The following is a 68,532-nucleotide window of genomic DNA, read 5'->3' as shown; positions in this document are numbered from 1 at the left end:
GTATCCACTGGACACTTTTCTCTGCCATAACTTGGTACCGAACACCCCTCGATCAGCTAACTGAATTCCACCATATACTGCTTACTAGCACTGCTGCTGACTGGAAATTTTTGCCGACCCTTATCTGCCTTCCGGATAAACCGAGACCACCCTGGTCCCTACTGATCTATCATTATCTGGATTACTGGCTCCCACTGGCCACTAACCCCCAACACAAACTTCTAGTCGCTCCCAGTAACTTCCAAAAAAACTTAGGCTATCTAACACTGCCCCCTCTACTCTGCCACTCTGGCGCTACAAGTCCTGGGATCCTCGATCCCCTAACTTGACCCTAAGGTCCTTACCAAGTTCCACCTGTTCTATTAAAACTCACGGGCCTCGCCCATGGGTCTCACCCGACTATACTACTGAGCAACCCTGCTCTCATGTCTCACCTATACTACTACTCTCACACGGGCCTCGCCCACAGGTCTCACCCGACTACATCCTGGAGCGGCCTCTCCCAAGGTCTCACCTTTCTAGGGCTATACAGGCAAGCTCCCTACTATCCTCAACCGCTACCCATTCCTGATCCCTTCCTTGATCGCTAGGAGATAAGGGCCTCGCCGCATCTTCGCTAACGAAGCTACTAGGGAATGCTACGGCTTACCCGTAGTCTTACAACACCTTCCATCTCTGACTGCTAGTGAATGCTACGGCTTACCCGCAGTCTTACAACACTTTCCACCACTGACTACTGCTCTCCCGCCGCTCTACCATGCTCTACATGCTGCCTCTGCCACTGTCTACTAACACGAAAGCATCCCATGCTATCTGTCCTCAAGATCGTCATTCCGACTCACTTGAGTTCTACAGGTGATCCTCCAACCTGAATTCCCAACCAGGCTTTAACCATCACCATTACACGCACTAACTGATGGGGAGTTTTTCAATCCAGAATTCTTTTGTCCATCAAACGCTTTGCTACTTCTTTTCCTTCTTAGAGATCGTGTACTCATCCTGGGTCTGCGTGCTCTTGCCCTTGTACACTCGGAGGGTTCTCCCCCACTTCAATCCTACTTACACCTCGCTGCTCAGTGCTCGAAAAGGAATCTCAATCCTTGCTACCAATCCATAATCAATTTGCTGAGGAACCCAAGCTTACCATAGCTAGGGATCTAAGCAGTCCATCTCTAAAACTATACAGCTCCAATCTAGCGAGACATACCAAGTCCCTCCCAGGCATGCTACAGTTACTGCATCCTAAGTAACCTTCTCCAATAGAGCACATCCCTTAACTACCATTCAAATATCCAAAGTATGCAGATGGCATATAAATCAATCACAAGCAAGCCGCACAAAATTAAAATAATCATACCGATAATGATGCAGAACCATAACAATGTAATCATGCACAAATAAAAACTGAAAATGGAAGTCGCATACCTGCAACGTCCGACGCTGCTCGCGTCTCCAAGGTAGTCATCTGAAAAGCCCTGCCTCCTACCGCAGGCACCTCTGCACGACCCTGACGACCGTCTGTGATCCTTAAAGTTGCAGAGGCAGGTGCCATCACCCATACTGCCGGAAGCAAACTGGGGCACGGTGCCTTCTTGTGGCCCCGCTGATTCCAGTGAAAGCATATCAAGTCTGATCCCTGAGTGGTGGTCGCAGTACAATCTCGGCTAAAATGACCCATCTGACCGCACTTGAAGCAGCCACACTCACCACCACTCCCACTCCTGCATGTACCCTCGTGCGTCCTGCCACACTTCCCGCATTGGCTGCGATCCTGATAATCCCTCGATATCGAATACGACCCTTGGGCCTTTTGCCCGATCCTGTGGCTGTCTGAACCTCATCTGGCTTCCTCTTCCGGATCTGCTCCAAATCGATCTCTCTCTCTCTAGCTCGTGCGATCATATCCTCTAGCATTTTATAGCTGGACCTGCTCACAAACTGCCTGATGTCATCCCTCAACATCTCGTGATATCGGGCCTTCTTCATCTCCTCGTCCGTGACATACTGCGGAAGAAGAAGGGCCCTCTCCCTGAACTTGGCGGTGATCTCCGCCACAGTCTCAGTGGTCTTTGTCAAATCCTGAAACTCCCGTGCCAACTGTTGCACCTCAATAATCGGTGAAAACTCAGCCCTGAACCTGGTTGAAAATCACTCCATGTCATCGCGTCCAAGGCGGCATCATCCCCCAAAGCATGACCAATCTCTTCCCACCAATCCCTCGCTCTGTCCTTCAGTAGACAGGAGGCGAGTCTGACCTTGTCCCCCTCGGGACACCGGATCGTACGGAAAGCGTTGGCAACATCGGCCAACCACCTGCTGCTAGCGATGGGGTCCCTAGCCCCATGATAATCTGGCGCTCCGCAAGCTCTAAACTCTCGGAATATCATAGTACGCGCTCCCATCAAATCCATTATCTCGGTACAAAAGGCTCCCAGCCTCTCATCCAAGATCTCCAATATACCCTCCTTGACCGTGCCAAAGATCACAGGAGTCTACTCTAGGATGTTGTGCGTAACCTCAACTGATATCAACTCCCTCATCCGCTCCTCGAGCTGCTCGGCTCCCGAACCCGAGCCTGATCCCTCTTCGGCACCTGGTCCGCCCACTGGCCTCTCTCGCAATGTCACCATGCTGAAAACATATCGCAATAACTATCAGAATACTCATCACTACTGAGGGATCATACACACACTACAAGTTCCCCGTTCTCATCTCGTCCTTTCCCGAATCGAGTATGGATCCTCTGCTTTCAGTAGTACAGGCCCATACTACCTTCCACATCTATCCGTACTTTCCTCGGGAACTGCTTCGACTCCACCAGGTCCCTTTTCTACTACTACTGCTCCCAGCACTACCTTATCCTAGGCTTACCCTAGGGAAACGTCTTACTTAAACCAAACCAGTCCTCAGCCGCTGAAGGCCTCCTTGTGATGCCAATTAGCCATCACCTGGATACCATCACATCTGATGAGGCTCAGATAATCCTTTGAGTAAAAGACTCGTCCCTATAATGGTTGGACTCAAACGAGAGTTGCGCAATAGGGCCAAATCCAGCACTCTGAGATTATTCAACCCTGATCACATGTGACGTGACGTATTCACCTAATGGCTAAATCCCATCACTCATAATCCCACAATGCACAAAGCAAGCAACATTCAGACAAGGGAAAATCTAACCATAACATACTCAAGCAATCATAATCTCATATCAAGAATCTGCACTAGCATGCAACATAAGCTCATAAACTCAGGAATAACCTAAACAGGCTATCCTACTACTGTCTAATCAGCACTATCATGGAGCTCAAAAGCATATATAACAGGCACATAAGACATCCTCCCTAGATCCTTAGTCCTAATCTAGCATGATGTTCTACTAACTAATAATCATCACATAAACTTGTATGGGTATTTTGGGGTACTTACTTGAGCTCGGCTGATTGCATGCACCACACCCTTTTCTCTTATCAAAATTCTTTTCTTTCTGAATTCTTTTTGCTTTTCAAAAACTGTTTCATTTCTAGAAACTCTTTTTACAAAACTGTCTTTTCATTTTGAAAACTTTTTATCCAGTCCCTTAGTTTGAGTTCAGACACACCCGAGAGTATGTCTGAATCCCTCAAACCATGGCTCTGATACCAACTTGTAACGTCCCAAAATTCAAGACTAAAAATTTCTTTTATAAAACATTACTTAAAACATAATTATCAATCCATAACATAAACAAAGTATTAATTTCCAAAACATAAGTTCATTATCAGAGTAAAACATCCCAGGTGGTCTAATATATGGTGTGTACCATGCCATCACCCCGAGCTCTTTCCTCCGCTACCGGAAGTACCTGAAACTAAGACTGAAAACTGTAACCACGAAGCTTACTGATTTCCCCAACCTACTACATACCATGCATAACCACATACTGCACACACTGGGCCACGCCCGCTATTCTGGGCCTCGCCCTTACTTCGGGCCTCGCCCGCTACAACGGCCCCGCCGCTCTAGGCCCCAACCTGGCCTCGGACACAGATCTGTTCGCTTAGGCCTCGCCTGCCAACATATACTAATCACATAACACATCACAACACGTAAACTAAACATAAACTACCGAATCCTGTTCTAAAGGCCTCACCTATCTTGGGCCTCGCTCATGTCCTGCAACTGATGAGTCATGGAACCCCATCCACACTCCTACTGATAGTGAGATACGGGCCAGGCCCACACTCACTCTTTCCCTAACCTGGGCCTCGTCCTTACTCTACTGCTAATGAGATATGGAACACCGTCCATACTCTACTGCTGGTGAGATACGGGACCTCGCCCACACTCACCTTCCTACCAGGCACATACATGTATTACACAGACAACAAGTATAACTATCATGCAAACCATTCCTTGGGCACCCACCCGCTACACTGGACTTCGTCCTGAATATCATACTAGCATACTGTGCCTAGGGCTAACCCCCGGGTCTTCCTAATCATAACTACATGTGTCGGCATTGTGGTCGTAGACCCATTCACACAAGGGGAAACTCACCTGCACTTGCTGAACTTGCTGAAACCCCTCTGCTACTGCCCGACAACTCTTCTGAACTGCGGCTCCACTAGCTCCCCGAGCCATCAATACCAATATAACACTTAGTCTATCTGTCCTCTGAAAGTCAACTAAGTCAAATCTGGTCAAAGTCAATGTCCTGGTCAAAGTCAACCTTCCAGGTCAAACCTGCTCGTCGAGTCTGCCTTCTGACTCGCCGAGTTCATATGCTCAGTGTCCTTCCATTCGCGACTCAACTCGCCGAGTAAGCTCGTGACTCGCTGAGTCCACCGATTCTCGAGTACTATCCTGTCCAACTCACTGAGTCTCCATCCGACTCACTGATTCGAGTCTTAACTTGAAGGGTTCGAGGTTTCGTGACCAGACTCGCTGAGTCCAAGAGCAGACTCGCCGAGTCCAAGGCAAACTTCAACAGACTCGGTGAGTTGCTCATCGAACTCGTCGAGTTTCTCCTAATCTTCATGCTACTCGCCGAGTCCACTCGAAGGACTCGCTGAGTCTATACAGTACTTCATACATTCAAAAGCTTTTTGAGTCATGCAGGGACTCAAAACTGTAGATCCACTCTTTTAAGGCCTATTCCTCATGTAAAGTTGCAAACATTACGTGTAGCTAAGGAGATCTAGGCTCAAAATACTCCATACTCGGGTTTAAGACAACCATGCTTCACCTACACCCTCAAGACTGATACTTTATGACTCTCTAGGCCAGTATACACTTGGATTTGAAGTAGCAACTTCGGATTTGGGCTCCAACTCGAAATGATTCAAGGACATGGCATAAAAGCCCCAAAACTCATGGCCAAAATAGATCTAGATGCAAAGGAGTCCAAGTACTAGTTTATTACCTCCAAATGCTCTGAAATTTCTTCCCAATCCTGGATCTATAGCGCCTTCTCGCACCTCCAAGATCCTTCTTCCTTCTCCAAGCTTTAATACACTCTTCAAGGCAAAAATTAGCCCAAAAACAGATATGGTGGCTAGGGTTTGGTGTTCTGGGTTAGAGAGGCAGTAAAGGAACCCTAGGAAAGAGAATGAGACGTTTAAATAGGCTCCAAGTCCCCGATTTAGGGTTTTCCTCGTTCAGACCAGACTCGCCAAGTCCCCTTAGCCGACTCGCCGAGTTGGTTACTTAATCGATCCCCCGGATCCCGCTCCGACTCGTCGAGTTCCTCCTTGGACTCGACGAGTTGACCCTTTGACTTAGGGTTTTCTTTCCTTTCTTGGCCATTCTGATTTTGGGTGTTACACCTCAAGACCTTAGATCTGAAGGTTTTGCCTAATTGGGACGCTTAAATCCCAACGATCAACATACTTGGACCAAAACATGAAGCAAAACATCCTAAGACTAGATCTAAGCTTGCCGTGTACAAGGTTGAAGTTTTATACCTTAAATGAACCAGAAATGATGCCCAACTTCTGGATCTACAATCCTCCTACACGTTCTTGCTCCTCCTTCAATCTCTTTCTTCTTCAAACTCTCCAAGAATGCACAAGATTAGCTCGTAATAACCAAAAATGGCTTAGGGTTTCGATATTATGGTTTTGGGCAGTAGAGGATGGAATTGAGACCAAACCCAAGAGCTTAAGTTGTTTAAATAGGGTCCTGATGTTAGGGTTTGCCAAACCCTATCCAGCTCGTCGAGTTGGTCTTCCAAAAACACGTGACCTTGATTTCCAACACGTTGAGTTCTTCCCCATGGACTCGACGAGTTGGCTTTCTAATTGAGTATTTTTCTTTCCTTAATTGGCCTTTTAGATTTTGGGTGTTAGAATTGGACCGCTTCAAAGCTTTTCATGTAATGGTGGAAAGACAAACAGGCAAGCAGCTAAAATGTCTCTGATCAGATAATGGTGGTGAGTACTATTCCCATGAGTTCTCTACATACTGCACGAAACATGGTATCAGACATGAAAAGACTGTCCCACAAACCCCACAACACAATGGTGTAGCAGAATAGATGAACCACACCATTGTTAAGAAATTTCAATACATGCTCAACATGTCTAAACTCCCAAAGCCAATTTTGGGTGAAGTTGTATTGACAACTTGCTATGTAATAAACAGGTCACCTTTTGTTCCATTGAATTTTGAAGTTCTAGAGAAGATATGGACAGGTAAAGACATCTCATATTCTCACATGAGAGTATTTGGGTGCAAAGCGTTTGCACATGTATCAAGTGAATTGCATAAGAAGTTAGACCTCAAATCCATTCCATGCATCTTTATTGGATATTGTGACATCCCCATTTTCACGGCCAGAAAATACCGATTTTGTTTATGCTATATAAAAATCAGAGTACTTCTTTTCATAAAAATGTTGTGGAATTTGTTCCCAGAAAAATACGATAAATACGTTATCAAAACATTTTCGAAGAAACGTATTTTATTTATTTTAAAACGTTTGGGATGTCATCGTCAATACAGGAACATAAGCATAAACGGAACTTACATTTATTTACACTAGTGATCTACATCTCTTTAATCTCTCAGTGTAATGTCACTTCGTATCGAAACTTGTGATATAAATAAACTGAGTGGGTCAGGTTGGGAAACCTGGTGAGTACATAGGGTTTTCAACCCACAATAATATAATTAATCTGTTTAAACAATCAAACAATCAACCTAATTACCCATCCCCATTATCTTCTTTACTCTTAAGGATTTATCCTAAGAGTCATCTATCCTGCATTCGTTTATTCCGAAGTCCATTACTTCCAGGGTTATAGGACTGGCACTAAATCCATAGCTGCCAATGCTCGTTCGTAAAGAACTAATTCCATAGCTGCTATAGTTTATTCATCGGGTACTAAATCCATAACTACCAGTGTTTATCTAACAGGTACTAAGTCCATAGCTACCAATTCCTAACAGGTACTAAATCCATAGCTACCAGCGTTTATCTAATAGGTACTAAGTCCATAGCTACCAATTCCTAACAGGTACTAAGTCCATAGCTACCAGTGTTTGTCCAATAGGCACTAAGTCTATAGTTGCTTATGTTTACTCACATCATCTTTTCTCTCTCATCATTCATCTACCCATGTCATCCCCAACATATTTGTATATATAAAATACGTATACAGTTTAAATCATTTAAAACATGTATAAAAACGTTCATCCAGCATATACAGCAAGTACTCAGATAATATGCACACATAGCATGTAATTAATATAAAATACTTCATATCTATGTGTAAGATGAAAGTAACTATGCACTCACATGAAAGGTGGTGACTTAGCACTCGGACAGGGCTTCGATACTCTCAAAACAATTTTCCTTCGATAAAACCTAGTACCAATACCACTAGGGTTTAGTCTAACGATAACCGCGACAAATTAATAGTCTGACTATTATTATTATTATATAAGCGTTAAATAACACTCAATATAACTCATAATAATAGCCCAAATAATTATTTTAAGGACCTAATAACATTACTATAATTATTTGAAAGCTATATTAAAAGTTGCGTAAGCGTAGCTCACTTACATCGGATTTTAAAGAAAATCGGAACTTTATTTGGAGCAGCATTTCGAAACCGAAAGACACTTTTTCTCGGGACTTCGGGAGCCTCGGGGCTTCCTTTGGGTGCTAGGGGATTTTTCCGAGGGTTTAGGGGTTAAAATAGGCTAGAGAGAGAAAGTAATTTAGAGAGAGAAAGAAAATTGGTGTGAGAATTCGGAAGGCTTTGCTGCCCTTTTATAGGCGCCTGATCTCGGATTTACGTTGGGCGTACCGAGGGTACGTTGGGCGTATGCCTCGGATAAGGCCACCATCTCGGATACAACTGTCTTCGTATGTTGGATGGATAAGGGCGAGGAAACGCGGGGCGTACTGACTTCGGACGCGGGGCGTATGCAAGGGAGACGTGGCGACCATCGGATGCGAGGCTAGATCAGCGATGGACGAACAAGATCGCGCCACGTCATCGGATTTGCAACAGGTCTCGCAAATTCACCTTCCAACTTTAAAAATTCGTATCTTTCTCATACGAGCTCCGTTTTCGATGTTCTTTATATCCACGTGAAGGCGGGAACGTACTCTATAACTTTCGTTTAGACTCCGTCGGCTAATTTTGAATCTATTTTAAAAGTTATATTTTTAACAAGCCGGGACATGATTGGTCCGTTAAATTCTCATAACTTCTTCATCTGACGTCCGTTTTCGCCCATCTTTTTCTTGTTACGCTAATCTTAACGAGATATTCGATTCTCGTTTAGGTCATGTTGGCTAAAAACCGCTCGATCTAATATTCGAATTGCGGGTTGTATACTGCTAATCCGAAACTTCGAAAAATCATAACTTCCTCATACGAAGTCAGATTTGGACGTTCTTTTTATGGACGCTCTCGGTTTAACGTATTCTACGACTTATGTTTAGATTTCTAAGGCTAAATCTCGCTCTATCGTAAATTCACTATTTACGCTTCCCGGTGCCGTGTCGGTTCCATCGCGAAACTTCGACGGGTCATAACTTCTTTGTTATAACTCGGATTTCGGCGTTCTTTATATGTACGGAAACCTTGTGACATATTCTACAACTTGGTTAAGATTATTAATTCTAAATAATGTTTTGTCGAAAAGTCGTTTGCGACACTTATTGCCTCTAATTTGACTAGCCCGGGTCTACAGGCGTTACAGATATGGAGATGGAGAGTTCGGGTATAGGCTATGGGACCCAAAACTGAAGAAGGTTATTTGAAGCAAAGATGTGGTTTTCTTTAAAAACCAATATTTCAATTTCAAGGCATCAGTTAGCGAGCGATTGAGATCAAAAGTTTCAGAAATAATATATGAAAATAATGATGATGTTTCCACTAAAGAAGAGGATGAAAAAGTTGATGATGCAGATCAAGAAGTTGTTGAGCATGGCGAGCTTCCACCCCATGATAATTTAGATACATCGCCAGAAGTTAAAAATGAAGGAACTCAAGTTAGACGATCTGAACAAGTCCGTGCTACATCAAGAAGATATCTGACTACAAACTACATCCTTCTTGCGAGAGGGGGGGGGGGGGGCAAAGAGATTTTAAGAACCCGAATCTCATATTAACAAAGCAAATTGACAGAAAGCCATAGAAGAAAAAATGAATTCTTTGCAGAAGAATCAAACATACGAGTTGGTGAAACTCCCCAAAGGAAAGAAAGCCTTGAAAAACAAATGGATTTTCAAGTTGAAGAAAGACAACAAGGGAAATACTATGAAGTATAAGGCAAGACTCGTTGTCAAAGGTTTCCAACAGAAAGAAGGAATCGACTTTGATGAAATTTTTTCTCTGGTTGTGAAGATGATGTCTATTCGAGTTGTACTAAGATTTGTTGCCAATCTAGATCTTGAACTTGTGCAAATCGATGTGAAAACAGCCTTTCTCCATGGTGATTTGGATGAAGAAATATACATGGAGCATCCCAATGGCTTTAACTCGCAAAGAAATAGCATCTCATCTATAAATTAAATAAGAGCCTTTATGGTCTTAAGAAAGCCCCGAGGCAGTGGTACAAGAAGTTTGACTTATTCATGGCGAGTCACGACTACAAAAGAGCCGTTGCAGACCAATGCGTCTACCTAAAGAAGTTTCCAGATGGGAAATTTGTCATCCTTTTTCTCTACGTGGATGATATGCTGATGGTGGGCCAAGATGCAATGATGATCAACAACTTGAAGAAAGATCTGTCTAAGTTCTTTGATATGAAAGACTTAGTCCTAGAGATATTGGGCATGAAATTTATTTGTGATAGAAAATCAAGAAAAATGTTCTTATCACAGGAGGAGTATGTTGAACGTGTGATCAAAAGGTTCAACATGGAAAATGCCAAGCCCGTTGGTACGCCCTTGGCTAATCACTTCATGTTGAGTAAGAAAAATTGTCCCTCTCCCGCGAAAGAAAAAAGAAGAGATGTAATGGTGTGTACAAGACCAGATATTGCCCAGCAATAGAAAGTCTTATGTATGTAATGGTGTGTACAAGACCATATATTGCTCATTTTGTTGGTGTTGTGAGTAAATATCTAACTAATCTAGGATAACAATATTAGGAAGTAGTCAAGTTGATAATTCGATACCTGAAGGGTAGTTCGAAACTATGCTTGTGCTACGGGGGAGAAAAGCCAAGCGTGGAAGGTTATACAAATGCCGATATGTTAGGAGATCTTGATCATAAGAAATCTACATCAAGTTACATTTTCACTTTGGCAGGGGGAGCTATCTCGTGGCAATCCAAATTACAGAAGTGTGCAACACTATCAACAACAGAAGCCGAGTATATTGCTACTGCTGAAGCTGGGAAGGAGCTTATACGGCTAAAACGGTTTCTTCAAGAATTTGGCTTTCCACAAGAAGAGTACATCATTCATTATGATAGTTAGAGTGCTATAGACTTGAGCAAGAACTTGATTTACCATTCCCACACAAAACACATTGATATCCGTTATCACTAGCTTAGAAAAGCAATTGAGGGACAAGAATTGAAGCTGTTAAAAATCAACACCAATAACAATCCTGCAGACATGTTGACCAAGGTGGTGACACAAGAGAAACACAAACTATGACATAGTCGGGACAAAGATTGTTGGATGGAGAGTGGACGGGGGGGGGGGGGGGGGGGGGATTTGTTGTGTTCTAGCCTCCAAAGATACAACGACCATCTTTGTTGAAAAAACGAAGCCTACGGTGGCAAGTTATTCTTCCTACCCTATGATGAACACAATTAATTAAGGTTGCACAAATGGTGGCTGCCATGGGTATAAATAGAGGCTTCATCTTTAGTTGTGAAGCATCACAAACTCAGAGAGTTTAATTATAACACTTAGAGAGAGAGAGAGTGTGTGTGTGTGTGTGTGTGTTAGTCAGAGGTTTGGTATTTTTGTAATACTTGAGTGTGAGTTGCTCCTCCTATTGTAATTTTATTTTCGTGTTGAATAGAAGAGATTTTCAATCCCCAATAGTAACTACTAAGGTCAAAGGTAGGGGTGAGCATTTGGACCAGATCGGACTGGCTCTTGGACCGGACCGGTTATGGACAATTTTGTGGACCATGGATCAGACCGGATGAGTCGTGTCCGTGTCCGGGTCCAGGTCCGGGTTTTCCGGTTTTTGGACCCGTTTGGACCGGCACAACTTTAATTGCATAGAGTATAATAAGTAATCTACATTGATGTATAATATTATAACTTGCAAAATTAATACGTTTCCGTTTCATGCCTAACTAATCTACATTGATGTATAATCTTATAACTTGCAATTTGCAAAAATTAATTTTCCAAATAAAAGCAACTAACATATACATCAAGTTCACCAACAAAAGTTAAACAATTTTAAGACAAACATACAAAAGTATTACCGTAACAACAAAAATCATAGTTTAAACTTTAAAATCAATCAAACTAATAAACTTCATAAACTCATAATCTAATCTTCTATTGGTCTCTTTCCCATACCATTGTCATCCATATGTAACATATTTAAATCTTGTGCAATCTCTACATAAACAAAAATGAAAATGTTGTTAGTATTTAATAAAAAATAATAATTGTATATAAAAAGAATAAAGATTGTAATTTTTTACCCAAAGCTATATCATCATCGTTCAAGATGTCATCAACATTGTCAACTATCAGATTTGTAGACTTTATCACCCAATCTTGGGTGCATAACAAAGCTTCAACTACCAATATCGATAAACTAGTCTAATACTCACTTACAACTCTACCACATGTGCTAAACGCGGACTCGGAATTATAGTATAAAATAATACTAAAAAACTGAAATATTTCAGCTTTGATAGCTCTAGTTTGAAAGATTGTAACTCAGTGAATATAATACCAAAATAAACAAAATTATAGTCTAAATTCATCTACAAACTATAAACTAAATGTTGGAAAAAACTAGAGATCAATCCGACTTAAAACGAATGAGTTATGGGTGTTTAAAAAACGTCACAAATTACAAAATCTTGCTGAAAAGCTAAATTTTTTCAGCTTTGATAGCTCTACTTTGAAGAATTGTAACTCAGTGAATATAATACCAAAATAAACAAAATTATAGTTTAAACTCATCTACAAACTGTAAATTAAATGTTGGAAAAAATCGCGACTTAAAACTAATGAGTTATGGGTGTTTAAAAAACGTCACAGATTACAAAATGTTGCTGAAAAGCTGAATTTTTTCAGCTTTGATAGCTCTACTTTAAAGGATTGTAATGCGGTGAATATAATACCAAAATAAACAAAATTATAGTCTAAATTCATCTACAAACTGTAAACTAAATGTTGGAAAAAAACGCAGGTCAATCCGACTTAAAACGAATGAGTTATAGGTGTTTAAAAAACGTCACAAAAATCTTAATCATGTCCAACCGGTTCTAAACCCGGTAAAAACCAGACCGAACCGAGAAAAAAACCGGACCGGACCGGAGAGAAATCTTAGAACCGAGAACCAGCCCGGGGGTCCAAAAAACGGTACGGTTCGGTTCACCGATCTGGTTCGGCCCACCGGTCCAAATGCTCACCCCCAGTCAAAGGTACTATACAACTTATCACTAAACTACTAAAATTTTTAACTAAAAGATTGATTGGAGCCTATACATAAAGGACTCTCAAAAAATAGGCGTCCGCCACTTAAAACAACGAGCACACAGTATTCTTTAGTAAAAGACAAAAGAATAGTTTGCTTTGTGCTCAATGCATGGCTGCATGTTTTTTAATGTCACAGCTGCTTGGTTTAAGTAATGACACTCACACATTCTGTTTTCATCAAGCAGCCAACGTGGGATTACCTCCAAACCTGCATCCCTCTCTTTTTGAAGCCCTTCTTCCACCTTTCTCCATTCTCTTGCTTTGATCTGATATTTGATCTGTCTTTTAGGAAGTGTTAATGTATGGGTTTTGAAAGTAATTACTGGATATTATAATTAGAATAAGATATTTAGTGAAAGATTAATTAATTTATTTGACAAATAAATAACTAAATAAATAAACATTTTCGTGAAGAAAAGCCAAGTTGGAGTTTCAAATTATGGTATTGTGAAAATGGATAATGGTACTTCTTATGTTATAATTAATGATTGCTAATTTAGACTTCACTTATCAAAGAGTCTTAATGGCTTTTAATTTAGACTTCACACATTGGTGTTTAATGTTTAAACATGTTTTAAGATTTCAACATTTAGATGTAGGCACTAATAAAAACCACATGATCAGCAACCTTTTTTACTTTATCTCAAACACACGAGTTCCTTTCTTGTACTTCTTATGTTATAATGATTGCTAAAATGTACATTTTCATATTGTGGATCAAGGAGGTTGGATAATTTATCGACGCATGCATTAGTGAGTTGATTGAACACCAAATTTGTTTTTGAGTTTCGGATACACTAATGTTTGGCTCAGTTCTACAAATTTATATGCAGTTGTATTAGAAATATAAACAAAGTGTAAGATTTTAACTTAATTTTATTCAAAATGGCAAGAACTTTCCTGTCATGAAAATTAGTATTATAAAGATAAATAACGTAAGAAAAGCTGATGAACACTTGCACTACAAGAAATATACCCTTTAGCGGCGACACTATTAGCGGCGACAAGGGTCTTTACCGGCGACTCTAGCTTGAGTCGCCGGTAAAGCCCCTTGTCGCCGCTAAAGGTTTGTCACCCGAATCCGCACTTTCCCCCTCTATTGCATCCCAACCGTTCGATGATATATCCAATCCAACGGGTGGGGTGCCTTATCCGGTCTAACCTAATACCGGCGACACAGATGTCGCCGCTAAAGGTTAAAAAATGTCGCCGCTAATAGTCTGCTAAAAATGACGCGGTACCCTTCCCTCCGATTTGTCGCCGCTATTACTGATTGTCGCCGGTATTGCCCCAAGCGTCGCCGCTAAAGGTGTCGCCGCTATTGGTCATAACAGATAAAAAAAAAAACGCACGCAGATAACATCCATTTCTTCATATTCCTTTCTGTTTGCTTCCGATTTCTTTCACCATATCGCCGATTTCTTCTTCAATCTGCTTCTTTCAAGCAAATTTCTCCCCTCATTGTTCCAAGCAAGTGTCTCTAGGTGTGGTTAAAGCTTTGGGATCAATTTCTACCTCCATTTCTTGAAGAAAGGTAAGTTTTATTTTGATGATTTCATTTTTATGTTGTATGAATTTCGATTTGTAGCTTTATGTAGTGATTGAATGATAATAAATTGCTCATATTCTTTATTTTTGGTGGTGTTGTTTTGGATTAGAAGCATTGTTCTAAGCAAGTGGTTAAAGCTTTGGGATCAATTTCTAGGTACCTCCATTTCTTGAAGAAAGGTAAGTTTTTTTTGATAATTTCATTTTTATTTTGTATGAATTTCGATTTGTTCATATAAATTGTTCATATTCTTGTTTTTAGTGGTATTGTTTTGGATTAGAAGCAAGTTATTCGATTTTTTGTTTGTGGTTATTTAATTGCAATTAGTTGTATAGCTTCAAGTTGTATTTATATGTGAAATTATGTGATAATTGTCATATGTGTTAATTGGTTTGTATATTTTGTATTTGTTTGAACATATGTGAATTTGGTATATATATTCCAATGTATGTGTGTTTGATGTATATGTGGTATATTAGTAGAAATTATATGTATTTGTTATAAGTAGAATGTTATTGTGTGTATGTGAATGTATGTATGTTTGTTGTAAATGTGATATATGATTGTGAAACTTTTGTATTTGGTAGGATGTTATTTTGTGTGTATTTGGTTTAAATAGGATGTTATTTTGTGTGTATTTGTATTTGGTGTATATGTGGTATATGTATGTAAAAATATGTGAATTTCACCTTCTTATGTATTATGTAAAACTATGTGGTTTTGGTATAAGTAGGATGCTATAATTGAAATAAAAAAAAATACATTATTTTTATAATTTGAAAAAAGAACACAAAAAAAACTATAAAATTGTTTAAAAACTTATATACGAAAACTAGAAAGCTTCTAGTTTTTACCCAAGCTAACTCCAAATTAATTAACCAATAAGTTATATAGTTAACTTATAATTGGAAAAAAAAAACACAAAAAAAATTATAAAATTCTTTAAAAACTTATATACATTTTAAAAACAACACAACAACATAATACGTATGTAAAAGTATGTGGTTTTCTTATAAGTAGGATGCTATAATTGAAAAAAAAATACATTATTTTTATAAATTGAAAAAAAAACACAAAAAAAAACTATAAAATTGTTTAAAAAGTTATATTCAAAAACTAGAAAGCTTCTAGTTTTTACCCAAGGTAATATAAATTAATAAACAAATTTGTTTCATAATGAATGCCTATTCTTACACCGCATGCATAGTCAATGGTGTTAGGTTTATGGTACTTAGTCGTGACACACAACGTACAACACAAAACTCTGGGGTTTTAGCGGTGGGTGAGAAAGGCGAGAAGTATTATGGCCAGTTAGAAGAGATTATAGAGTTGAGGTATACACATGATTATTCAACTGTACTATTTCGTTGCAAGTGGTTTGATACTCGAACAGGAGTTATTTCTAGTGATAGTTTCACCAGTATCGACACACGATGCGAAGCATACAAAGATGATCAACTCATATATGCGTCACAAGCCAAACAAGTGTTCTACATCAGAGAGCCAAACAATAACCATCGGTGTGTTGTCGAGCATGTTAATCATCGAAGTATTTGGGATCTACCATCGAACGATGACCTTGTTCAAAATGTTGACAATGTCTCACACGAAAATGTAGACGATGTCGATGTACTTCAAAATATCTCTTCATCCGATGCTCCGCTTTTTATCGATTTCAGCATGTACTTTCAAAACATTCCTAGAGTCATTGTTGATGTAGAAAGTGCATCTGAAGTTCCTCCGCCAACTGGTAGAGTCAATGATGTTTCTGATTGCGATACTGATTACGATGACACCGATTCTGACTATGATACCGAAGAAGACACTGAAGGATATGAGGAAGATTCTGATTAGAATAGTTCTTATGTAATATGTATTTGTAATATGTGTTTGTAATATGAACTGTATTTGGATTTCTAGTTTAAATGGAAATGTTTATTCCTATCTAAATGTTTATTTCTATGTAATGTGTATCTATAATAAAAATTGTATTTGTATATCTTATAATTTTTCAGGAAATGATGAGAGTGTGGCTGTTGTTTATGTTTACCATGGCTGCTGTCATGGGTCGTGGACATGGGGGAGACGGAGCTGAGGACCCACCTTTCCCAGGTGGTAGAGGTCCTGGCCAGCACGAGCTGGACGGTAAGTCTTATCATGAATTTTTATTTACTATTTTTGTTCAATTATCATAAATTAAATGTCGTTTCTAATAATTTTTAATTACATTTGTAGTTGAGGGACGTGCCCGAAGGAAAGCTCGAGGAAAAGCAAAAAATATAAAGCTTGAAAAAGCAATCTTGCAGAACCAGGGGAAACCAATACCCATGCAATTTGATAGGGATATCACATTTAATCCCGTAGGAGAGGCGGGAGACATGTTTTCCCGAGAAGTTGGGAAAACAATGTGGCAGATGGTCCCTTTCGACAAATGGAGTTGGAAAAGAGTTTCCCCTGATATAAAGGACACTGTATTACAACATTTAGCGGTAATTATTTATTTAAATATATTTTATAGGTTTAACTATAATTGTTTCTTGGTTAACTTTTTTTTTTATTGTAGACAAAGTTTGATCTCAATCAAATGTACCAGGATGCACAAGCTACTTTATTGACAGAGAGTTTTCAAGCAGCCTTGTTAAGAGGTTTTCGAGAGCGTAAAGCCGACGCTAAAGAATATTTCAAGATGGTCGGAGGGTATGAAGATATCCCAAGAGCATTGGCAAATCCTCCGGATGGTATGCTTGTTGATAACTGGGAGAAGACAGTTGAGTATTTTCAAACTGACGAACACAAAATTGCTTCAGAAAGGAACAAAAAAATCCGTGAAAAGCAAACAATTGTGAATCGTGGGGGTTCGAGCTCGTATAGCAGTACTTGCTATAAGAAGGTACCGTACGATACATGTAATTATTTATTTAAAATATAATCTAATTTTTAAACTTAAACAGAACCTTAAGAGAGTGGAAACATTTCGCAAAGCTCATACCGATAAGAATGGTGTATTTGTTACTGCTGAATCGGAACAACAATATGTAAGTATTTAATTATAATTTTATCATATATTTAAATGTTTATTTATACTTAATTGTTACTCACTTTTGGGAGTTACAGAATCGGTTAGTTGAAGAGCTGCTAGAACAAACTCAAGGTGAAAGTGAGTTTACGCCAACTCAAGAAAGAGCTACGTTCGAGAAAGTATTAGGAGAGCGACGTGGCCACATTAGAGGCATTGGCCGCAAACCTTCTGGTCTCCCGACGATTCCACAGCCTTCGCAACCATCACAACCATCACAGGTAAAATAGCAATCTACTTTAGCATCGTAAAATGCATGTTGATTTGGTAGTTTGGTGATTATTTGCTAAAAAGTTTGGTAATTTGGTTTTCTATCTTACTTTAAAAATAACAATGTATTTTGATAGTTTTTGTTTATGTTTGACAATCTAACTTATAAGTTTATATATATTGTTATTAATTATGTAGTTGGAAAATCTTCGTGCAATGCTCGCCGACCCGGCATGTAGGGATGAGCTTTATTCGTTTTTTCAATCCCAAAATAATCAAGGGAACGATGGGAACGACGATGAGGGTATGTAAGAATGGGTTTTATTTGCATATGTTGTCTCGTTTTGCTACTTGGTAGATTGTAAAAATTTTGTTGTTTTGCTACTCGGATAGTATGACTTTTGATATTTAATTGTATTTTGGATGTTTGTTTGACACTATTATGTTTGATATTTAATAGGATGTTTGTTTTGTAATTAGCGTCGACACTATTGGTTTTGATATTTAATCGAATATTGTTATTACCGGCGACACTTTTACCTGCGATATTATCACCGGCAACGAAAATCATTTTTTAAAAAAAAAAAATTGAAAAACAATTACCGGCGACAGAGCTCATTACCGGCGACACTTTTACCGGCGACAAATGTCATTCCCGGCGACAACATTATTAGCGGCGACAATACTCATTAGCGGCGACATACTAATAGCAGCGACTATTATCATTAGCGGCGACAAACTGATCAATAGCGACGAGGCAGTAGCGGCGACTTATTACCGGCGACGCGTCACCGCTATTATCATTACCGGCGACTTTTGGGACTTTTACCGGCGACTTTTGTCGCCGGTAATGGCCTTTTTCCTTGTGGTGTTGCTGAGAAAACACAATTCTGATCATTAACTCATCTTATTTAATCAAAATGGAATTTTTAATCTCATGTATATCTTGTATTTTTGACCAATTTCTTCAAAGGTTTTGGCTAATTGCCATGATACTATTGATCTGAGCAGTGACTCATACACAATAACTAGTGAAAATTTAAACTTTAAAAATTGGTTGGAGCCCTTGCATATAACAAGAGACTCTCCAAAAATAGGCGTATGCCACTATATATGGAGAGAACACGGTATTCTTTAGTAAAAGGCGAAAGAATAGTTCGCTTTGTTCTCACCACATGGCTGCGTGCTTTTTCTTTTCTCAGCTACTTGGTCTATGTAATGACTTCCAAGTCTTTTGTTTCCTGTAAGCAGCCTATGTGGGATGAACATTAAGCCTACATGCCTTTCTTTCAAAGCCTTCCTCCTCCCCTTCCCCTCTTCCTTTACTTTGAGTTGGTAATTTTGTTATGTTTTGTAGGAGGTGGTCAGCGTATAAAGTATCTACTTATATTAGATAATGGATAGCTGAAATAAAATATTTAGTAAGAATAAACTCACTATTTTTTTTAAACGGACCGGACTGGCCAATTCAACTGGGTGGTAGGTCACCGGTTTTTTAACTCGAAAAAAACAGTATGTTACTAAACTAGTCAAAACCGTGTGATTTGGTCATTTGATGCTTGTGTTTTGTGGGGGAATGTTCATGTTGTAGCTCGCATATATGTGGATGATATTCTCCTAATGGTAATGGTGGTGTGAAATTAATTGAAGAACCCAAGACCAATTTCATGCATGGTTAAGTATAAAGGATCTAGGCTTGTTAAAGTATTGTTTGGGTATAGAAGTGGCTCGTTCAGCCGAAGGTTTTGTCATCAACCAGAGAATATATATTGTGGGTATATTAGAAGATTGTGGGTAGTTGTTCAAGTGCCTTTCCCATTGAACAAAACCTGTCAGTCTACAAAAAGAAGATGAAAGTCCTAAAATGGAGCATCACCGGTATAGACAAATAGTGGGTTAGTTCTTATATCTTACCATGACACAATCAGATATAGCTTATTCAGTAAACCAGTTAAGTATTTTATAACCATTCACATCATTCGGTATTTAAAGAAAACGCTAGGATAATGTTTGTTCATGCCTTCAGATGAAAATCTTGACTTGATAGCCTATAGAGATGCAAGTTAGCTTAGCTATCCAACTACTAGATGATCATGTACAAATTATTTTATCAGCCTTGGTGGTACTCCAATTCCATGGAGAACAAAGAGACAGAGCGTCATTTCTCAGTCTTTCGTTGAAGCATAATATAAGGTGATGGCTAACACCATTTGTGAAGTGTTGTAATTAAGATTGATCGTGATTTTGATGCCAACGCCAACGAGACTACACTACAAGAATCAACCCTATGGCGATGAAAACTTTTAACCCTATGCCGACGACAAGTCGCCAGGATAGCCTATACCGACGATAAGTCGTCAGCATAGCCTCCTCGCTACAAGCGGAAAAAAAAGTTGTCGATATAGATGTTGTCAGGATTGATTTTCGGGGAAGAAAATATAGTTTTATTAATTACTTGTACATTTACATCTTGCTCATTTACATCTTCGTCCTCCGTAACCTCTTCTTGCATTTTTCTATACTCCTTTTGATTTTTTTTCATAAAATAAAGAAAAAAATAAACATGCATTAATTATGACAAACAACTAAATTTAAACACTAAAATAATAATAATATACCTTAAGCACTTGCCAAAAAAAACACTTATCAATTAATTCACTTATCATGAAAATAGAAACACTTCAACCATTTGCTTACAAAGCATATTAAACACTTACCATGAAGATAGAAACACATTAAGCACTTTATAATTTTATCTTATATATACTCAAACTAGTAAACCCAAACAAATAACACAATCATACATATTTAACTTAAACAAATAAGAAATTATATATATATATATATATATATATATATATATATATATATATATATATATATATATATATATATATATGTGACAAAATTGCAAAAATGATCCCTGTGGTATGCATTTTTTTGGAGTTTTAGTCCAAACCACGACTTTTTTGGATTGGTGGTCCTTTTAAGCTAGTTTCCATGTACTTTTGGTCCCCCAGAAAACTGAAAAGACTAAAATGCCCTTCTAATACATTTTTTATGGTTTTTCTATTTAATTTAAAGTTTTATTAATAAAAATTATGGGCCCACATCTCTCTCTCTCTCTCTCTCTCTCTCTCTCTCTCGTCTTCCTCAATCTATCTCCCAGTTTTATTTATTCCTTTTCTTCTTCATTTTTATAGTAAAAACACCACCGGGGGTGGATGCATTTCCGGTGACCATCAAGAATAACACCTCCACCGGTGAGCCAAGGAGCTGCCATCGCCATAACCAACACCTCCCTCACCACCAACTGTCGCCATCAATACCTCCACCAGCGAGCCAAGGGGCTGCCATCGCCACCACCAACACCTCCCTCGCCACTAGCTGTCGCCTTCACTGATGCCTTCTTCTTCTCGGATCAACAGAGGATCGAAGACCTCCATTCTCTTTTACGTTTTGCTGCCAATCACAACAAAAAGGGACTGAAGGCTCCGGGATAGCCTTCTGTGGGCACCCCTCCTCGTGACTGTGTAACCATCACAGATGAACCACCACAGGACAGAGTTTATTTGCTGCCCTCGTGTTTCTTTTATGCTTTCGTTCAAGTTCTTTCTTCTCCGATCAGACAAGGACCAAAGAAACCCACTCCCAACCCTCCTCATCCCCTTTCTGCAGACGATCACCACCCACAAACATCCCCCTGAATCTGTTGTTGTTTCGAATCGGGTCCCTCTTCTCGATCAGACAAAGGAAGAGGATCGAAATCCTTATTCCTCAAACGTGTGTTGCTGACCGATTGGATCAGAAGAAGAAAGAAGATGTTGAAGGGGAAAGGGGTTTTTGGGTTTAATGTTTGATAGCTTTGTGATTTTGCAGGATGCTGCTCCATCTCCGGTGTAGCTTTTTGACAACAATCAAGAAGAGGACGAGGTGAGGAATTGAAGAGGTTGGTCAATTGCAAAGAGGGAAAAGGCATCTCTAGTTCCGGTCTGCAATTAATTTGGAATGAAAGGAACTTGATTGAAATAAGGGAAGAAGGAATGGAACGCAACAACCAGGGTGGATCGATCATTATTCACAGGAAGAGAGGGAGGGCTGCCACGGTGGTCTCCTAGTTAGGGTGGAAACAGCAGCTTCGACTATTTGCTGCTGCTTCTTTTTTTGTTAGCAGATGAGAGAGAGAGAGAGAGAGTGCGAGAGTGTGTGTGTGTGTGTGTGGACATGTGGGTCCAATTTTAAAAATGAAAATTAAATTCATTAAGGGTATAATAGTCTTTTTAGTTTAGACATGGACCAAAAGTCCAAGGAAACTAGCTCAAAAGGACCACCAATTCAAAAAAGTCGTGGTTTGGACTAAAACCCCAAAAAAATGCATACCACAGGGACCATTTTTGCAATTTTGTCTATATATATATATGTATATATATATATATATATACACACACACACACACATCTCAATCCAAAATCAGGAAACATACATTTGCCTATTTAAGAAAAAGACAAAACTTCAAAAATGGTCCTTGTGATTTCATAAAATCTGAAGTTTGGTCCCTAATTTACAAAAATCTCACGGATCGTCCCTGTGGTTTCAAAATTTTTAATATTTAGTCATTCCACCTAATTCCGTCAGGTTTCTACCGTTAAGTGAGGGGTATTTTCGTCATTTCAATAACTTGGGACCATTTATGAGGTTTTCTATTTTCCTTTTTTTAAAACGAAGAAAAATAAAATTTAAAGGGGTATCTCTCTCGTGAAGAAAGGGAAGGAAGAACCGACGAATATCATCAATTCTTAGCACCCTCACGTCGTTTAGCAACCCCACAAACACCCCTAGAGATCGTTGTTGCTTCTATACTCCTTCCTTTTTTGTTTTCTGTCGATAACACAACACTGAAGTGTGTGATTTTCCGGTGAAAACCAAGAGACGGCAACCTCTTTTCTTTTGCTCCTTCCCGTCAATAACATATTCAAAAACACCCTGTTTTTTCTTGATCTGTCCTTGCATCTCTCGAAGCCATAACTGCAACGACAAGGCTTAACAACAAAAAGAGGATCCACCGGAAAACTGACTCCCTATCTTCCTCGTTCTTCATGTCGAGCATCAACAGTCAAACACCCCCACTTGTCGTTGAACTGCTTTACTCCTCCTTCCCATCTATGCATACAACTTAAATCTCTCTCACACACGCCACATTGGCTTTTAATCTTCATCATGTGGCAGTTTGAGTGTTCATGGATTCCATGTTTACAAACAATGATTGTTGGTAATTGGTAAGAAAATGTTGGGACTTGACCGAATTTTCTGAATTTTATGATGTTTTGGATTTCTTTGCTTGTACCTTTGAAACCCTTTGTCTGATACGTTCTAAATTTACGGAAATTGTTTCTGCTTATGGGGTACAATGTAACGTCCCAAAATTCAAAACTAAAAATTTCATTTAATAAAACATTACGTTAAGCAAATTCATCGTTTTCAAACATAAACAAAGTGTTAGTTTCCAAAATACATATTCGTTATCAGAGTAAACATTCCCAGGCTGTCTAAGCTATGGTGTGTGCCATGCGATCATCCCGAGCTCCATCATCCGCTACCGGAGGTACCTGAAACCAAAACTGAAAACCGTAAGCATCAAGCTTAGTGAGTTCCCCACTCTACCACATACCACATAACCACTTACTGCACATACTGGGCCGCGCCCGCTATCCTGGGCCTCGCCCCCTACCTCGAGCCTCGCCCACTACAACGGCCCCGCCGCTCCAGGCCCCGCCTGGCTTCGAGCCCCGCTCGGATATAGATCTGTTTCACGTAGGCCTCGCCTGTCATAGGGCCTCGCCCACTAACATATAATAGCACATAAACATCTCACATAAGCTAAACACATACTAACGGATCTTGTCCTAAGGCCTCGCCTATCTCTGGGCCCCGCCCCTGACCTGCTACTGATGAGTCACGGAACCCCGTCCATGCTCCTACTGGTAGTGAGATACAGGCCCAGCCCACACTCACTCCTTTCCTGACTTGGGCCTCGCCCCTGCTTTGCTGCTACTGAGATGTGGAACACCATCCACACTCTGCTATTGGTGAGATACGGGACCTCGCCCACACTCACCTCCCTACCAGGCACATACAAGTATCACACACACAACAAGTATAAACTATCACATAAACCATTCCTTGGGCACCCGCCCGCTAACATTGGACCTCGTCCTAAACAACATACTAGCATACGATGCCTAGGGCTAACCCCCGGGTCTTCTACTCATGTCTACATGGGCTGACATTATGGTCGTAGACCCATTCACACAAAGGGAAACTCACCTGATACTGCTGAACTGCTGCTGCTAATCCCTTTGATCGCTACCTGACCACTGACTCCGAACTGCTGCTCCACTAGCTCCCCCGAGCTACCAACATCAACATAACAGTTAGTCTAACTGACCTTCAAAGGTCAACTATGTCAACTCTTGTCAAAGTCAAAGTCCTTGTCAAAGTCAACCTTCCAGGTCAACCCTACTCGCCGAGTCCACTTCCTGACTCGTCGAGTTCTTATGCTCAAAGTCCTTCCAATCATGACTTGACTTTCCGAGTCAGCCCCTGACTCGCCGAGTCTACTGATTCCCAAATCCTGACCTGTCCAACTCACTGAGTCCTTGCTCGACTCGCTGACTCGAGTCTTAACTCGAAGGGTTTGGGACTGCGCGACCTGACTCGCCGAGTCTAAGAACAGACTCGTCGAGCACAAGGCAATCTTCATCCAACTCGCCAAGTTGTTCATCCAACTCGTCGAGTTCATGCCCATCTTCAACCGGCTCGACGAGTTGTTCATCCCACTCGCCGAGTTCCTCCTCATCTTCAAGCTACTCATCGAGTCCACTCGAAGGACTCGCCGAGTCCATTCAGATCTACATACTTGCAGAGGACTTTTGAGTCATGCATGGACTCCAAACTGTAGATCTACCCTTCCCAGGCCTATCCCCCACGTAAAGTTGCAAACTTTATGTGTAGAGAGGGAGATCTAGGCAAAAAGCACCATAAACTAGGGTTTGAGGCCAAGGGGCTTCAAAATCGACTCTTGGGCTGATACTTTATGCTTCTCCAGTCCATAACACACTTGGATCTGAAGTAGCAACTCCAGATCCGACTCCTAACTCAAAATAATATCATTATGGCTAAAGAGCCCCAACAACCACACATAAATCTAGATGCAAAAAGGGTCCAAAAACTAGTTTATACCTCCAAAAGCTCAGAAATGACTTCCAAATCCCGGATCTACAGCCCCCTTCTTGCACTCTCAAAATTCTTCTTCTTTCTCCAAGCTTAAAGCACTCTTGAAGGCAATAAATGGCTCAAATAGAGGATATGGCGGCTAGGGTTTGATATCCAGGGCTTAAGAGGCAGTAAGGAGCCCTAGGAAGAAGATTAAGACGTTTTTATAGGCTCCAAGTCCCGAATTTAGGGTTTTCCATGCACAGACCAGACTTGCCGAGTCCACTTGGCCGACTCGCCGAGTTGGTCACTTACTCCTCGACCCGGATCCCGCTCCGAATCGCCGAGTCCCTCCTTGGACATGCCGAGTCGACCCCTAAACTTAGGGTTTTCCTCCCTTTCTTGGTCTTCAAAACTTTGGATGTTACAACTCTCCCCCACTTAAACAAAACTTCGTCCTCGAAGTTTGCTATGGCCCACCGCCTGCAATCTGCCTGCAATACCCAACCAATTATCCCAACACTATCTGCCTTCCTTTGTTGACCTACCGCCCGATGATTCTGACTAGCATCAAACCTTGCGGATAATCATCTCGGGTCAACCCTGACCCCGAACATTCTGGAAACACGACTTACTCAACCGATAATCCACCTGGTACTCACCGAGTACTGCGCTGAACCTATAGGGGTTCACCCCTTCTTTCCTTGCACAATTCCTTGCCTTCCCAAGGCAAAACCCCATAACCAACTATTCCTTCTATCACTGTGAAGGCCATATCCTTCACCAACTCTATCACCCCCGCTTACCAGTACGGGTCATAATCGCCGGTATCCACTAGGCATTTCTTTCTACTATGGTTTGGTGCAGAGCACCCCACGATCAACTAACTGAATTCCATCATGCGCTGCATGCTCGCACTGCCACTGCCTGACAATTCTGCTGTTCCTTTTCCGACTTCCGGATGAACTGAGACCACCCTGGTCCCTACCAACCTATCAATGACTGGATTACCGGCTCCTACCGGTAGCTAGTCCCAACACCACCACTAGTCGCTCCCAGCGACTTCCAAAGAACTTCGATCACCTAACTGCTTAATCCACTCTGCCATATAGGCACTACAAACCTGGGATTTTCGATCCCCTAACTTGACACTAAGGTCCCTACCAGGTCCCACCTGTGCTGCTAAAACTCACGGGCCTCACCCACGGGTCCCACCCGCCTCTATCCTTCTATTCCCACTAGTCTAATCACTCTCGCTCGGGCCTCGCCCATGGGTGTCACCCAACCTTACTACTGAGCAACACTGCTCCTAGGTCTCATCTACACTGCTAATCTCATACGGGCCTCGCCCACGGGTCTCACCCAACTATATCCTGGAGCGGCCTCTCCCAAGGTCTCACCTCTCTAGGGCTATACAGGCAAACTCCATATCATTCTCGTCCACTACCTATTCCTGATCCCTATCTGATCACTAGGAGATAAGGGCCTCGTCCCAACTCCGCTAACAAAACTACTAAGGAATGCTACGACTTACCCGTAGTCTTACATCACCATCCATTGTTGACTGCTAGAACGAAGGCACCCATGTGCCATTAGCTCTCAAGATCCTCATTCCGACTCCCCCGAGTCCTACGGGCGATCCACAACCTGAATTCTCAACCATAACTAACCATTACCGACACACGCACTAGCTGATGGGGAGTTTCTCAAACTCTCAACCCTGAAATCCTCAATCCATCAAACGCTGAACTACTTCTCTTCCTTCTCGGAGGTCACATACTCATTCTGGGTCTGCGTGCTCCTCTCTGGGCACACCCGGAGGATTCTCCCCCACTTCGATCCTGCTTACCCCTTGTTGCTTAATACTCAAAAGAAATCCTTGCTACCATTCCATAATCAATCTGCTGAGGAACCAAAGCCCTCCATAGCTAGGGATTTAGCCAATCCATCACAATCACTGTACCACTCCGAACTAGCGAGACGTACCAAATCTCTCCCAAGCATGCTACAGTTACTGCATCCTTCGAAACCTTTTTCAATAGAGCACATCCCCTGACTACCATACAAATATCCAAGGTATGCAGATGGCATATAACTCGATCACAATCAACCACTCAAAATAAAATACTTTTACCGATAATGATGCAGAACCATAACAATAAAATCATGCACAAAGAAAAGAACTGAAAATGGGAAATTGCATACCTGCAACGTCCGGCGTTGCTCGCGTCTCCAAGGTCGTCATCTGAAAAGCCCTGCTCCCTGCCGCAGGTGCCTCTACCCGGCCCTGACGGTCATCCGTGATCCTCAAAGTTGCAGGGGCGGGTGCCATCACCCGTCCTGCTGAAAACAAACTGGGACACTGGGCCTTCTTGTGGCCCCGCTGGTTGCAGTGAAAACATATCAAGTTTGATCCCTGCGCGGCGGTAACAGTACAATCCCTGCTGAAATGACCAGTCCGACCGCACTTGAAACAGCCAGACTCACCACCGCTACCACTCCTGCACGCGCCCCCGTGCGCCCTGCCACACTTTCCGCACCGACTGCGGTCCTGATGATCCCTCGATCTCGAATCTGATCCCTTGGGCCTTTTGCCCGAACCCGCAGCTACCTGAACCTCATCCGGCTTCCTCTTCCGGATTTGCTCCAAATCAATTTCCCTTTCTCTAGCCCGAGAAATCATATCTTCCAGCGTCTTACAGCTGGATCTGCTCACGAACTCCCTAATGTCATCCGTCAACATCTCATGGTACCGAGCGTTCTTCATCTCCTCATCCGCGACATACTGCGGTACAAAAAGAGCCCTCTCCCTGAACTTGGCGGTGATCTCCGCCACAGTCTCAGTAGTGTGCGTCAAATCCTAAAACTCTCGTGCCAGCTGCTGCACCTAAATAATCGACGAAAACTCCGCCCTGAACCTGGCCGAGAAATCGCTCCAAGTCATCGCGTCCAATGCGGCATCATCCCCCAAAGCATGACCAATCTCCTCCCACCAATCCCTTGTTTTGTCCTTCAGAAGATAGGAGGCGAGTCTAACCTTGTCCCCCTCGGGACACTTGCTCGTACGAAAAGCGTTAGCAACATCAGCCAACCATCTGCTGCTAGCAATGGGGTCCCTAGCCCCATGATAATCTGGTGCCCCGCAGGCCCTGAACTCTCGAAATGCCAAGGTACGTGCTCCCAACAACGCCATCATCTCGGTACGGAAGGCTCCCAACCTCTCATCCAAGATATCCAGTATACCCTCCTTGACTGTACCAAAGATCACAGGAGTCTGAGCTAGGATACTGCGCGTAACCTCAGCTGATATCAACTCTCTCATCCGCTCCTCGAGCTGCTCGGCCCCTGAACCCGAGCCTGATCCGCCCGCTGGTCTCTCTCGCAATGTCACCATGCTGAAACATATAACACAACCACTATAAAAAAACTCATCACTGCTGCGAGACCGAACACACCCCCTACTAGGTTCCCTGATATGAGCATATTTAGTTATAAAATTCATGCATTATCTTAATACTTTATGTTGTTTTTATCTCATTTAATGAAAAAAAGGTGCTTAATTAGTTTATAATTTCATTTTTCAGTAAAAATTACATGCTCGGGTGGAAAATGAAGCGGAACTAGCAATTGGAGGCTTGGATCTTGGATTTTGAAGAAAGAAGGATGTTGCTGGACAGCTTGACCCCTCGTCAGTATTTTGGCCATATCTTATGAACCGTAACTCCGATTGAAGAGATTCAAAATGTTCTGAAAAGTAGACACAATTTTGGACGAGTTTCGTGTTTTGAGAAAATGCTGATTCGAAACGTACTCGGCGAGTAGGGTCGATTACTCGCCGAGTTGGTCAGAAGTTTCGCGATTCTGGACGCGCTGACTTGCCGTGCACGGGTTTTAAGTGACGGACTCGCCGAGTAGGTCACTGGACTCGCCGAGTAGCCTCTGTTTTGTGAAAATCTATATAAAGGGACTTTCAGATCGATATCAGAGGATGGAGAGAAACCCTAGGAGGCTGAGAAATGATTGGAAGTGCTGCTAGGTCGTGAGGAACTGAAGAATCAACCCTACATTCAATTGTGAAGAGAATCAAGACAATTTTGGTTTATTCTTAGTAACTTTTTGATTTGAATCATGTTTACATACTTTGATTTCGTTTTTGAGTTTATGTTTACTGCAATCATGAGCTAAAAACTTATTCTTCTGTGAGGGTAGACAATTTAGTGAACATGGATTGATTATTTGAGTAGGATTAATTTTAATTGGTAATTATGTTTAGTTAAGCTTGTTAAAGAACCTTATGTGTTGACAATAACTATTCTTCTGTTAATAAATCATTAATTAAGTTGTATGAACATCTCTTAGTTATTAATTTCATATGATTTATTGTGACCACATAGTTGTATGTCTAGGAATAAAGAACGTGAAACTAGAATTAACTAGAAGATAGGTAAGTTAATGTGTAAGCTTGTTGGATGAACATCGACAAGAGGTTAATTGAAGGGTCAATTTAATTAACCACTACAAGTCTTACTTAACCCGAATCAATAATCTAGGAAACCTGTTAATTTAGACAACTGGCCATTGCTTGAGTTAATTTATTTTCTAAGAATTAGGAATAGCGAACATGAACCTAATTATCTTAATCGGTAGCCAATGAAGAATTAATCCGATACATTAAAATCATCCATGGGAACAAATGAGTTGTACCTAAACAGAAGTCCTCTTTACTATTGAGTTTAGTTGGTAATTAATTGTTTTAGTTGCTAGTTAGTTAATTTGTGTGTTGGTTATTCTAATTAAGTTTCTAGTCTTGTAAAACTAGAGAAAACCCCCTTTTTGTTATTTGTTTTATTTAGATAATATTAGCATTTATTTTAATTGTTTACCGTTCCCTATGTTCGATACCCTACTTGCTTGAACTATATTACTAATCGATAGGTACACTGCCTTTCGTGTGTTTATTTTGTGTCTAAGTTAGTAGGATTAAAACTAGTTGGTTTTACACACATCATTCCCGGTCTTGTCTCGGCCTTTCCCGAATCGAGTATGGATCCTCTGCTTTCAGTAGTACGGGCCCATACTACCTTCCACATCTATCTGTACTTTCCTCAAGAAATGCCTTGACTCCACCAGGTCCCTTTCTACTACCTCTACTCCCAGCACTACCTCATCATATGCTGACCCTAGGGAAACCTCTTACTCAACTCAAACCAGTCCTCAGCTGCTGAAGGCCTCCTCACGATGCCAATTAGTCATCACCTGGGTACCATCACATGTGACGAGGCTCAGATAATCCTTCGAGTAAAAGACCTGTCCCTACAACGGTTAGACTCAAACGAGAGCTGCGCAATAGGGCCAAATCCAATACTCTGAGATTATTCAACCTTGATCACATGTGACGTGTCGTATCCACCTAATGGCTAACTTCCATCACTTAGAATCCCACAATGCACAAATCAAGCAACATTCAGACAAGGGAAAATCTAACCACAACAAACTCAAGCAATCATATCCACATAGCAAGAAACTGAACTAGCATGCAACACAAACTCATAAACTCAGGCATAACCTAAACAGCCTATCCTACTACTGTCTAATCATCACTATCATGCAGCTCCAACACATATAATAGGCACATAAGGCATCATTCCTAGATCCTTAGTCCTAATCTAGCATACTGTTCTATCAACTGATAATCGTAACATAAACTTGTATGGGTATTTTGGGGTACTTACTTGAGCTCAGTTGATTGAATGCACCACACCCTTTTTTTTCTCTTTCAAAGTTCTTTTCTTTCCGAATTATTTTTGCCTTTCTAAAACTGTTTTCTTTCCCAAAACTCTCTTTTTACAAAACTGTCTTTTCGTTTTGAAAACTTCTATACCAATCCCTCAGTTTGAGTTCAGACACGCTCGAGAGCATGTCCGAATCCCTCAAACCAAGGCTCTGATACCAACTTGTAACGTCCCAAAATTCAAGACCAAAAAATTCATTTAATAAAACATTACGTTAAGCAAATTCATTGTTTTCAAACATAAACAAAGTGTTAGTTTCCAAAATACATATTCGTTATCAGAGTAAACATTCCCAGGCTGTCTAAGCTATGGTGTGTGCCATGCGATCATCCCGAGCTCCATCATCCGCTACCAGAGGTACCTGAAACCAAAACTGAAAACCGTAAGCATCAAGCTTAGTGAGTTCCCCACTCTACCACATACCACATAACCACTTACTGCACATACTGGGCCGCGCCCGCTATCCTGGGCCTCGCCCCCTACCTCGAGCCTCGCCCACTACAACGGCCCCGCCGCTCCAGGCCCCGCCTGGATTCGAGCCCCGCTCGGATATAGATCTGTTTCACGTAGGCCTCGCCTGTCATAGGGCCTCGCCCACTAACATATAATAGCACATAAACATCTCACATAAGCTAAACACATACTAACGGATCTTGTCCTAAGGCCTCGCCTATCTCTGGGCCCCGCCCCTGACCTGCTACTGATGAGTCACGGAACCCCGTCCATGCTCCTACTGGTAGTGAGATACGGGCCCAGCCCACACTCACTCCTTTCCTGACTTGGGCCTCGCCCCTGCTTTGCTGCTACTGAGATGTGGAACACCATCCACACTCTGCTATTGGTGAGATACGGGACCTCGCCCACACTCACCTCCCTACCAGGCACATACAAGTATCACACAGACAACAAGTATAAACTATCACATAAACCATTCCTTGGGCACCCGCCCGCTAACATTGGACCTCGTCCTGAACAACATACTAGCATACGATGCCTAGGGCTAACCCCCCGGGTCTTCTACTCATGTCTACATGGGCCGGCATTGTGGCCGTAGACCCATTCACACAAAGGGAAACTCACATGATACTGCTGAACTGCTGCTGCTAATCCCTTTGACCACTACCTGACCACTGACTCCGAACTGCTGCTCCACTAGCTCCCCGAGCTACCAACATCAAAATAACACTTAGTCTAACTGACCTTCAAATGTCAACTAAGTCAACTCTTGTCAAAGTCAAAGTCCTGGTCAAAGTCAACCTTCCAGGTCAACCCTACTCGCCGAGTCCACTTCCTGACTCGCCGAGTTCTTATGCTCAAACTCCTTCCAATCACGACTTTACTCGACGAGTCTACTGATTCCCAAATCTTGACCTGTCCAACTCACTGAGTCCTTGCTCGACTCGCTGACTCGAGTCTTAACTCGAAGGGTTTGGGACTGCGCGACCTGACTCGCCGAGTCTAAGAACAGACTCGTCGAGCACAAGGCAATCTTCATCCAACTCGCCAAGTTGTTCATCCAACTCGTCGAGTTCATGCCCATCTTCAACCGACTCGACGAGCTGTTCATCCCACTCGTCGAGTTCCTCCTCATCTTCAAGCTACTCGCCGAGTCCACTCGAAGGACTCGCCGAGTCCATTCAGATCTACATACTTGCAGAGGACTTTCGAGTCATGCATGGACTCCAAACTGTAGATCTACCCTTCCCAGGCCTATCCCCCACGTAAAGTTGCAAACTTTACGTGTAAAGAGGGAGATCTAGGCAAAAAGCACCATAAACTAGGGTTTGAGGCCAAGGGGCTTCAAAATCGACTCTTGGGCTGATACTTTATGCTTCTCCAGTCCATAACACACTTGGATCTGAAGTAGCAACTCCAGATCCGACTCCTAACTCAAAATAATATCGTTATGGCTAAAGAGCCCCAACAACCACACATAAATCTAGATGCAAAAAGGGTCCAAAAACTAGTTTATACCTCCAAAAGCTCAGAAATGACTTCCAAATCCCGGATCTACAGCCCCCTTCTTGCACTCTCAAAATTCTTCTTCTTTCTCCAAGCTTAAAGCACTCTTGAAGGCAATAAATGGCTCAAATAGAGGATATGGCGGCTAGGGTTTGATATACAGGGCTTAAGAGGCAGTAAGGAGCCCTAGGAAGAAGATTAAGACGTTTTTATAGGCTCCAAATCCCGAATTTAGGGTTTTCCATGCACAGACCAGACTCCTCGAGTCCACTTGGCCGACTCGCCAAGTTGGTCACTTACTCCTCGACCCGGATCCCGCTCCGACTCGCCGAGTCCCTCCTTGGACTCGCCGAGTCGACCCCTAAACTTAGGGTTTTCTTCCCTTTCTTGGTCTTCAAAACTTTGGGTGTTACATACGACTTACAAGCATCTATTTTTTTCTACAAATTTCAAGATGCATTTAACCCAGATCAATTTTTGGACATCTTTCGTGGTCGCAAGCATTTAATTGAGATAAGAATGAGGGAAATAAACCAAAATCAAATATGTTACACCTGTGATTGTTTATCAGAGAATAACAATCAATGTTTGGGATGTATGTTGTGTTGTTGCTTCAAGGGATTGATTAAATCATCTTCAGCTGTTATTTGATCAAGAAAGCCCAACATCATTTGCAAAGACATTATCTCAATCAGATGCGAACAATAGTGGTCGATTCTTAATCCCGGTAGCGGTTGTGGACTTGTAGAGTGTAGATGGCGAGGTGTGGTGGAGATGTATCTCCGGTGGAGTTGGTGAAGACTTCATCATCTCCATTAGATACCAATACCGATGATGGACGATAAATTGATTTCCCTTAAATCGAAGTTTAATTTTGACTTTTTCAGTCAAAAATTGTTCATGCGATGATTTCATATGAGAAAGAGGGTGGGACCCCTTTAAATTTCATTTTTTTCATTTAAAAAAGACAAAACTTCAAAAATGGTCCCTGTGGTTTTCGAAAATATCAAGTTTAGTCCCTAAGTTCAAAAAACCTCACAGATGGTCCCTGTGGTTTCAAAACTTTTAACAAATGGTCCTTCCGCCTAACTCTGTCAGCTTTCTACCGTTAAGTGAGGGGCACTTTCGTCATTTCAATACACAGGGACCATTTATGAGGTTTTCTCTATTTAAAAAAAAAAGAAAAAAATATATAATTATTTAGTTAAAGGGCCCCACCCTCTATCTCTCTCTCTCTCTTTCTCTATCTCTCTCTCTCGGGGGGTGTATGCATGTACACAAGTGGAAAAAAGATGGATTCCATTTGATAGACTGTCAAATTATTTCTTGCATCGTTCAATTCAGTTGGTTACCATCACGGGGTTTCGCCGGTATATTAGAACAGGAAATGAGGTCCCCGACGTCACTCCTCACAACTGAATGCTCCCAATTTTTTCGGCATGGTTCATAATCGACGAAGAACAAGCAAGAAACGATTCTTTCATTCCATTTCTGAAACTGTGGCTACTTTTTAACCCAATTGTGCCCTTCTTTCATCTTCATTCGTACCAAATTTCCCCAAGAAACATGAACTCTATCACTGTCGCCGAATTGAATTACATTTCCACCGTTACCTTACTGAATCAGGTAATTCTCCGTGGTTATACACATGCATATACATTTAGATAGATGAAGCACACTTATGTTCATTCATTCATGCATGGGTTTTTCTGTTTGTTGATGATTACAAGTTGGTTTCGTCTTTTCTTTCTTCTTCTTTGTCGGAAAATCTCTAATCGAACACATTCTTTATTTTTACAACAAGTAATTTGAAGTTCCGTACATTCGAATTTCAGTAATTCACTTTGTTTTGGAATTTTCGATAATGCAGAGTGTTAATTTTGTGTTTTCTTTAAAAGGAATTTTCTAGGGTTTGTAAGTAGTTGATCGACGAAGCATTGATAACTAGTTGCTGATTTTACTCTCAGGTTTTCAACATACAACCTTCAATTTTGGATACGAGGCAACTATTAACAAGTCCACCATTGATGGAACTAAGGTTCCACGTGGAGCCCTCGTTACTTTGGTACAGAAAGGGATTCAATATCTTGAAATGTAAGCAAATTTGAACGATGTCAGTACGCTAACTCTTCACCTCTTCTTCTCTGATTTCCTCTTAACTACTGCAATTCTGATAATATTTGTTCAAGATTACAGAATGATGCAGATGTAGATGAAGATTTCTCATTCATCCAACCATTTGATCTCCTCACCAGAGAGAGAGAGAGAGAGAGAGAGGCCCTTTAATTAAATAATTATATTTTTTCTTTTTTTTTAATAGAGAAAACCTCATAAATGGTCCCTGTGTATTGAAATGACGAAAATGCCCTCACTTAACGGTAGAAAGCTGACGGAGTTAGGCGGAATGACCATTTGTCAAAAGTTTTGAAACCACAGGGACCATCTGTGAGGTTTTTTGAACTTAGGGACTAAACTTGATATATTCGGAAACCACAGGGACCATTTTTGAGGTTTTGTCTTTAAAAAAATAGAAAACCACAAAAATGGTCCCTGAGTATTGAAATGACGAAAACCACATGGACGATCCGTGAGGTTTTTGTAAATTAGGGACCAAACTTCAAATTTTATGAAACCACAGGGACCATTTTGAAGTGTTGTCTAAGAAAAAACGAGAAAGAACCCCCAAAACCGGAAAAACGCATCGCTATGAAATGCCACAGGAATACCACCCAAAATCTAAAGTCCAACGTCTACGGTGGTTTACTCAACGAAAAATAACACCAAATCATAAAATCGAAACAAAAAACGCAAATCACTCAAAATCGCAACCATCACTACTAGAAAAAGGCCTTTTACGACGCTCATTGCACGTCGTAAAACGCTCAGACGACGCGCAAATGCGTGTCAAGGAAGGCCCTGTCATAAAGAGAGACGACGCGCATTTACGACGCGCGGTTATGACACGCAATGCGTATCAAGGAAGGCCCTGTCATAAAGGAAGACGACACGCATTTGCGTGTCGTAACCTTACGACGCGCGTGTTTATGACACGCAATGCGTATCAAGGAAGCCCCTGTCAAGAAAGGCCATGTCATAAATGAAGATGACACACATTTTTGCGTATCAAGGAAGCCCTTGTCATAAAGGAAGACGACACGCATTTTGCGTGTCATAATTTTAAATATTTTTAAAATTATATATTTTTTGATAGATTTACTAATTTTCAAATTAAATAACACATTAAAAGTCTAATAATACAAAATAAAATACCATAAACACTAAGAATAATTCATTGCACTAATATGTCAAATACAAATAATCATTCCAATATTAAGTAAATGTAACACATTGCTAATATTTCATAATATTTATTATACAAGAAATATGAAAAAATTGAAATCCCTGAGATTAAAAGTACTAATAGAAGCTTCACGTGAGATACATACAGTTGGACCAGTAAGCAAGGATGTTCCCGAATCCATAATAACAGCACAAGAACACGTACGCGATATCTTCTGCTAGAAGTTGTCAATCCAAAACTATTGTTGAAGGTTGGCATGATAGCTATTAAGATTTGAGCATAACAAGAAACCAATCAATGTTAGGAACTCAAAATTTACTGCCACCATTATCATGTATACTCTGGACAAAAAAATAAATATAAAATGGAAATGAGTCAAAAGTTTAACTGTTTGGGCTATTTTTGTGTTTTTTTTTTTTTACAATTTAATTTCACCTTGATGGCATTCTTAATTTCTGCAAGAACCAATGGTATTCTTTTTACAACTTGGGCATATAAATACTTATTGGCAAACACATCAACAATGTCATTTTGGCCAATGTCAATCATATAAAGTGCTCGTTGAAACCCATCATCATTTATCATCTTCTGTAAACTTGAATATATCACCTCAAAAAACTAAATTTACAAATCCCAAAATTGAAATTTTTAGGTAAGATAAATTGCATGATATAAAAATCAATTGATAAATGGCTTTTTATGGTAGGAAGGGCATAACCGTCATTTGGACATTCCTATGATAAACCTATAAAGTTCACATGAAAGCTCTCTCAAGGCTGTGGGCAAGTTTAGTTCAGGCTCAGAAGTAGGAATATCCAAATTTGGAATATCCCACTGTCAGATCCAAGAAAAAAGAAAATCAATTATTGAAAATTTTAAAATCATATTTCACAAGGAGTGTTAATATTTAAAGAACACAAAAGGGTACCTTGGGCGCAAAATCTTTGGAAACTAATCTTGCATACCTCTATCAAAAGGTAAAAGCTTTCAAGTGTATGTGTCACACATGAAACAAAACAGATAAAGGAATGTGTATATATAACATGGCTTTCAAAATTCACTTGATATTTACTCACTTGAAGATCTGCAAACACTTCAAATGGAATGTTGGATCATTTTCACTGTTACATAAATTATGCTTTGTAGAATTACTTGTGCACATGACAAGTTAGCACATGAAATTTGTGAATTTTCGGGCTAGTTTGCAATCTTGTACTAAGCTGAACTTTTGTGCTTGGAATTAAGTTAAGCCCTTGGTAAGGATGAAAATACACTTCCATACCTGATTATAGGCTTTTACCTCATGGCATTTGGAGCCTTTATGAATTTATTATGAATTTTCGAAGTTGATTGATGCAAACAGTGGGCTGCATGGACCAGTTTGCAAAGATTGGTACTTATACCCTTAAAGGAATTGGAATTAGGAAAAGTGGTCCACAGTTCAGTGAAACTAGATACACTAGCCTTTCCAGAAAACTATACTTCATGATTTTTGGACAATCTGATGGCCTTGTATGATTTTTATAAGATAAGGACAGATTGCAGCAACGTGCTGAAACATTTCATGACAGCATCAAACAAAATGGGATAAACAACTCACATAAACTCAGAATCAAGATAGGAAAACAAAGAAAAAATGTAGTAGACATTCATACCTTTCCACAATGAAAACCCCATTAAAATTCTCAACCTAACACCATTTCCCTTTCTATGGCATGAATTACCATTCTGCCCTTCTCTTCTTCCTCATTTTCTGCTGCATTTTAAGAAAGAAAAAAAAATGTGTGGTAAAGATGGTGAAAATCATGGTACTTAAGTGCTTCAGAAAATGATGCAAGAAAAATCACTCTAACAGAATACCAATTGAGAGTCATTCCATTCCATCAAAATCCTTTAAAAATAATGTTTGTTGGGATTTCTGCAATATTTCTGTAACTGCTTCATTCAAATATTCCCTAAAAATCATGTAGCTTTAATATAATCCACCTTCTATTGCTACAACTGTTCTTCTCATTTTCCTATTTTTTCCACTTTTAACCCTTCTACTTGTAATCACTGCAGTCCCATCCCTACCAATCTTTTTCAAAATTCCCCCAATGCCCGCTGCTGCTAACCTTGCAGCTCTTCTTGTCACCACATCACATATTTTCACCACCAGTTTTCTCACTTTCAGTGGAACATCGTTTATCTGATAATGAATTAATTTTGTCAAAAAAGAAAATAAACCCAGATTCAAAAAAGTATTTTTTTATATATAGAAACTAGGAAAATCTTACATTTAGGGTTTCTTCAAGAATCTTGGCAACTTTACTCGGGTTTAGGGTGTCATCTTCATGCATAGCAGCCATTAATGGTGTACTGAGTATTTTTAAGAAACAAAATATGAATTTATCTTTTTTGTAATCCCATTTGCTGAGAACTTTTTATCAATCTAAACAATGCACTTTACATTTCTACCCCTACATTGGTAAAAAGAGTAAAGAATTTCGTTTTATGACATACCTTAACATGAATCTTGCTGAAAGCTTAGAGGAAACTCGTCCAAAAATATCTGATTCTAATGACACTTTGTGAATTACTCTTCTAACAACGTCACCTAAATACATTCCCGATATCATTTTCTCAAAACCCTGTATTATTAATCACAAAAATCATATCAAGTAAAAAAAATATGGAAATTACAGAGTGAAAATTATCTTGGATAAAAATAATTAAATTAACTTGATCATTTGGGTTCTGACTTTCTGCATCAAGATCAATATCATAATCAGTTCACTACTAGAAAAACAACCTTTTACGAACAAAACAAAATATATTGTAATAACAACTTACTGGCAGCTGGTATTCTGTTTTGGAATCTCTACGCCCTCCTCTTATGGCAAAATGAGCACAACCAGGATACTTCCCCTGTCTACAATTCCTCCCTCATCAACAGTTTCATTTGCCAATATTTCATATAATTTAGAAATCAGTTGTTGCACCTACAAGTCATCAACAATGATTATTAGTATGAGAATGCCTGACAAGGGTATTCTCGTCTTTTGCACTTTTTTACCTCAGGGAATCAATAAGTCCTTCAGGTATGAGAATAACACCATAGTTATAACCAAGATCTGCACGTTTACAGATTACATCTGCTATGTAATTTGTAACCTTTTTTAGTGTCAATTTCTTTGATGCAACCTGTAAGAAATATGACAAAAAAATAATTAGTGAGTCTCTAAAAAAAATAAAAAATAAATTGAATTGTGTACCTCTTCTCCAATAAGAGTGATGTTTGGATGAGTTTGTAAAGCACATTCTAATGTAATGTGGGAAGCAGCACGTCACATAAGCCTTACAACTGCATACATACAATACAACCTTATAATTAGCAACCATGTGAATATTCCTATTTCCTTGGTCAAACGTTGACCAAATTTATTTTTTTAATTTTACAAATTATATGAAAATATAATATTCCAGATAATGAACTTACAGTGATAATATTTCCCTGTGGAACGTGCATCTATCACAACATTTCCCGAAATCCCCCTGAAATACATTTAATAACAAAGCAAACAACAGTTAATAACATTTTTGGTATTAAGTCTCTATTGTAAAGTGACAAAACTAATTAAATGATAACATCGCTAAAATGGCGTTTTCAATTCAGAAGTTGTTGAAATGAAAAGGCGATTTTCAAGGAAACATGAGTTTTGCAAGTGAAGCAACCTTATATACTCTTTTTTTTCCTTTTCATTTTTGGTCAATAATTAACAAAATAAAAAATGAAAAATGATTTCTGACGAGTTAAATCACCTAGTTTTTCTCCGGGACTTGAACGGAATATTTGTAGGCGGTGATGGAGAAAACTCGAACGGCAAATGAGGCGGCTCAGCCTCGCCTGACAACATTCCAACGATCTCTCCCAACGTCGGACGTTTTACCGGCGAACGCTGGAGACATAGTAAGGCGGTTGTGATACAGAGGAGTGTCTGTTCTTGATCTAGTGAATGAATATTAGGACCAAAAAGATCTAGAAGCTTCCCATTGCGTGCAAGTTGTCTCGTCCATGAAATTAAATTAACTCTCTCGAATTCAGACATGGGGGACGTGTGCAAACTCGACTGATTTGCGTTTCTTGCAGACAACATTTGATTGTACCGATAACGACCCCGCTCTAGGGATCTCGTATCTTCCCTCCCTTTACATACATTAAAATAAATAAATCATAATTTGAAACAAAAAACAAGTCATTGAAATAAAGTTATTTACAGAATTACCTGACAGTGGATTAAGAGGGGAAGAAGCAGAGGGAAGATTAGTTCCATGAACGGAAATGGAAGAACCAAGAGCTGAAGGAGCGGGACCGGGACCAGATCCAGGAAGCATAGGTGGTCTAGTAGTGATTCAGAACTGGTAACCCACTCGGACCTTGAAAACAAACCAGAACAACATCTTGGTTCGATGAGATTGGTTTGGATCGTTCTAGAGGCCTATTTCTCTGCCAAACATGAAGCCATACCTAAGAAGGGGATGATTATGAAGAAAAACATCGGGAAAGTCGGTGCGGGTTGGAGGTAGTTGAGGTGGGTATCAAGCGGTGTTTTAGGGTTTGTTTTGATCGATGAAGATTTTAGGAACTTCAAGTAAGAAATTATGGATGTTTTACACATAATGATTCTAGGGTTTCTTTTGATTGAAGAGGATTTTACATACAAAGAAGAAGAAGAAGGACGAGAGTATCAAGGCAGGGTTTTTTATTTTTTGGATTTCATTCCCGCTTGCAATTAAAAAATTGGAGAACGCGCGTTCATAAAGAAAAATATAAAGCGACAGTTTTAGACGACACGCCTTTTTATGATAGGTGCCCTCCGTGTTTTTAATTTTTTTGTTGGACACTATTTTTAGGGCACCTACAAATGCGTGTCCACTATCCTTCAAATTTTGTAAAACTGACATTATCTTTTAGGGCACGTACAAATGCGCATCCTCTATCAGCGAGTGTCATTGTTTGCGCGTCACTAAAGGGCTGTTTTCTAGTAGTGCATAATTAGAAACACAAGAGAATTAAGGACCTTTTGGGTCTTACCTATTGTCCTTTAGTGGTGACTAGAGACCGGTGGTATGTTGTTGGAGATCGTGGTGTTCGTATTTCTACAAATTGAAACACACAAAACTCAAAATCACACCTAAAATCCGTGAAATCAACAAAATTTTAACGAATGAAGCAAAATATCGGTGAAAGGTGGTGAAACACCGGTAAAATCATGTCGGAGAAGGGATCACGGATTCAGAAAGTTTTGGGTTGGATTATCTTTGTGCAACGTTGTGAATGATGAACTAGGGATACCAAAGAACCCTATGCCGACGACAAGATGTCGGTATAGGGATAATGAAAACGATGTCGTTTATACCCTCTCGTAAAGAAAAAAGACCTTTATACCAACGAAAAGTCGTCGAGATAGAGTATACATGGATCACATGCCCTTTATACCGACGACATATCGTTGGGATAGCTCTTTTACAAATGACCCCGTTTTTTTTTTTTGCAACATGAAATATAAATAAATAGAAATTATATTTCGTAACTTATACCGACAACATGTCGTCGAAATAAATTTTCAGAAAACCTCATAAAATTTATTCGTTCCCACCTAAGTTATGGCGACAACATTTCGCCGGCATAGATATCCAGGTCAAAACAATTATTTAAAACCTATACAAACAGCATGTTGTCGGTACAGCCTAAGTTGTAGAGACGACTGTTGTCGTCGACATAGAAGTCTTCGTCACAAGTGTGGATTCTCTTAGTGCAAGTGTCATGTCATTGATGTGTCACAAGGAAGCTACTCGACATGTTGTAGTAAACCCAGTTTATCATGAAACCAACAAAGCATATCTAAATAGGCTGTTATTTCATTTTGAGTTTGTGAATAGTACTGAAATAAAGTTTTGCCCCATACGGTCTGAGTTTCACCTGTCGGCATCTTCACTAAGGGATGGCGGAATCGTAACGTGGTAGAAATGGAGGGGTTGAGCGGGTTTGACCAGAGGGGAGTAGAGGGTGTGGTGAAATTTAGGGTTTATGGTGGAGATCTAGATACCAACTTGGATCATGTATCACTTTCCGAACTGATATTTCTACCCTATGCCTGGGTTAGAAGAAATTCAGTCTAGGATAATCCAAGTGGACATTTACGATTCTAGGCACATAAATCGTAAGCTAATATGCAAGAGGATTCTGTGAAAGTATGATGAAAAACGAGAGTTTAAGTTTGTCCCTCCCTTCTGAAGAGGAAGAATTGTTTATATATTAAATGAGATTAGGGTTTCATTAGGGTTGGGCCGTCATTAGTTGCTTTGTAAGCAAGTCATGATAATCCGGATTTAATGAGAATTTAGGGTTACCAAAACTAACGAGTTTCGTTAGTTTTACCACAAAATACCCCTTGGACTCCGCTAGGGGCGTTGCCCCTAGACCCCGCCAAAGGGGCGCTGCCCCTTTGGAAACCCTGGACCCAAGGACGCTGCCCCCGGACCCCGACTAATCGTCGAACCGGCTTCTAATTCGATCTTATACATGCGTGCGCTTCGCACAACCCCGTACATATATTAGAGTATAAATTATGAAGCCCCTTAGCTCACATGTTAGTTCCAATTACTTAAAATGACATGGTGACACTAAAATTAGATGTAATGGTGGGAGGAGAGCAAAAGATAAGAGAGAGGTGTTGCGGGTTCAAGAAATCGTTAGAGGTTGGAAGCAAAGAAGGGAAATGGGAAGACATGTTGGGAGGGATCCTTAGGCATGTTCAACAAGATCACAACTCCCTACACCTTGGGTTCAGCGGCTTCAACAAGTTCGACGGGAATGATTTCGTCCCCTAAGGCTCTTAGAGCTAAACCTTTGAAGTTTATATACAATAATTTGGGTGTTTGTGATCTTCACAATCCAATTTGAAGGGTAGTGTTGATATTGAATTTGAATTATTAGGGTTATCTTATTATTTACTTACTCCACAAGTAATTATCTTTCCCTAGTTAAGTTAGGCTAACTCATATATAATCCTTCATTGCAAGCCAAATATTTTCAATGCATGAAAAAAAAAACTTTAACCCTAAAACTGACAATTACACCCATTTTATTTATTAAACTTCGTTTTATTACTTTATACTATGCTACAAACTTTCATAAAGGGAATGATTCGTATACAACAAAATTTCTCTATACACAACAATTTGTGTTTTAAAATGTTGTATTGTACAACTCTATTAAACATGATTTTTTACGGATAAAAATTGTTGTGAACGAATTACTTCCTTTCATAAATGGAAGAATTTTTCACAACACTAAAAAATATTAAACTTTAGTGGCGTAAGTTAAAATTCTTTTAAGGTAGTAAACAAAACTGAAATTTGGTTATTATTGAAGAAAATGTTTTAAATATGTTGTCATGTTATTAGTCAAAAACATAAAAATGTTACGGTTTACTTTGTTTCAATTAAATATAACAAAAATGAAGCTTGAATGTAAAACCACTTCAAAAAAGTCTGAGCTGTGTAGGTTAAACAAATCTTAAATTTGCTTAAGTTATTATTTCATGTCATTATCGGTATAAGAAACTACTAAAATTAGCCACCAATTGCTATAATAGAAATTTTGTATTCAAGTAAACTGATATAACAAGAACCAAATAAAAATACTTTAAAGTTATAATATGTTGTTATAATAAACAGATATATAAAAAATCTTCATTTGACTTTTTTTCTTTTGACTTTATAAGTTGATTCTTCATCTACCTAAAACATAAAGTATATGATTATTTACACAGTTCTTCATCTCTCTAGAGTGTGCATTTCTTAATATTTTGATTGCTTCGTAGCATATACTACTGGTCTATATAAAGAAGTATGCAGGAACTAAACCTTTTTCATGGCTCCATACATGAATCACTTCAACTTGTTGCTAACCAGCTCCCTTGTATACTTGTTGGTCACTATCACATGCATGACTCGTTCTTCGTCACTAAGCCATGAAGAGGAATGTTCAGCCTTGTTTCAGTTTAAGCAAAGCATAATTCATCAAGGTGATGTGGCGTGTGTTGCTAGTTGGTTTGAAACGTTTAACTCTTGGAAAACCACAAGCAATGCACCAGATGCTCGTTTTGATTGTTGTTTGTGGCATGGGGTGGAGTGCAGCAACAACCATGTTTATGGCCATGTAGTCAGCCTTGACTTGAGTGAAAGCTTTCTTTGTGGGCATATCAACTCTACCAACACCCTCTTCAGCCTAGTTCATCTTCAAAGCCTCAACCTTGCCATGAACTACTTTGATGAATCTCAAATCCCATATGAGATTGCTCGTCTAAAGCAGTTAAAAAGCCTCAATCTCTCTCATTCTGGGTTTAGTGGCCAAATCCTAAATGAGATGACACACTTGACACAATTGTCTTCTTTAGATCTATCGGGGAATCCACTAAAGCTTCACAATCCTAGCCTCAAGAACCTAATACAAAACTTAACAGAACTCGAAGAACTCCATCTCTCAGGGGTTGACATTAGTTCTTCTGTACCTCATTTCTTCTCCAACTTTTCTTCTTTGAGGTCAATAAGGTTATCCAATTGTTCGCTTTCGAATGAATTCCCTGCCACTATACTTCAACTACCAAAGTTGAAATTTTTTGATGTGGCATACAATACCAACCTCACTGGTTCCTTTCCTGAATTCCATAACAACAGTTTACTTGAATATATAAATCTAAGGGAAACAGGTTTCTTTGGGATTGTACCGGAATCCATAAGCAATCTACACCATTTAACCTACTTGCGCCTTACTAAATGCTCTTTCTCAGGGGGGATTCCAAGTTCACTATCTAACTTGAAATAACTCACTCTCTTGGGTCTTGGTTACAATAAGTTCACAGGATTTATTCCTTCGTTGGTAAGTCTTTCCAAACTCAAGTCTTTGGAACTTACAGGTAGCAAATTCAAGAAGGGACATTTGCCCAATTGGCTTAACAAGATGACTAAACTTAGTAGTCTGTATGTATACAATACAGACCTAACCAGTGAAATCACACCCCATCTTGCAAACCTAACAAAACTTAGTGTTCTTGCAATGGGAAAAAATTCTCTTACTGGTCATATTCCATCCTGGCTTTTCAACCTCACCCAACTAACAACGTTAGACCTTCAACAAAATCAATTGCAAGGACCAATTTTAAGCTCGTTTTCCAACTTGAAAACTCTTCAATATCTTCATCTAGGTTCGAATAGTTTAAGTGGGAATGTAGACTTAGACATGTTCTTACGACTCAACAAACTCGAGACTCTCGGGCTAGGTTACAATAGGATATCATTAACGTCCACCAACAACTACACCAATACCACCTTACCAGAACTTAAACTTCTATCACTGTCGACATGTAACTTGAAGGAATTCCCTGCCTTTTTGCAACACCAAAATACGTTGGAAGTCTTATTTCTCGACAACAACAAAATTGATGGCATGGTACTCGTGTGGATCTGGAACAACAACAAAGAATCATTACAAGTGATTGACCTTTCCAAAAACTCCATCACTGGCTTTCATCAGCATCCTCAAATTCTCCCATGGAGACGTTTACAAGGATTTTCCATCAAGAATAATCAGATCCGAGGGCAGCTATCAATTCCACCACAAACCACAGTTGTTTATTCAGCCTCAAATAACAATATAACTGGAGAAATACCACCGTCGATATGTGAAGTGAAATCTCTCAAAGTCTTGGATTTGTCTTCTAATAACATGAGTGGCACTCTTCCTCCATGTTTTGGTGCCTTAAGCAATTCATTGTTGAGTTTAGATCTAAGGCAAAATAACTTTCGTGGAATGATGATGGATTTGTTTATGCATGGCAGCCAGCTAAAAAATATTGATTTGAGCGAAAATCGATTTATGGATCAGCTTCCAAGATCATTGACAAATTGTACTAATTTAGAAGTTCTCTCTCTTGGAGATAACACTTTTGATGATGTCTTTCCTTTTTGGCTGGGAACTCTTGCCAAGCTACAAGTTCTCATTTTACGATCCAACAAATTTTATGGTTCGATTCAAGGTCCAACGACTGTTTGCTCACAATTCCCTAAGTTGCGGATCATAGACCTCTCTCACAATGGTTTTCGTGGCCAATTGCTTGGAAATTACTTCCAAAATTGCAATGCCATGACATCGGTTTATGATGGTGAATCATCTGTTATGAAATCAGATATGTCCTTCAAATACTTCAATTCAAGTATGCCATACACGATGACAATGATACACAAAGGTGTCAAAACGGAATACAAAAAGATTTTAACCATATATACGACTATTGATCTCTCTTGTAACCATTTTGAAGGAGAAATCCCGCTATCACTCAAAGATCTCATAGGGCGTGAAGCACTCAATCTTTCCAACAACCATTTTACGGGACGTGTCTTGGCATCCTTTGGTTACCTAAAGAATCTTGAATCTTTGGATCTCTCTAGAAATGAGCTATCTGGAGAAATTCCTCAACTGTTGGCGCAACTCAATTTCCTTTCTATTTTCAACGTGTCATTCAACCATCTTGATGGGCACATTCCTCAAGGGCAACAATTTGATACATTTGAGAACAACTCCTATGAGGGGAATCCTGGGTTATGTGGGAAACCTTTATTGAAGGAATGTCAGGGTTTAAAGTTGCCAAGACTTCCACCAACAAGCAATGCATCTGAGTCTCTCCTCCCGAGCGAAAGAATTGATTGGATCATTATTTTCTGTGGAATTGGAAGTGGGTTGGTTGTTGGGGTTGTTATTGGGAACTTTTTGTATACAAGGTATAGTGATTTGTTCACAAAGAGGAAGGACAAATGGGTAAGGCCACTTCGTAACACAAGGAGAAACCAAGGTACAATATCTCATCATATTACATTACAACTTTGTTGCAAACAATATTTTCTTGATGTCATTTTTTATAAAGTTACTTATATACTTTAAAGCAATCGTTACAAGATGTTTGTGAGATTTACTGTAATACTCTAATAGATATGTTTCTCAACTGTCTTTTTAACAAATATTTTAGTTTTTTTTTTATCATGTATATAAACATAACTAAATTGTATGTCAAGACAGATATGCATCTTAGAAAAGAGGGTAATATTTACATAATTTGTTTCAAATACAAAAAGAAAATCCTTTTTACTTTAACTTGGATACATATATGTTTTCAACATGTTATTTGTTTATGGTACATTTATATATGATGATCTTTATGAAAGGCATGTTTGTTTTGAATTAATGTGTTATGGTATAGTACATGTTTAAGTATTTTGTATGCAATCAGTATCAATGTGTCATTACCATGTTTTCTGAAAAACACAGTTTACGGCTCTGGGAAGTGTGATATTTTCTAAATTAAGATAGATAATCGTGAATTAAAGACATAAAGCTCACCTTAACATGTATCTCAGGAGTGCTATAGCTTCAAGTTTGGAGCACAAGGAGAAGGTAAGGGATTTTAGTATGTTTATAGTTCCTTTTTTAAGTATGTAGATTCATATGTGTTATAAATGTATATATTTGATTTAATCAAAATTTTGTTATTATAATGTGATAATTTTGCTGATGCTGAATCGCATTTCTTTAGTTATTTCAGGATTTTCATTACTAAATAAATAGTAGCTGTATTTGTCAAGTTTGGCTTATAAAGAGATAAGTAAAAAAAACTGGTCAAAATTATAAAACTGAAAATTGGTTGGAGCCCAGCAATGAAGGAAGGGACTCCCCAAAAATAGGCATATGCCACTGAGTATGGCAAGCACACGGTATTCTTTAGTAAAAGGCGAAAGAATAGTTCGCTTTGTGCTTACCACATGGCTGCGTGCCTTTCCTTCTCTCAGCTGCTTGCTTTAAGTAATGACTCACATATCTTCTGTTTCATTCCAGCAGCCGATGTGGGATGACTCTTCCTCCCTTTCGAACCCCTCTTCCACTTTTATCTTCATTTCCCCTTCTCTTGCTTTGATCTACTTTTTGATCTGATTTCTAGGAATGTTCTTATATTGGTTTTAAAAAAATATATACTGTATATTGGATATAAAGTTATAATAAGATATTTGTGAACGATAGATTTGATTGACCAAAGAAAACTAAAAAAAATGACAGTTTTATGAAATTAGAGTACCTTTCATATTATATAAAAATGAAGGTGTAAACAAGTTTTTTTACTTTTACTTTTTTTACTTTTTAATAGAGGTATTGTAAGATTCTTTCATTAACCCAAAAAACAGAGTACAAGCTATATCATTATATATAGAGCAACTAGCTAACAACCTAACTCTAACAATCTTGCAACTAATAAATACAAAAGACAGATGTACCCTTAATACATAAATGACGAATATACCCCTTGAGGTTCAACATATTCTTTGTTCTTTAGTTGGCTATAGTGGTGAAAAGTGCAAACATAAAAAACATATATGTAAGGTTAACTTTGAAGAGTGTTAGCATCATATAACATAGCATCTTTGGAAACATCTCTTGAGGTTTCCATGAACTATATTGGTATGTGTGGCCTTAAGGAATAAGCAACATATTGAGGACTACTCCACAAAATATATATATATATATATATATATATATATATATATATATATATATATATATATATATATATATATTAACTCGAATTCTTTTAGATTGTTTTTATTTAGAAGTCTATTTTCATTAATTTGTTGTTACCCTATATGGCTATAATGTTTAGCTTCAATTTAAGAGCCCCAGCTTCAAATCTTGGCAATAACTATTTAAAATTATTTTTTATGGGTCTTTATCCGTATAAGAGGTTATAATTGAAAAACCACACAAAATTACGTGTGTGTGTGTGTTTATGTATTTATATTCAAGATAACAACAGATTATACAAGATATACTCCTATAACAGAGGAGTTGATAAATACAATAATATGAATCCTTAATTATCTAGTATCCCCCCTCAAGCGAATGGGTGGTGGACCGAGACGAAGCATAGAATGAAATTATTCGAATTGAGGTCGTGGAAGACTCTTAGTGAAAATGTCAGCCACCTGAAGCTTGGTTGGGACGAACTTGTTATAGAGTTTACCATAAGCAACAAGTTCACGAACAAAGTGATAATCGAGATCAATATGTTTAGCACGTTTGTTTGAGACCGGATTTTGTGTCATAAATAAAGCACTTTTGTTGTCACATAGCAAAGTTGGTCGATCAGGTGGTAAAGCATGTAATTCCCGTAAGAGATTAGTGATCCAAACAATCTCGGCTGTTGTGTTAGCCATCGCTCGATATTCTGATTCACAACTAGATCTAGATACAGTTGGTTGCTTCTTAGCACTCCAAGAGACTAAATTGCCACCAAGAAAGATTGAATAACCATATGTTGAGCGGCGTGTTTCAATGCAACAAGCCCAATCGGTATCAAAATAACCCAAAATGGTGTTTGTATGTGGCCGACGAAAAGTAAGACCAAACGTAATAGTGCCTTTGACATATCGCAAGATGCGTTTAACAGCTTGAAAATTATCATTAGTTGGAGAATGAAGAAACCGACTAGCTTGATTAATAGCATAAGAAAGATCAGGCCGTGTCATGGTCAAATATCGGAGAACTCCTACTAAAGAACGATAAAGAGTGATATCTTTGAAGGGAGATCCGTTTGACGTGAGGACTTCATGAGTTGCAAGTGGAGTAGACATAGGTTTAGAATCTAAGAGATCACTGTGAGTAAGGATGTATGTGGCATATTTGGATTGACTTAAAAAGAGTCCATCATCCGTGTAGCTGACTTCTAGACCAAGAAAATAGCTTAAATCACCTAAGTCTTTGATTGCAAATTCTTGATGAAGACGAGTGGTGAAGGCAATGAGAATAGATTCATTGTTACCAGTAAGAATCAAGTCGTCAACATACACGAGTAAGTACATGATGCATGAATTCCGAGCATAGATAAACAAAGAAGGATCAGCACGACTGCAAAGAAATCCATTTGAAAGTAGAAATGTACTTAAACAATAAAACAAAGCTCTGGGATCTTGCTTTAGGCCATATTAAATTCTTTATTTTCATCAAATCATTCAACCCGATTACCGATTCCTGTTATCCTCACTTTCTGTCCCTAAAACATCTAATTTAAGGGACCTATCCTAAGGATTTTCTTTGGGATAGACAATCATTCTTAGGGGTTTCCTTAGCAATATATGTTAGTAAGGCAACCATGGGGGGATAAAGTACACCTAGTGACCACTTAGTTCACAAAAACTTACAGGTTGCGAACCTGCTAGCGTTCCATTGGATTGCTTAGAATAGTATGTGGTCATCATCTATACTCCACTAGATGACTAGATCATCTTTAAAGCCAAGTCATCTCATCATCTATTTCATCTTTCGTCTCTCATTATCTATATCATCTACCCATCTTTAACCAATATATTTAAATATATAAAATACATATACAGTTTAAATCAAGTAAAACTTGTATAAGTCGTTCATCTAGCATAGATATCAAGAACACATATAATAGGCACATATAACATGTAATTTATATTAAATACTTCATATCTATGTGTAAGATGAAAGTAACTATCCACTCACTTGATAAAGTGAGGACTTGAAATTCGGACAGCGCTACGCTTCTAGCAACTGTCTTTTCCTTTGACGTATCCTAGTATCCTTATCACTAAGTCTTAGTCTAATATTTATTGTGACCAATTATTAGTACAGATTCATCATTAATTCAAAGTCTACTGATTTATAGCTGATAAGGGACAACCAGGTAGGATCATATCAGAGATAGGGTCTATTTGGTATACAAAGTATATTGTTTAGAAATCTTGCTTTAAACACATCACTAAATCTAGTGTAGAAAACATCCCGGTAAGTAGATCAATCAGTATAACGACTTGGAATCACTAATAAATCTTGTTTATAGTTTCATAATAACGATAATGAACTTAAACATAATTTATACTTAAAGCACGGTAAGCATAACTTAACTTACAGGTGGTTTAGCGAGAAACATAACTCTACACGGGCAGAAGTTCTACACGGATAGCTCTATTTCTAAGGGCTTTCTAGTGCTCCAAAGCTTCGCTACTAACACTTAGGAAGTGCCAGAGAAAGGTCTTCTGACCTTGGGGGGTTTGGGAGAGAATAGAACGGAAATGTGTGAAATTCGTCTCTATTTATAGGCTGCCTATCAGCCTCTCACGTCGTGATACATGACACTCACGTTGTGAGAACTGCCTCTGACGTCATGAGCTTGTATAGGCGCCAAGGCTTTTCCTCTGGTGCTGACACAGGTAAAACTATAGATCTTCAAAAACTCATAACTTTCGCATATGAGCTCCGTTTTTACGTTATTTATATCCACGCATAGATATTTCCGAGTACTACAACTTTCTTTTTGATCTCATCGGCTAATTGAAGGACCAATATATATGGTTTGGGCTAGGCATCAATGTATGGATGAGTTAGGGCATTTGTCAATGTATTTTGGAGTCGTTTTGTGGATGTTTGATGTTTTCGGTCTAGGAAGCTTTTGGTGAAGGTGTGACCGAAAACCAGTTTTCGGTCTGCTAACCGAAAACTGTTTTCGGTCCTTGTCAGTATATATAGATGTCAGGTTGTCAGGGTTGTATAAGAGTTGTAATTTGCTAGTTTTCGGTCCCTGAGTTGTATCAGACAGTTTCAAGTGTTTAATCATATGCAAGCTCAGTTTCATTCATCTTCTACTCCAATTCTTCTTTGTTTTCTTATGCTTGATTGATCATTGGTGAAGATCCTTCCATCTAGGGTCTTACAATTGGTATCAGTGCTTAAACCGGTGTCAATCAAGTGTGTTTATTCAGTTTTCTGCTTCACGGTCGTGTTCTTCACGTTATTGGTCTTTCGAAGCCTGTTTTTGCTCGATTTTTGAAGATCAGATCACAGTTTGCATCGTGTGGAATCGAAATCTGCTTGGATTTCAGCTTTTCAGTTGAAATCTTATTCTTTTCGGTTTGATTTTCATCAACCGAAAACATATCTTCAATTGAATTTTGTTCAGATCTAAGTTGTTTGGAAGCTGTGTTTGAGGTTTCAAGTGTGTGGAAATCAAAATCGGATCGAAAATTTAAAATTTTCATTGAAAACTGTTAGTTTTCGGTTCAATCTTCAAAAACCGAAAACTATTCTTCAACCGAAATCTCTTGAATCTTCAGAAACCGAAAACTGTTCTTCAACCGAAAACCTTTCAATCTTCAGAAACCGAAAACTGTTCTTCAACCGAAATCTCTTGAATCTTCAGAAACCGAAAACTGTTCTTCAACCAAAAACCTTTGAATCTTCAGAAACGGAAAACTGTTCTTCAACCGAAAACCTTTGATCTTTCATAAATCGAAAACACCTTATCATTCAGAAACTGAAAACCTCCTTTTACTTCAGAAACCGAAAAACCTTATTTCAATTATCACCACTCAACCGAAAAACCTATTTACTTGATCTTTTTATTTGTTTTTCAAGTTAACTTTTTATTAAAAATTTCAAAAACAACAAAAATAAAAAAATATATATATTAAAAAGAAATTTAAAAGTCAGAAAATCCAAAAATATTTTTTGTTTCTGTAATTAAAAAAAATAAAAAAATCCAAAAAAAATTAGCAAAACAGAAAAATCAAAAATATTTCTGAAAAGTGATGTGATGGGAAGTGATATCAACAAGTGATAACAGGTAATCTGAATCTGTGTAAGGTACCAAAATTGAATTGTCTAGGCTTTGTGTTCGATGCGCTCGTAGGCACGAAGAAGTTATGACATGTTGAAGTTCTACGAATAAATAACCATGGCTCTACATATCGTAAAAAGTAAATTTTTGATAAATTATTTTTTAGCCTTAGTAATCTAAACGAAAGTTATAGTATTCGTTAAACCAAGAGCGTGCATATAAAGAACGTCCAAATCTGACTTCAGTAAAGGAAGTTATGATTTTTCGAAGTTTCAACGTCATAGTGTTGGCACAAAAATTGAATTTTAGATCGGTTGATTTTTAGCCAAAATGAGATAAATGAGAATTGAAGATCTCATTAATAGGAGTTTAATGATAAAAAGACAGTCGAAAACGGAGTCCGCATGTGGAAGTTATGAATTTTACACAGTCATTAGTAGTGTAATCTTCTTATACTATAATATTTAATATTGGTCGAGAATTAGTGTAAGGCCCTAGATGGAAGGATCTTCACCAATGATCAATTAAGCATAAGAAAACAAAGAAGAAATGGAGTAGAAGATGAATGAAACTGAGCTTCATTACGATTAAACACTTGAAACCGTCTGATACAACTCAGGGACCGAAAACTAGCAAATTATAACTCTTATACAACCCTGACAACCTGACATCTATATATACTGACAAGGACCGGAAACAATTTTTGGTTAGCAGACCGAAAACTGGTTTTCGGTCACACCTTAACCAAAAGCTTCCTAGACCGAAAACATCAAACATACACAAAACGACTCCAAAATACATTGACAAATGCCCTAACTCATCCATACATTGATTCCTAGCCCAAACCATATATATTGGCCCTTCAATCCCCCCCTTGGTTTGGGGCTAGCATGATTCAGTCTTTATCAACCACCAGCACGTCTGACATTCCCATAGCTCCATTCCACATCTCCTTTTCAATAATATCAGCAACCGTGGCAGTGTATTCCTTAGCAGCAGACTTAAAAATGTCTTCAGCCACCATCATCTGATGAATAGAAAGTTGATGTATATCCCACTTTCCAACCTGTAGCAGATCCCTCTTGTCATATAGACAAATACATCCATTTTTAAGTTTGATGACAGCAGAAGTTGTAGTTTCATCAAACACCCAATATTGCATGGATTGTAGAGATCCATCTGGATGGTCCTGAAGGATAGGAATCTGGTTTACTTTATTAGTAACGGGCCAAATCACAGACGGAAGAGGTTGATTGGTTTTGGGATCAATGACACTCGGGTATACCTTGATGATAGACTCTGCAGTCTTCATTGAGGGAAAGCCCTTTGCCACTTGACCTTCCAAAAATAACCTGAACTGTGTCGCCTTGGGTTCATTTGTTGGATTTGAAAAAGGAGCCTTAGACAATTCCGTAAGATCAACCCTGGTCCAAGTGTGGAAGTCGTGAGCATCTTTATACAATTCGGTATTTCCACTCTTCCTTCTTACAATCCACATTTTCAGAGGGTCATGGAATCCCCATGAGATGATCCCAGACTTATCATCATAAACGTCTCTGAAGCGATTTTCTCCAAGATCCGTAAAGGTGATGTTTGGTGGATCCACGGAAGCATTTTGATCCGAGCTCCTCTTGAACAAAAATTGACCCTTCTCAGCAGACTTGGCTAGTTTAACACATTTTAACGCCACGAAATTTGGAGCCTGCACTGGTTCTTTGTCAAAACGACCGACCATCGTGGTTGTTCTTGTAGGGGTGGAACTACGGGAGCGTCTTGATTTGGAAGATAGACTCTTGGCTCATTGACAGATGATTTGAATTTGTCAACAAATTCTGCTTCCAGCTTTTTCTTCAAATCATAATAGCTGGCGGTCAACAAACCAAAATGCGTCTGAAGATCGGTGACCTGCTTTGTTTTTTGAGCTTTATCTTTAAGATCAGCAAGTTGAATATTGAGGTTGGTGTTCTCAGTTTGAAGGTCTGCAACCTTGATATCAAGCTCGATATTTTTCTGGTTCAGCACACTAATCTCCTTTCTCATCTCAGACATTGAAACGTCATCATCCCCAGATATACCTTCCTCAAATGGTATTCCTTTTCCGCATGAGGAATGAGTAGAACTTGATGGCTGGGCCAAATGAATAGCTAGTCTCTCAGAGACAATATCATAATAACGCCTTGGAGGAGATGATCTGAGGCCGGCAGACGAACCACCAGCCTCATGGATAGAGCTGGGATTCTCTTGAATGGGCACATATGAGGATGGAGCAAATGTTGTAAATGGAGGAGTTTCTGTGGTTTGAGTTGGGTCAGGAAAAACTAGTCTCACCCTTGGATCAATTCTGCGTCTTTTCATCGGGGACTGGGAGTTCAGGTTAAACTGGGTATCACTTGTGATTGGCTCGGATGTAGGAACCACATGATCAAGGGGAGGAATCCCTGATGATGTGTCCATATGAGTTGAAGAATCAGCCGCTTGAACGGTAACCGGAGGCTCAACTTCTCGATCGTCAGCTTTCTCCCTTATCCCTGGTGTTGAATTGGCACCATCATCGATATCTTTGAAGAAGTCATCGAGGTCTTCATTTGGCAAAGGGTGCTCAAGTCCAGTAAATTGCATCGAAATATCATCTTCGTCGAAACGGGACAGATCACGATTCTCATTCTCGTCCTCTTCTCCTCCTTCAGTCTCAGTAAATTCTTTTGTAGTTCCCTCACTGAAGTCACTCTGAACCGCCATGTTTGTGAGATCATGCTCTTCAGCAATAATGGTGGACGGAGTAACATTTTCAATCTCATGGTCTGAAACGGTGATAACATCGTCATTCACATTTGCATGTTCTGACGATGCTTGATCAGTTGACATTTGTTCAGACGACCCATGGGATTCTGAAGAGTCTGACAACTCAGTAAACTTTCCAAATTTCACGAGAGGGTACTTCCCATGAAACATGATTTTCCCTTTACGGTTCTGTTTTTTTAGGCTCACAGTGTTTGGTCCGAAGGCTTTCATGTCAAGTATTTCTCCTGTCTTGACCTGATCGGGAAATAGGCTGTTGATGAAGATTTCAATAAATCTTGGATAGAGCAGGAATTGATCCTTCGACTTCTTGTTAGCATTAGTAACCATCTCTTCCAAAATAAAAATTGAGAAGTTGAAGTCAATCCCGGCAGCCAATGCAACGATCGCCTGAGTATTTCTCGAGGATATTTTGTTTGAACCACCATTTCTCCCATATATGTAGTTGACAAATACGTGGGCTAGAAATCTCCAGTAAGGAGGTAACAGCTTCTTAAGGGTTGGTGGAAAGACTCCTTCGTATCCCATCTTCTCGAGATACTCATCAAAAACTCTCAGATCTATATCAGTCGGGTAAGCAGCTTGATCATCAATCTTCAAGATACATCTAATGAATTGCTCTGAGATAACAACTTTGCATCCCCTAATAGAAGCTTCGATCTTCACTGATCCATTGTCGCTAGTCTTGACACTTGCAGATTTCCAGAATTCGTTGATCAGGTTTAGATAAATGATGGGGTTCCATGTAAGTGCAGTTGAGATGCAACACTCCCTTAGCCTGTACATCATTGATTTGAACTCGTTATGTGCTACTGGAGGATCATCAAGAAGAATGGACACGTTGTGACTTTCTGCAACTTTGAGACTTGCCATTTTATCTTAAAGAAAAACAAGTTTATTTTGCGACACAACACAAAAAAATTTCGAGACTAAGAGAGGATTTGAGAGGTTTTCGGTATGCAGAAGAGAAATGAGGGAAGAACTGATTCTTGGTATCCCCATTCCCTTATATACCAGATCCGAATTCGATGGGCTGCACCCGGAAAAATGTGAGGCCCAAAACCCAAAACCATTTTAAAATTGAAACTCTTGGAGGATTAATTTCAAAATAAAATAAAATGAAATTTTGTAAATTTTACCAATCCTAAAAATTTAAAGAAAGAAAACATAAAAATAAAAATAAAATAAAATTTTCAAAATTTTTCCAATCCTAAAAATTTAAAGAAAGAAAAAATAAAAATAAAAATAATAAAATAAAATCATTTTTCTAAAATTTATCAATCCAAGAAAAATGAAAATAAAATAAAATGAAAAAAATTAAAATTTTAATTCAACCTAAATTCAATCCTCTATATTGAAGAGCTTTTGTGATATGGGATCAAAGTTGTTAGACAACATTTTTCATTGATCAGTACCTTTTTCTTTCATGAATAGTTCTGGTCGATCACCGGTATTGTGGTCCACTTAAGCACTACAAATTGTGACAAGTTTTAGGAATGTTATCAGTGACAGGACAGATTGATCCTAAGTTACTAGATAAAAAAAATGCCTAAGGACCACTTATTTGATGACGACCAAGGATATTGTTGTCCACCTAAATTGAGCAGCGAGATCTACATACAATGTAGAATTGTTCAATTTTAGATGTGCTAGAACATGTTTCTCGCTTCCTGACACACCCCAATAATCAAGAACTTCCGAGATACTTCTAACTTTAGGTGAGTAGACTATTATTCATAGAGAGGATAGATTTAGAATGCATATGTCGTAAACTCAGGTCGGATCTTTCAATCACGCAGAGAGTGAAACATATGACTGACTAGAATTTCAGAGGGATTTAGAAGTAGAAGGTTGCATATGTTGTGTACCAGGTCGGATTGTTAATCACACAAAGGAGACAGCATATGGCTAACAGATAGGAAGAATTGCATAGATAGAAGATGAAGAGAAATAGAGTTGCATATGTTGCAGTCCAGGTCGGATCTTTCGATCACACAGAGGAGGCAACATATGACTAACAGAAGGAGAGAAAGAAAATAATTTCCTACATACCTACTTTATCGGGATTCCCCAAACGCCCCATCAATACCGGAATTAAGGACAAGATCCGTACATCGAGGAAAAGTTAAACCACAGTTCTAGATACGCGTTCTTTAATGTGACTGGTGGATTGTCATGTATATCTCCCTGCTCAACCTACCCAAGCGTCATATTGTCAGTCTAAACGGAACTATCTAGGTCAAGATTTATCAAGTCTCTAGATTCCTTAAGTTCATCTGTACCAAGTCAAGACCATGAAACTTTTCGTGCCTACCAGCGCATCGAACATAGAGCCTAGAAAATTCAGTTTTGGTACCTTACACAGATTCAGATTGCCTGTTATCACTTGTTGATATCACTTCCCATCACATCACTTTTCAGAAATATTTTTGATTTTTCTGTTTTTCTAATGTTTTTGGATTTTTTTAATTTTCTAATTTTTGTTTGGTTTTTGTTTATTTCTCCCCCTAAATTTGTGCATGGGAGAGAATGAAATTATAATGCGCAAATTTAAACTATCCTACACAAAAATTAATCCTCAAAGCGAATCATTTTCAATAAGTTTACCAACACATCGAATCGAGCTTTGTTAAACGGCTTGGTGAACAGATCCGCCATATTATTATCAGTGTGAACCTGTTCTAGCCGAATGAGCGAGCGCTCATAACAACCTCTAATAAAATGAACTTTGATGTCGATGTGCTTGGTTTTTGAGTGCTGGACTGGATTTTTAGCAATTTGGATTGCAGCCTCATTATCACAGAATATAGGGGTTTCTTGAAAATTCAAACCGTAATCCAACAGCTGATGTTGGATCCATATGACTTGAGAACAACAGGCAGACGCAGCTAGGTATTCTGCTTCTGCTATTGAGGTCGAGACACTATTCTGCTTCTTGCATTGCCAAGACACCAACCTATCTCTGAGGAATTGACATCCGCCTGAAGTCGATTTCCTGTCAAGCTCGCAACCTCCATAATTGTTGTCTGCAAAAGCATAAAGATCAAATTTGGAAATTTTCGGATACCAAAGACCCAGTTTTGGGCTGCCTTTGAGGTACCAAAAATCCTTTTAACAATGATAAGATGAGACAATTTACGATTAGTCTGGTAGCACGCATTGACAGACCGCAAACATAATGTCTGGGCGACTCGCAGTCAGATACATCAACGACCCGATCATCGATCTGTATTACGTTTGATCTACGGATTCCCCTTCAAGATCATGAGTCAGCAGTGGTCTCTCCACCATGGGCGTCAAAGCAGGTTTAGCGTCTCTGAAGCTGAACTTCTTGAGAATATCGTCCACATATTTGGCTTGATGAATCAAGATTCCCGCTGAACATTGGTTGACTTGAAGCCCCAAAAACATGGTCATTTCCCCCAATGAACACATCTCCATCCGTTTTTTCATGACGTCCTCGAACTACTTGCATAGCTGAGGACTCGTCGACTTGAAAATGATATCGTCCACATATATTTGGACAAGAATCTGGTCTGCACTGACAAGCTTGATGACTAGGGTCTGATCGATAGTGTCGCGGGAATAGCCATGGTCAAGCAAGTGCTGTGTGAGGGCAGCATACCAAGCTCTGGGAGCTTGATGCAGCCCATACAAAGCCTTTTCTAACTTGTAGACATGGTTAGGAAGTTTAGAGTTAGCAAACCCAGGAGGTTGGTCAACATAAATCTCCTCCTTAACCTTGCCGTACAAGAAAGCCGGCTTGACGTTCATTTTATATACGGTGAAGTTCATGTAGGAAGCATAAGCGAGGAAGATACGAATAGCCTCCAAGCATGCCACCGGAGCATAGACTTTTGTATAATCAAGACCCTCAATTTGTCTGAACCCATGGACCACCAATCTCGCCTTATTACGAACAATGACACCCGAATCATCTTGCTTGTTCCGAAACACCCATCTAGAGTCGAGAGATTTCTTGCCTTTAGGCAACTCCACCAACTTCCAAACCCCGAGCCTTTCGAATTGATTGAGCTCGTCATGCATGGCATCTACCCAGCTGGGCTCATTCAAAGTCATTTCGACGTTCTTGGTCTCTATTTGAGAAATGAAACAAGAATAAAGACATGTGTTGATGTCTCCACCCTGGCTTCTCGTTTGAACTCCGTCGCCCAGCTGGCCAATGACATTTTCTATAGGATGATCGCGCTGTATGAGAAAGGGGATTTCGTGGATGATGTCATTGAATGAGACAGGAAGATTATGAATATTAACAGCTCCGTCATGTGCTGAAGAATCCATGGTAGATGTACCAGCTTCGTGTGGTGAATTTGCTACAAACTCATCCGCGGTCTGTTCGGGAACGAGAAGTTCCATTAGATTTTGAGTGACAGTGGAAGCATCTTGGTTCATGAACTCTCTTTCAACTGGAGTAAAAGGAGTAGCGTCAGCATCTGGAGTAGATTGTTATGTTGAGGATTCAGGAGAAGCAGTTGGAACAGTAGACACCACCAGAGGATCAGAAGAAACTAATGGTGGTCTATATCTTCGTCTTCAATGATAGTCTTCGAGCCAGATGTAAACCCAGCTTGGTTATCAGACGGCACACTAAAGGATTTGAATATAGATGTGTAGTCAAATAGCCAATCAGGACCCACCCTAGCGTCTGTCTCATTCTCTTCAAGCCAGCGAACATCGAAAGACTCCACGATTTGCTTTGTCTTCTTGTTGTATACCTAGTAAGCAGTACGAGCAGCGTATTCGACGAAATAATAATCATCAGCTTTGGCATTGAACTTTGGGTTGGATTCCAAGTGGAGAAGGGTGCAAGGGCAGCCAAATACTCGGAAATGGCTGACAGATGGCTTGTGTCCAAAGAGAATCTCATACGGTGTTTTCATCTGGGCTTTGTTCATCAGGACACGATTTTGAATGTAACAAGTTGTGTTGATCGCCTCTGCCTGGAAAACTCTCCCCGCAACTCTCATTTGCTGACCTAGACCAGATCCATCCTTAGGATGTGGAAGAGATAGACATCACATGGCAGATAGCCATCGCGGTTTTCAGGGAAAAGCAGATCTCCAAGAAAGCAGGAAAGAACAATTTGAGTGTGAATTCCGACAAGAAAGTGGGATTCAACAAAGGAAAACTGCGATGTTACAACTGCCATGAGCCTGGGCATTTTGCAAGGGAATGTCCAAAGCCTAATCGAAGAGAGAATTCTAACGAACCATGGTGCCGGTGACCTCTGTCAACAAGGGATCTTCTACAAGTAATCAGATTGCTAACTTGGCGATGGTGGCCCAATCCTGTAATTGGGAAGACCAAATTCAGGCTCTGGATATTTCAGGATCTGAAAATGCACATCTTGCCCAGATCAAGAATGGTGTGGAAGAAGAAACAGAGAAGGATCCTGAAGAAGAGATGATGAATCTTCAGTTTGCATTCATGGTGCAAACCACTCCAGAGCCTGCCAAACCTGAGGTTAGTGAAATTGGTTGCTGTCAATCTTGTACTAAAACTGTTAAATTTTTACGACACCAAATTGAATTAATCAAGAGAGAGAACGAGGACCTTAAATATGAGGGTTACACACTTAGGAAAAATCAAAAGCCTTTAAAGACTTAAAAAAAAAATAAAACAAAGGACTTTAAGAAACTGCAAGAGGATTACAACAACAAATGCGAGAACTACGATCATCTCAAATGAAAATTTGTTGCTATAACCGCTGAACTTGACACATTGAAAAATCGTCTTGAAAATGCTAAATTTATTTTTAACAAATTCGATGGGTCAAGTGAAATAGTTGGAAAAATGATAGAAGGACAGATGTAGTACAAGGATATTACTTGTGGTAATCAGATAAAAGAAGGATTAAGATTTGAGAGTGTCCCCACTCCCTTCAATCATAATTACACTCCTATTCCCTTGTCTCAAGAAGAAATTGACAGAGAACCCTTCATGGTTTATGGGAAATCAGCTTCTGAACAACCAACACGATCTAATGATAAAATTGCGGATGCTAACATTTCTACTTCAAGTGCAAATAAGTCAGTAGTTCAGGGGCAACAAGAAGCTGAAAAGTCTAAGTCAAATAATTTTGTGTCCAAATTTTGTGTTAAATTTTGTGATAAATCTGTGTTAAATTCAAACACTAAAGTTTTTGTTTCTGGTGGTGTGTTGCTTTACACTGATAATTTTGAAAATAATGGTGTTGCTTCTGATAAAGTTGCTAAATCTGATTTGACTGCTTCTACATCTTCGACGTTTGCTACACAATCTAGTGTTTGTTCTTGCAAATGTGAAAATGCTAGAAATGATAATAAAAACTAGAAATCTGACAATAGCAGTACTCAATCCAATGATAATAAACAAATTTGCTTCAATTGTGGTACTGCTGGTCATATTGCCAGAAATTGTTTAAACCAGATGTTTGTGCATCACATGTCAAAAAGGGGAGAGAATGAGTCTCGAGGACGATCTTTAATTAGAAAATCCTCCAGAACCCGCTCTCGAGATGATGAATGGAAAACAAATCAAAACAAGAAAATTGCAGGTTTTCAAAAGAACAAACATGTTTTCAATAAATTCACAAACAGTTTGCCAAAATCGACCCAAGCTAAGCCAAAGTCGATTTTGTCAAAGAGTAGGTATGGATCTTCAAACTCTTCGAGTAGAAAATCCACCTGCTCAAAGCAAACTGAAAAGAAAACTGTTTCAAAACCTAAATATCAATGAATGCCAAAATTAAAATCTGATCAGTCATCATCCTCCTCTGTATCTGTTGAAAAAGAAAAATCAAAAGAAAAATCAAAAGATGAATCTGTGAAACTTAAGGGTCAGCCTAGGACTGTAATGACCTGGGTCCCCAAATCTAAATGATTCTGCTCATCGTGCAGGGACAGTTGTGGAGGAATGTCGTCAGACCCTTATATGTCGACACTAGCTGCTCCCGGCACATGACTGGAGATATCTCCCAACTACGCGACATTCAGACATTTAATGGGGGATATGTCTCTTTCGCGGGCGGAGAAGGCGGAAAGATAATGCAGAAGGGAACAGTGACCAACTGAGTGGTCAGTTTTGAGAATGTCAATTATGCTACTGAGCTGAAGCACAGTCTTCTGAGCATCTCTCAAATCTGTGACAAGGGTTACTCAACACACTTCACCGATAAAGAATGTATAATCTTAAAATCGGGCATTGTTATCCCGGAGGAGTGGATTCTCGTAAAATCAAATCCGGATGGGAATGCCTATATTATCGACATGAACAACAATGTACCCGATGAAATCACTTGTCTCTTTTCCAAAGTCTCAAAACAAAATGCAATGTTGTGGCATCGTTGACTTGGCCACGCTAATGCAAAGAATCTGAATCGTCTTGCTAAGAACGAAATGGTCCGCAGTTTGCCTATCAGAGATTTTATTACCTTTGAAAAATGTTTTTCCTGTGCTCAAGGCAAACACCATCGGAAACCATATCTGCCAAAGCAAGTCAACTCCATCAGTCAGGTGCTCCAATTATTGCATATGGACTTGTTTGGTAAGGTCAACGTCCTCAGCATCAATCGAAATTCATATTGTCTCGTTGTGATAGACGATCTCTCTCGTTTCACGTGGGTCTTCTTTCTGTCCAACAAAGCTGCGATCGCCGATCTTGTCAAGAAGTTCATTGTGATGATCGAGAACCAAACCAACAACCAAGTGAAAGCGCTTCGTATAGACAATGGAACAGAGTTCAAGAACGCTGTTCTTGATCATTTTTGTGCCGAGAAAGGGATCATGCGTCAATTTAGCTCTATCCGGACGCCACAACAGAACGGTGTTGCTGAGCGGAGGAATTAAACATTACAAGACGCCGCAAGGACGATGCTTTGTGATTCTAAACTTTCAGTTTTCTTCTGGGCGGAGGCGATCAACACAGCTTGTTACGTTGAAAATCGTGTCCTGATTAACAAAGTCCAGATGAAAACATCGTATGAGATTCTCTTTGGACACAAGCCATCTGTCAGCCATTTCCGAGTATTTGGCGGCCCTTACACCCTTCTCCACTTGGAATCCAACCCAAAGTTCAATGCCAAAGCTGATGATTATTATTTCGTCGAATACGCTGCTCGTACTGCTTACTGGGTATACAACAAGAAGACAAAGCAAATCGTGGAGTCTTTCGATGTTCGCTGGCTTGAAGAGAATGAGACAGATGCTAGGGTGGGTCCTGATTGGCTATTTGACTACACATCTATATTCAAATCCTTTAGTGTGCCGTCTGATAACCAAGCTGGGTCTACATCTGGCTCGAAGACTATCATTGAAGACGAAGATGAAGAGGTTGTCTACAGACCACCATTGGTTTCTTCTGATCCTCTGGTGGTGTCTATTGTTCCAACTGCTTCTCCTGAATCCTCAACATAACAATCTACTCCAGATGCTGACGCTACTCCTTTTACGCCAGTTGAAAGAGAGTTCATGAACCAAGATGCTTCCACTGTCACTCAAAATCTAATGGAACTTCTCTTTCCCGAACAGATCGCAGATGAGTTTGTAGCAAATTCACCACACGAAGCTGGTACATCTACCGTGGATTCTTCAGCACATGACGGAGCTATTAATATTCATAATCTTCCCGTCTCATTCAATGACATCAATCACGAAATCCCCTCTCGCATACAGCGCGTTCATCCGATAGAAAACGTCATTGGTCAGCTGGGTGACGGACTTCAAACGAGAAACCAGAGTGGAGACGTCAACACATGTCTTTATTCTTGTTTCATTTCTCAAATAGAGCCCAAGATCGTCGAAATGACTTTGAATGAGCCCAGCTGGGTAGATGCCATGCATGACGAGCTCAATCAATTCGAAAGTCTCTGGGTTTGGAAGTTGGTAGAGTTGCCTAAAGGCAAGAAATCTCTCGACAATAGATGGGTGTTTCGGAACACCCAAGATGATTCAGGGTTCATTGTCTGTACTAAGGCGAGATTGGTGGTCCGTGGGTTCAGACAAATTGAGGGTCTTGATTATACATAAGTCTATGCTCCGGTGGCGCGCTTGGAGGCTATTCGTATCTTCCTCGCTTATGCTTCCTACATGAACTTCACCGTATATCAAATGGACGTCAAGATGGCTTTCTTGTACGGCAAGGTGAAGGAGGAGATTTATGTTGACCAACCTCCTGGTTTTGCTAACTCAAAACTTCCTAACCATGTCTACAAGTTAGACAAGGCTTTGTATGGGTTGCATCAAGCTCCCAAAGCCTGGTATGCTACCCTCACACAACACTTGCTCGACCATGGCTATTTCCGCGGCACTATCGATCAGACCCTATGCATCAAGCATGTCGGTGCAGACCAGATTCTTGTCCAAATATATGTGGATGATATCATTTTTGGGTCGACGAGTCCTCAGCTATGCAAGGAGTTCGAGGACGTCATGAAAAGTGGTTCGAGATGAGTTCATTAGGGGGAAATGACCATGTTTTTGGGGCTTCAGGTCAAAAAATGTTCAGCCGGAATCCTGATTCATCAAGCCAAATATGTGGACGATATTCTCAAGAAGTTTGGGTTCAGAGACGCTAAACCTGCTTTGACGCCCATGGCGGAGAGACCACCGTTGACTCCTGATCTTGAAGGGGAATCCGTAGATCAAACGTACTACAGATCGATGATCGGATCGCAGATGTATCTGACTGCGAGTCGCCCAGACATTAGGTTCGCGGTCTGTCAATGTGCGCGCTACCAGACTAATCCTAAACTGTCTCATCTTATCGCTGTTAGCAGGATTTTTTGTTACCTCAAAGGCAGCCCAAAACTAGGTCTTTGGTATCCGAAAAATTCCGAATTTCATCTTTATTCTTTTGCACACAACACTTATGGAGGTTGTGAGCTTGACAGGAAATCGACTTCAGGCGGATGATAATTTCTCGGAGATAGAGTGGTGTCTTGGCAATGCAAGAAGCAAAATACTGTCTCGACCTCAACAACAGAAGCAGAATACGTAGCTGCGTCTGCCTGTTGTTCTTAAGTCATATGGATCCAACATCAGCTGTTGGATTACGGTTTGAATTTTCAAGAAACCCCTATATTCTGTGATAATGAGGCTGCGATCCAAATTGCTAAAAATCCAGTCCAACACTCAAAAACCAAGCACATCGACATCAAAGTTCATTTTATTAGAGGTTGTTATGAGCGCTCGCTCATTCGGCTAGAACAGGTTCACACTGATAATAATGTGGTGGATCTGTTCACCAAACCGTTTAACAAAGCTCGATTCGATGTGTTGGTAAACTTATTGAAAATGATTTGCTTTGAGGATTAATTTTTGTTTAGGATAGTTTAAATTTGCGCATTATATTTTCATTCTCTCCCATGCACAAATTTATGGGGAGAAATAAACAAAAACCAAACAAAAATTAGAAAATTAAAAAAATCCAAAAACATTAGAAAAACAGAAAAATCAAAAATATTTCTGAAAAGTGATGTGATGGGAAGTGATATCAACAAGTGATAACAGGCAATCTGAATCTGTGTAAGGTACCAAAACTGAATTTTCTAGGCTCTGTTTCGATGCGCTGGTAGGAACGAAAAGTTTAATGGTCTTGACTTGGTACAGATGAACTTATGGAAACTAGAGACTTGATAAATCTTGACCTAGATAGTTCCGTTTAGCCTGACAATATGACGCTTGGGTAGGTTGAGCAGGGAGATATACATGACAATCCACCAGTCACATTAAAGAACTCGTATCTAGAACTGTGGTTTAACTCTTCCTCGATGTACGGATCTTGTCCTTAATTCCGGTATTGATGGGGCGTCTGTGGAATTCCGATAAAGTAGGTATGTAGGAAATTATTTTCTTTCTCTCCTTCTGTTAGTCATATGTTGCCTCCTCTGTGTGATCGAAAGATCCGACCTGGACTGCAACATATGCAACTCTATTTCTCTACATCTTCTATCTATGCAATTCTTCCTATCTGTTAGCCATATGCTGTCTCCTTGGTGTGATTAACAATCCGACCTGGTACACAGCATATGCAACCTTCTACTTCTAAATCCCTCTGAAATTCTAGTCAGTCATATGTTTCACTCTTTGCGTGATTGTAAGATCCGACCTGAGTATACGACATATGCATTCTAAATCTATCCTCTCTATGAATAATAGTCTACTCACCTAAAGTTAGAAGTATCTCAGAAGTTCTTGATTATTGGGGTATGTCAGGAAGCGGGAATGATGTTCTAGTACATCAAAAATTGAACAATTCTAGATTGTCTGTAGATCTCGCTGCTCAATTTAGGTGGACAACAATATCCTTGGTCGTCGTCAAATAAGTGGTCCTTAGGTATTTTTTTATCTAGTAACTTAGGATCAATCTGTCCTGTCACTGATAACATTCCTAAAACTTGTCACAATTTGTAGTGCTTAAGTGGACCACACTACCGGTGATTGACCAGTTCTATTCATGAAAGAAAAGGTACTGATAAATGAAAAATGTTGTCTAACAACTTTGATTCCATATCACAAAAGGTATTCAATATAGAGGATTGAATTTAGGTCGAATTAAAATTTTGATTTTAATTTTATTTTTATTTTTTTTTGGATTGATAAATTTTAGAAAAATGTTTTTATTTTATTACTTTTATTTTTATTTTTTCTTTCTTTAAATTTTTAGGATTGGAATAATTTAGAAAATTTTATTTTATTTTTATTCTTATTTTTTCTTTCTTTAAATTTTTAGGATTGGTAAAATTTAGAAAATTTTATTTTATTTTATTTTTAAATTAATCCTCCAAGAGTTTCAATTTTAAAATGGTTTTGGGTTTTGGGTCTCACATTTTTCCGGGTGCAGCCCATCGGATTCGGATCTGGTATATAAGGGAATGGGGATACCGAGAATCAGTTCTTCCCTCATTTCTCTTCTGCATACCGAAAACCTCTCAAATCCTCTCTTAGTCTCGAAATTTTTTTGTGTTGTGTCGCAAAATAAACTTGTTTTTCTTTAAGATAAAATGGCAAGTCTCAAAGTTGCAGAAAGTCACAATGTGTCCATTCTTCTTGATGATCCTCCAGTAGCACATAACGAGTTGAAATAAATGATGTACAGGCTAAGGGAGTGTTGCATCTCAACTACACTTACATGGAACCCCATCATTTATCTAAACCTGATCAACGAATTCTGGAAATCTGCAAGTGTCAAGACTAGCGACAATGGATCAGTGAAGATCGAAGCTTCTATTAGGGGACGCAAAGTTGTTATCTCAGAGCAATTCATTAGATGTATCTTGAGGATTGATGATCAAGCTGCTTACCCGACTGATATAGATTTGAGAGTTGTTGATGAGTATCTCGAGAAGATGGGATACGAAAGAGTCTTTCCACCAACCCTTAAGAAGCTATTACCTCCTTACTGGAGATTTCTAGCCCACGTATTTGTCAACTACATATATGGGAGAAATGGTGGTTAAGACGAAATATCCTCGAGAAATACTCAGGCGATCGTTGCATTGGCTGCTGGGATTGACTTCAACTTCTCAAGGTTTATTTTGGAAGAGATGGTTACTAATGCTAACAAGAAGTCGAAGGATCAATTCCTGCTCTATCCAAGATTTATTGAAATCTTCATCAACAGCCTATTTCCCGATCTGGTCAAGACAGGAGAAATACTTGACATGAAAGCCTTTGGACCAAACACTGTGAGCCTAATCAAACAGAACCGTAAAGGGAAAATCATGTTTCATGGGAAGTACCCTCTCGTGAAATTTGGAAAGTTTACTGAGTTGTCAG

General features: G+C 39.4%; 2 protein-coding genes, 1 long non-coding RNA gene and 3 other non-coding genes across 6 annotated transcripts; 1 reads left to right on the top strand and 5 right to left on the bottom strand.

Annotated features, from left to right (window-relative positions):
• Positions 1 to 13,130: 13,130 nt before the first annotated feature.
• Positions 13,131 to 13,246, bottom strand: LOC111885494 (U5 spliceosomal RNA). Its single transcript, XR_002848115.1, has one exon. It is a non-coding gene; the product is annotated as a U5 spliceosomal RNA (small nuclear RNA).
• A 5,782-nt stretch (positions 13,247 to 19,028) lies between these two features.
• Positions 19,029 to 19,147, bottom strand: LOC111885499 (U5 spliceosomal RNA). Its single transcript, XR_002848120.1, has one exon. It is a non-coding gene; the product is annotated as a U5 spliceosomal RNA (small nuclear RNA).
• Positions 19,148 to 39,230: 20,083 nt separating this feature from the next.
• On the bottom strand, positions 39,231 to 39,758 carry LOC111901221 (uncharacterized). The gene is made up of 3 exons (XR_002853438.3): positions 39,712 to 39,758; positions 39,488 to 39,576; positions 39,231 to 39,416 (listed from the first exon to the last, which is right to left on the bottom strand). It is a non-coding gene; the product is annotated as an uncharacterized LOC111901221 (long non-coding RNA).
• Positions 39,759 to 44,226: 4,468 nt separating this feature from the next.
• On the top strand, positions 44,227 to 48,483 carry LOC111885479 (receptor-like protein 7). Its single transcript, XM_023881730.1, has 3 exons — positions 44,227 to 45,082; positions 45,197 to 47,128; positions 48,473 to 48,483. The coding sequence occupies exons 1-3, from the start codon at positions 44,227 to 44,229 to the stop codon at positions 48,481 to 48,483; spliced, it is 2,799 nt and encodes a 932-aa protein (XP_023737498.1).
• Positions 47,980 to 48,098, bottom strand: LOC111885500 (U5 spliceosomal RNA). The gene has a single exon (XR_002848121.1). It is a non-coding gene; the product is annotated as a U5 spliceosomal RNA (small nuclear RNA).
• Positions 48,484 to 49,256: 773 nt separating the features above from the next.
• LOC111885478 (uncharacterized mitochondrial protein AtMg00810-like) lies at positions 49,257 to 50,180 on the bottom strand. Its single transcript, XM_023881729.1, has one exon. It carries the CDS (start codon positions 50,178 to 50,180, stop codon positions 49,257 to 49,259), a length of 924 nt encoding a protein of 307 aa, XP_023737497.1.
• Between the last annotated feature and the right edge of the window lie 18,352 nt (positions 50,181 to 68,532).

Source organism: Lactuca sativa, chromosome 8 (assembly GCF_002870075.4).
Source record: "Lactuca sativa cultivar Salinas chromosome 8, Lsat_Salinas_v11, whole genome shotgun sequence".
NCBI classification, from domain to species: Eukaryota; Viridiplantae; Streptophyta; class Magnoliopsida; order Asterales; family Asteraceae; genus Lactuca; species Lactuca sativa.
The sequence above is the reverse complement of the archived record's forward strand: the minus strand, read 5'-3'. Positions and strand labels throughout refer to the sequence as shown.

What these genes read in the sequence shown, in the direction of transcription:
- LOC111885479 (XM_023881730.1), top strand. Translation starts at nt 44,227, where the DNA reads ATGACTCGTTCTTCGTCACTAAGCCATGAAGAGGAATGTTCAGCCTTG. An exon ending in TTTCTCAGGGGGGATTCCAA is followed by an intron (nt 45,083 to 45,196) that starts GTTCACTATCTA and finishes TGGAACTTACAG; the next exon opens with GTAGCAAATTCAAGAAGGGA.
- LOC111885478 (XM_023881729.1), bottom strand. Translation starts at nt 50,180, where the DNA reads ATGTACTTACTCGTGTATGTTGACGACTTGATTCTTACTGGTAACAAT.